The sequence below is a fragment of the Adiantum capillus-veneris genome, chromosome 18 (genome assembly GCF_014529385.1).
Source record: "Adiantum capillus-veneris isolate H3 chromosome 18, ASM1452938v2, whole genome shotgun sequence".
Lineage (NCBI taxonomy): Eukaryota > Viridiplantae > Streptophyta > Polypodiopsida > Polypodiales > Pteridaceae > Adiantum > Adiantum capillus-veneris.
In genome coordinates this window covers 82,161,719-82,233,807 of record NC_140948.1, presented here as the reverse complement: position 1 = coordinate 82,233,807, position 72,089 = coordinate 82,161,719, and the positions used below count along the sequence as shown (strand labels likewise).

The window sequence follows — 72,089 nt, the reverse complement described above, 5'->3', positions numbered from 1 at the left end:
TCTCTTGAGCTTGCTAGTTTAGGCTTGTTGTGTGCTTGGAGCCATTTGTGGCTCGCACACAGTGTATTGGCAAGTTCCTTGCTTCAACAGTGCGGCAAGGAGCGCACATTTTTGGCGCCGCTGCCGGGGAAATGCCCTACACTAAGCTCGGTTAAGCACTTTACGCTTTCTTGTGGTGCAATTTCTATCATAGGAAAGGCAGGGAATGAGTGTGTGTAGTTGTGTGGAGATTTCTGTTTTTTGCGTTTTTTGCGTTTTCTGATTTGCACTGCACATTTAGCATTTCTTGTGTTTTTTGCATTTTCTGCATTTTCTATTTTGCACTACACAGTTCTGTCAAGTTTCTATTTCTGCATTTTCTGTGTTTTCTGGTTTGTGCACAGTTAGACGCACAGTTAGTTAATTAAGCAGGCTAGTAATTAGGCGAGACAGAAAGTAGGTAGGTGAGGTCAACGCGCACCAAAAAAAAAAAGTTCAAATTTTTTGAAAAAAAAATCGAAAAAAAAATATTTTTAAAAAAATCCGAAAAATAAAAACGTGAGTGAGGGGGAGGATAAATTTTCGAAAATAAAAAACGTGAGTTTTAAAACAGACGGGTTGGTTTGTATAAAAGTTAGATCGGGATCGGGATCATTTCCCCAAGCCCAAGCCCAAGCCCAAGCCCAGGCCTCAGTCCTCAATCTTATGATATATACTAGACTCACTCTTATATATATACCCTACTCCCTCAAGAGGGAATGAGAGCATGTGGGACAAGTCCTCCACTCTCCTCCCTTCTCTTCCCACTTGCACCCTTAGACTTGCTATTTGGAGCCTAGTTCCCTAGCTAGGAAAAGACTGTTTCGGGCTTTTCTGGAGCAAAATAGAACCAAACGGTGGGCTGTAAAGCACAGCGCGTCCCTCCTAGCGATACGCTCATTTCGAGCTATCACACGGTCCATTCCACGACACTCTCTAAAAAATCTAGCAAAAAAACAAACAAAAAAACACGCAAAAAACTAGTCACAAGGCCTCCTAGAGCAGCTTTTTGACACCTTAGGGTATCAAAAGCACATGCACTTACGCTCTGGGCGGGTGCTAGAACACGAGCATATTGAGGGTGCCTCTGTTCATACGGACATCCATTACCCATCCACGATAGGCTCTAGACCCTCAGCGGGGACACAAGGTAGCACCACCCAAGACCCTAAAATAGCCGCTAGTGATTCCTCCTCCGACTCAGAAATCATGGAAGCATACCCTACCCAAAACACTGAGAGAGAAGGCCATGCACCTCTCGAAGCTCCACAGCCTAGTACTAGTATGTTTAGCCGTTTCATGGAAACATTAGGTAGAGCTACTCGCTCGGAACCTGATGCAAATGAAGCACACGAAGGGGGTGGGGAAGTGGACTCTCCTTTCACATCGCACATGGACCCCACACCCCCAAAGAGTGTCCATGTGGATATCCTGCCAACTTCTTACCAAGAAGGCCCTGTTGAGCTGCCTCCTTCAGAAGTTCCCTCTAGAGTACCGTTGGTGACAAGTAAAACCATGGGGAGCAACATTGCTTCTACCTCACAAGAAACCGTTAACACGTCGACTCTAGAAGGATTGTTCATTAACGATCATTGGACATACGACCTCCACACTGAGGTGTTGACGGATCTACACTCTGGCCACGCCTACCATGTAGGATGGATAGAGATTGTACAATCCACCTCTAGTGCCACGAGCATCGAAGATCAACAGAAAATGATCTGTAATGTTATCCATGGCATTATTCAATCAGAAAGGCAAAACCGAGGGGTAAATATACTCTCAACTGGCCCCCTTAGATTTCTGGATACGAGCAAGGCTCAACAGCCTACTCTATCACAAATGGAGACTCCTCTAATGAGCCCCATGGACCCATCTTACGTCATTTCACATGGGGTCTCTATGCAATCTGAGCCTCCGAGCGACAACTTTAGCTTCCCTAACCTGGCTCAACCCTCTATTAAGGAAAACACAGTGCTCACTCCAGGGATAAGCCTGACAGAGAATGTACCGATGACATCTACGGTTAGCACAGTGCCACTACCTAGTGTCGTAGTACCTAAGATGGGGCCTCGACCGTATGTGCCTCTAGCCCCTTATACACACATGGCCCCCACACCTCCAATTGTACCACTTGTTCATGCTCCTCGAGTGCCGCTCCCTAGCCCTTATCCGAGTGGACCTATGCCCGGTTATGTTCCATATCCTGCATCATCCACACATATGCCAAGATCGGTACCCGTCCCTCTCCCACATATGATTCCAAGAGTACCTCCACCGGCCCTGCCTCCTCACATAGGTGACTTGGCAGCGTTTGCTCAAACCATAGGTCGATCTATCGCGGAAAATATGCATCATGCATCTGATAGAGAGCCTAGAAGTAAGGCAGTACAAATTGCCAAACTCACGCAAAAATTCAATGGGGACGAAGATGCTAGAAAACACATTGAAGTGTTTGAACAAGTATGTGATTCCTTAGGGGAATGCAACGAACTACATAAGTGCAATGCCTTAAGCTTGACATTAAGTGGGAAGGCTGGAGATTGGTATAGAACCCTAAGGGTGGACGAGAAAACAATCTACCCTACCCTTTGAAGGTTTTTTCTAAAGGAGTACATACGAGAAGGTGTGCTTTGGGGTGTAGCATCTCAGCTACAGAAGGCCGAACGTAAGGAAGGAGAGTCAGTAAGGGACTTCATTAGTCGTCTAAAGCACTTAAACTCTCGCTGCCCTGTAAATGAGCGCTTCAACAATAACCAACTGCTTGATCGATTCATTCGAGGGTTGAGGAATGAAGGAATCTATAATGGACTAGTGATTAGAGGTATCACAACCTGGGAAGATGTCACTGCCAATGCAATCCAATTAGAGGACAACTTGATGATAGCAGGCATGAGGGTCTCTACTGACAGGAAATCCACTAGCTCACAAGCCATTGAGTATGAACCCATGACTGCAAAGCCCATTGCCAATGAGCCAAAGGTATTTGAGACATTCTTGGCAGACCTCACCAAGGCAATCCAAGAGTCTCTTAAGGATAATCGACCCCCTCAAAATAGTCACATGTATCCAAGAAGGGAGCAACAATGGTGTTCCATTTGCTTAGGTCCACATAGCACTAGTGAGTGCCCTACGTTTAGAGTAAAATTTAATGGAACTTGCAACGCATGTGGTAGGTACGGTCACCAAGCTAAGGATTGTTTAATGATCAAGCGTATGATGGAAAATAGACCACCTGTAGCCTGGACGGATGCGCCTCAAGCTCCTATATTGATGCCTGCTCCACCTGTTGAGCAACTACCGCAACACATGGTCCCTAGATCTCAAAATGTTGTACAAGCTACACCGCTACCACCTCCTGTGCTAGGACCGCAGCCCCCGCATCCAAGAGTCGCCCCTATGAACCAAGTGGGTTGCGAGCCATCTAATGCTTATGCAGATGGCTGTGAGGAGGAAATAGACACTAGTATTGCCTACGGACTTGATACATTGGAAGAGTGTCCTATATACTACATGGAAGATTGTTGGGGACAAGTCAAGCCGGTTTATCAAGATGCTGCTCTCGCATCCAGAGGTCAAAATATCAACACCCAGGCTAGGAGGCCACCTCTTCAATGCTACGAGTGTGGTGGACCACATCGGGCAGCGGAGTGTCCTATTAGGCTGCAAAAGAATGCTGCACAGATGCAAATGAATCAAGGGAGCACGTCTGCAATGCCAATACTCACATGTAATCGTTGTGGCATAGATCACTTGATTGCCCAATGCCCCTATAACCCAAATGCGCCTAAAATCACACCCCTAAATTTGGTCGAAATTGCTAGTGTGACATCGCCAATACCACCCGTCGCACCCGCTTATGCGATTACACGGTCCATGCTTCAAGGGCCAGGCCATATCCTCGAAGAGAGAGATACCGCGTCAGTTATCCAAGCAAAGAAAAAGAAGACACGAAGGAAGAGGTCGCAGAATATGGGAAATTCAAAGCCAAGTTCCAAAACAAACATAGGAACAGGAGATGACCCTGTGTATATGAATGACCTCGAGGATGATTCAGATTCAGTCGAGACAATGGAGACTAGAACCAATACCACAAAGGGAAAGACCGACAAAGAAAACCGTAACATGGAACCAAATGAAAACCGAATAAGAGAAAACCATAAAGAGCCTCTGAAAACACCACAAGTGTTTCCAAATCCAATCCAAGACCCCCAAGATAAACCGCAAGGGCAAAAAGGGAAGAATCGTAAAAAGAAGATTGGGACGTACCCAAACCCAGTAGACGAGATTGAGCAGGTGAAACATCTAAGAGATTTAGTGGAGGAGACTCAAAGGAAACTAGAACCAGAACCCATGCATGTCAAAATTCATGACACAGTGTTTCCCACGCAAGTTCATCCACCCCACATGAACCATAGACCGTTAGCCATATCTAGTATCATCCAAGAAGGGAGTGAGGACGGGACATCAGAAAGTGAGCATACACCTTTCTTGTTGGAAAGGATGTTTAACGAAGGAATACCTGATCCCATTGAGGAATATGAGATTCCATCCTCACCAGTTCCTAGTCAAGGACCTACACCCTGCAAAATGCCAATGAATGTTGCCAAACTAGTGGACTTCATGTCTTCTGAGGTCCGAACCACGATCATAGCAAAGCTGTATGGAGATCCTGAGTTATTCCTTGCACTTCAATCATTCCTTAACGGAGAGCTACGAACGGGATTATCGCAGTTTGCGCAACCAAATAGGCCTGACTCGATTATGATTGATGAGGAAAATCATGTGCAATCACTTGACTTAGATGGACACGAGTCTGTGATCGAGGTACCCATTAACGAATTAGGGCAGTATTTTGAAGGCGACGAGTCTAATGCGACCCTACCCATCACTACCAAGGGATTAACTATAAAGGGAATTCTTGATGGTGGTGCAGGAGTTAGCATCGTTAAAAAAGATTGTTGGGAATCCATGGGAAAACCCCGCCTCAGTGTTACTAACATTGTGGTAAAGATGGCAAATGGTACCATAGCCAAACCTATGGGGATGCTCAAGGATCTTAAGATCAAAGTTCTAGGACACAAGGTACGGCATACGTTCATTGTAATGGATTTCTCTAAACACCTTATGTCATATGAAATGATTTTAGGACGACCATTCATGAGGGAAGCACAAATGGTTCATGATTGGTCTAAAAATCATGTCTATTTGCAATTCCAAGACTCTGTCCTTAGAGTGGATTTGGTGACTGGTAAGGTACACCCCTTAGGGAGTAAAACCATTATTGATCATCGCTCTGACACCACAGTTCACTCGGCCCCACTACAATATTGTTACACTTGTAAGAAGGATACAGACATTGGCCAAGATTCTCCTTATATGGATATCCTACCTGGGATGACTGAGTCGGACGATGTGGATTGGGTCCACCTAGCAGCAACCATAGACACTTGGGGAAATAGGGGGACGACCTGGGTAACACCTGAGGGGGATGAAATGCTTGTACCCTTAAATATGCTACAAGCAATGCATATCGCTTCCGACAAGACTCATCCTACTGTAACGAAGAAAACATACAAGTGGGTCCCTAAAGCTTCTTTAGTGACCATAACTAGTGCTAAAAAACAGAAGCCTTGTAAGAAACGTACCACTCGCTCCAAGAAAAGTAAGAAAATGTTGCGATGGATCCCTAAATGACTATTGGAAGCCCAAGGCTACTATCAAGGAAATGATCAAATCTGGGTGCCAAAACGTAGATTGTGCTCCTACCTATCACCTGACCCATGTGAGCCCAATCCCGTAGCTCCAAAACGAATCAATGATCATGGGAAGAAAAAAATCACAGAATGCTACACACCCGCCCCCGAGCTAGTTTGGGTACCAAAGAAAGAACGATTTGTTCCACCTAGCTCAGGAAGGGGGGAGTCCCATGAAGCTTCTAGCTCCTCATGTAATACATCTATAGAGGTAAAAGCTTCTACACAGCTTCCATCTATAGTAGTGGACCTCCATGAAGCTACAAAAGAATCCACACCTCCCAGTGTTCAAGAATCACCTGATGAACCACTTCAAGTTCGATCCTGGGAGAGTACCTTACCACCCTTGCAACTTGACGAGACACCTAGGGTAATAGAAAACTACTGGCAAAAATCCTCACCTATTACCAACTGGAACAATTGGTTTCAAAGGGTGACAAGCTCATTTCAAACGGTATGATCTACCCAAGGAAGGGGGGAGTGTTTGTGGACATCCATTATTCACTTGCTTCCCTCTCAACCTTTCTCCCTGACCTCTTAATCTTCGATCTTAGGGAATGTACATATAAAGCTTTATACTCACAAAAAACAAAAAAATAAAGAGCAAGATCAATTAGCAAACGAGTATGCACATTAAAAGTCAAAACATTGACTCCGACCTACCCATGTCACATCTGGTACAGTGAAACAGAAACCTATGCCATAAAACACCTTTGATCCTCATCACTTGAGTGATGGAGGGTAGGTAAGATTAGTACGATAGGAGTGTTTCTGTTTTAGAGTTGAGTGATTAGCAAAGTTCTCTTTTCCCACTAATGTGCCTCCTGGAGGTATTCCTTGTGTTTCATAGTGTGTACAGGAACGTGTTGCTGTGGTTAGGATTTGGACCTTCATGGAATCTTTATCTCGACTCACTCTTCAAATCAAGCGCGACCATCAACACAAACAGGTGTTTTATGTCCATTAGCATTGCCCCTTATCTTTTTGCATCCATGTTTGTCTGCTTTGATTGTGATTGGTAGCCTAATATTCAATGCATTTGCTTAGTATCAAACATTTAATTCAATGTAATGTTTTGTCATAATCACTTGTCTAGGTTTAAAAATCAAGCAGTCCGACTAAGCTAGTTTGACCAAGTTAGGTGTTAGAGATCTCCTCTTAATACCATGGGGAATGCCTTCCTAATAATCAATGGTTACTTAGGTTCTTAATCCGATTTAGGCAGCATTGTGTGAAATGTACTAGGGCTTTCTAGTGGGCTTAACCCTAGTGACCTTTAGCTTAAGTATTATAAAGGGAGTTTACTAATGTGATGAACCTGGGGAGTGTATCAATGTTATATGACCCCCCAAAGTTACAAAATTAAAATGTTGAAAATGAACACACAAAAAATCAAAGTGCCACAATGTAAAATTTTAAGCTGGAAGAGAAATCCCTGCTTAAATTGGTACTTCACTCACATGTATCGCCTATGGTACTAGAGCCCTAGAGGTTCCCAGTGTGGGCGCTTTTCCTTGAAAAGCAAAAAACCCAAGGCATACAAAATAAGCACACACATCAAATTGAATCAATGCGAAAAGACTTTGGGGGGTCAAAGAAAAAGTAATCAGTCAGGATATGATTTCATGAGAAATTCCTTTTATCGTAGCTTAACTACAAAGTCTTCTAGGTATAGCCTCTAGTCAGCCCTCGAACATGAATACTTGGCTCTCGCGATTAAACAACTTAATTGACCACAGAAAATTAAGAAGCTTACCCATGGTATTAATATTCGATCTCTAGTGCCTTTCGACCGTCAAATTAGCGACCCCATACTTGTTTAATTTTTTACCTTTACATCTGTTTATGCATTTGATTACATTGCAATTTAATGTTCATTGCTAACAAATTGTTTGAAATTCTTTTACCAATCAATTTGTCTACCTAAAATTGCATATGCTTTTTAAGAGAATGCAATTACTGTGCCAATGTTGTTTGATTTTGCAGTGACTGAAGAAGGCGAAGGAGATTCATCTCAAATGCTCTTCCACCTCGACGAACCAGCTTCAACTCAATAGCTTCCAAGGACGGAATCTACATCAAGAAGGGGGGCATGTTAACCCTCACGGCTCACGGACACCCCATCACCTAGGAAGGAGGCGTATTATGTATTTGGTAGAGTCAGGTACCGGGTTTGTCGGACCAATAGAAAAAGGGTAAGAGTGATCGCCGATGAGAGGCGCACTCTAACTGGGACATTCAAGGGATTAGTTGGCTAAGCATGGGCGCCCAAGTGTGAATGGGGTGAGCTCATATAAAAGCCAACTAAACCTAATTTTTACTCATTCTCTCATTTGTGCAATAGAAGAGTGCTCTTGCTCCATCTCCATCTCCATCTTCTTCTTCTTCACCTCCTTGTGTGTGTGTGTGTGTGTGAGAGAGAGAGAGAGAGAGAGGGAGAGTGTGTGTGCGATCAAGCATTACGAAGCCACGACGGCGGCGAGGTGGTTGAGCGCGGCACGACTGCAGCTTCTTCTTCATCGCGGCGAGGAATCCACCACGAAGGCGAGCGTAGAGCGGTGAGTGACACACCCTTTGCTCTCTTGAGCTTGCTAGTTTAGGCTTGTTGTGTGCTTGGAGCCATTTGTGGCTCGCACACGGTGTATTGGCAAGTTCCTTGCTTCGACAGTGCGGCAAGGAGCGCACAAAGTGTCCATATCATCTTCCTCATGCATAATCTTCGACTCCAGCTCTTTACGCAGCAAAGCAATTTTAGCCTCATTACGGCTTGCATAAAGACCTGCTAGAATATCCCAAGCCTGTTTTGCAGATTTTGCAGAACGGATGTGAGGAACAATGGTGCGCTTCACAGACAACGCAATCAATGCATGAGCCTGCGCATCCTTAACATCCCAACGAGCTTGTTCTGCTGTAGGCAAAACAACTCTAACAGCTGCAATCCTTGCAGCAAGACCTGCAACATCCTCAACATCGCCTACATCCTCAGAACCAGGACGTACATCAATGCCCTGCACAATGTTCCAGACACCCTTTGACACAAGAACATGTTGCATCATATAAGCCCACATAGGGTAGTTGTCCCCATCCAACCTGTTCTCAGCAGCAAACATCTTGAACACATCTGTGTTGTTGTTGTCAGCCATGGTAAATGCTGCACCTGATGTGAAAACTGCCCAAAAATAGGAGAAACGGAGCGGGAACGTGTAGAAGACTGTAAGGCACCTGTTATGCAGAAAACGGCACTGACAAAAATTCTGCACAAAATGACGAAATAACCTGTGCAGTACTGCCTGTAGTGGAAACGGAGGCCGAAATGAGCCCAAATCAAAATTCTGAGCAGACCGAGCTCCGATTTTGATAGTCAAGACACTTGGGAATATATTTTTTGTTAATCAATATAGCAGAGATCTTAAAGAATATTTCTGAAAGATCAAAGAAGATATATCCATCTTGCAACAAAAGCAAAAGGCTGTTGTTGATAAGCATAGATGAACCTTGACCTTCGAAGAATGATTGGCCATTGCTCAAGTTTCCAAAAGCATGCCTAAGTCACACTACGAGCAAGGGAACATAAGGACGCCCAACGGGTCACCAAAAATATTATGCTAAGTTAGCAAAAAGATATTATGGCCCATTTCTAGTTCTTAAGCCTATCAATGAAAGAGCTTACAAGTCAAGGTTACCAAGTACTTGGCTTATTCATAATGCCTGTCATGTTAGCCTCTTGAAACCTCGGGGGGATCACTATATGTAAGTCCTCTATATCACGTGCGTTCAAGGATTATTTCTAAAACCCCTTAGCTATGAAGTTTTCACCAATAAAAGGGACCCTTTTCCTATTCAGTCTATGATTTCTTATTCAAGATTATTTCTTCAACACCCTTTTGTATGTGAAAATGTGAAAAAATTTAGAAAAAAGTAATCCCTACTATTGAACCCACGTGATAGACATTTTTTAATTGTAGTGACCTCCCCCCCCCCCCCCCCCGAGTTTGAAACCTTAGAAGGGCGCGCCACCCAAAGAACCAGTCATTGAAGAACCACGTAATTTTGAGGGTCAAGAGGATATCTTGCAACCAAAAAGCATCCTACAACATGAAGACGAGGTTTTAAGAAGTGGTAAGACTATCCGATAATGTCTTGTGAAATTTAAGAATTATACTTTTGAAGATGCAAAGTGGATGTAAGCCATCCAGCTAAAGGATATTGTAAACCTTGTAAATACTTACAATGACTCCTTTCAAAGTGTCAGGCCTAGGGTTGGTGGACCGGGGGTGGAGAGTTGCATGATCCAGCCCCCTCGGTCTCACATTGGTATCAAAGCTCAGGGGAGGGGAGAGCCATGGAGGAGTGAAGGAGATGGGTTGTGGTGCTTTTTCATAGTCATGCATGTCCTCTCTCTCTCTCTCTCTCTCTCTCTCTCTCTCTCTCTCTCTCTCTCTCTCTCTCTCTCTCTCTCTCTCTCTCTCTCTCTCTCTCTCTCTCTCTCTGCTTTCAGCTAGGCTACCATGGCTTCTCTCTCTCAGCTTCGAACTATGCTGCCATGGTGTGGGCAGGGTTCTTTGGAAGGAGGAAGAGGATTGGCGGGCTCAAGCTTGCATGAACAAGCACTGGGGAAGATCCATTAGGTGGAGGACGAAGGCAAGCTCCAAGCGCCGGTAAGTGACCTTGCACACAAGGGGTGGTTGAAATCGACCTCTGTGAAATTGGGAGCTCTTGGGCTCAGCCAAATCGTGGTGTCCTATTGAGCAATGTTCATCTAGGTTGGAGGCACGATGAGGAACACCGCATGGGCTTGGAGGTGGTCTTACCTACAAACTAGATGCCAAAAGCCATTGCTGACTGCTGCAGTTGCCAAAAAAATTAGGTTTGGGCCTTCATACATTCACACATGGCCAAAACCTTTAGCATTTAAAGAGGTGATTCACCCTGTTTTCAAGGAGACTCGTAGACATTCACCTTAACAAAAAATTTGGCGACTTCTTTGCCAATCAATTACAAAAAAGTTAAACTTCACACTTACACAATCGCATGAAGTGTGACTCGACACTATTACAAGGGAATCAACCAAGCAAGGGCTTTCAGTCCTATTAAGACTAGCATGGCTATGTTTAATTGAGATCGTTCTGTACTTTTTGCAATTGGCAATGCCCGCTTTCGACGAGAAGATTTTGGCAAGTTAATTTCTACTACAAACGAGCAATGGTTCAAGGTTCAAGGAAGCTCGTCACACCATAAGGCCATGTGGCCGACATGGCAAGTCGATTCATGACAATAAGGTATGCATACTTTTTGCATTTTTCTTGTCTGCTTAGTTATAATTAAGTAGTTGGCATTTGAATTTCTAGAGCAAGTTTCACTTGGCCTACAAAAATGTGTTTTACTCCTTGAGCAAGGTTCACTAACTGAACATAAATAGCTATATTCAGTACAACACTGAGCACTTGGCCCATGAGACTTTTTTAATTCATGACATGTGTACATCTCTAAGGGCAATGCCAAAAGCAAGGAATTCTACCACCCCACATTTTGGAGTATGCTATGAGCAGATCAATTTGGGGGAGCTTTACCACTGTATGGCATGATTATTTAATCGGTATTGTTATTATATCCAAGACAAGTTTTAGGCAAAGGTGCTCGGCATGGCCGACCACTTGTTATAGCTTGAGAAGCCAATAGGGGTTTCTCTATGTTGCATTCGGGATTTGTATTTTTGCTAGGACATGGTTCCTAGGAAAAGTTTTGTTGAGATTTCATCAACCGAGACGAATCTATATGGTCAAGGACAACCGTAATCAACCCAAGCAATTATGAGGTATGTACTTTGCAAATAATTTTTTGATATTCAATACGTGGTACAATCCGACAACAACGCTTATCTATGAATACTCAACAAGGTCGAGTTTCTTTTGCTATAACATTGTAAATTGGCAAGAGTATCTATTAGCTACGAGCACTAGAACTCCAAGAGTACTTATGAGAACCAAAGCTTCCTTTTCGGCATTTGGCATAGTGGTTTTCACAAGTTTGGAATATGCTACTAGCATACAAACTTGGGGGAAACTTGCCAAGATGTATGCAGGTTTTTACATCATAAAAGAACGTATACGATACACTCGAGCAGTACATATGGCTATGAGCCAAATTCAAGTGAATTTCTTACTTATGCATTCCCAAAAACCTGGCCACAAGTGGGCGACAAGGTTAGTAAATTTCAAGTTATGCTTGTTTCTTCTGTAATTTAGCCTTTTATTTGAAAAACATTTTTTAGCTGTGCAAAGCAAAGTGCTTTCTCAGACTTCATACGAAGCAAGGCTTCTCTTTATGTCAAGGCATTATCGATTGACTTCAATTAAACAATAATGGCACACATCTTTGGCACTACGTGGGTATAAGCTCACAATTCACACAACGATGCACTGCGATGTATCCATGCCAGCGTAATCGTGCAAGGCACGTATAGCAGGAGCTCGCATGGTTGAGATTGTCATTGAAGTAGGGCTCATTATTCTATTTTTTGGTATGTATGCATGGCATACTAGTATGATGGACGTATGACATCCCATCATTGTATACGCTTTTGCTATAAAACTAGCTACTCTGTCAAGGACGAGGTAAGTTTCTTCACAGTCAAAATGCCACACCTAAGTCACTCTGGTACAGTCACGACCACATACAAGGTAGGTGGTTCAAGATGTAAATTATGTTATTTTTGTCTACGAGAACGTTCTACAAGCACACTGTTGTATACTTATATGATAAGCTACGACACAATCATATTATGCATAGAGGCATACACAAGGGGCATCCCACACAGTAGAACAAGGGATTTTCCTCAGGCCATCTCTCTCTCTCTCTCTCTCTCTCTCTCTCTCTCTCTCTCTCTCTCTCTCTCTCTCTCTCTCTCTCTCTCTCTCTCTCTCTCTATCTATCTATTAATTCTCTGCGGGAAAAGTGAAATTTTACTACAACCTTTTTATCTCGATATGGTAACATGAAGGGCTCAGACCTATCTGTTTTTGAAGGGCTAAGAGTCACCTATTTTGGAATGGATAAGAGCCATCTGTTTGTAATCCATCAATGAGTGCTTTCAACATTGAACAATTCTATCTAATTAAGCACCCATCGATTCTAATGTACAAGCAAGAGTCTTGCCATTATTGATTTTTTGGGTGTTATTTTAGCACTACATACTTTAAGTGTGAAGATCAAGTTGAGTTTTGGAAGATTTTAAACTCGTAAGGGCTCATCTCTACCAAGATGTATAGATGAAGCCAACATTTCAGACAGCGCAATTGTTCACAATAACCCAAGATTATGGATTTTTGGGTCTAGAAAAGATCCAGTTGCGAATACAATCTCAACTTGAGTGGACCTTGTATACGATTGGATACTTAGGCATCTCAATTTAGTTGTCCTTTTTGCCACTTCTTAGGAAAAGAAGTTGAAAGAAAGAAGCCTTCCCCTTATCATACAGCATTAATCTTTATCACAATATTCTTAGCATAAATTGAATTTTGTATACACTACCATGTACTCTTGTGACGACTAAGATTCTACATAAGCTAAAGTCTTGAGTTTTGCATGTACGATTATAGGCTCGTTCTTGACTTGAGGATAATGCTAGATTCTAGTATTAACTCTAGGCGGTTTCTCCACTTGAGGAATACTAATAGAGTTGATAAAATGATAACTCTTTGGCGCCAAATCCAAGAGTGGGATACCCTCCTTTCTAGGAATTTCTATATCTTGAGGTGGTAGGACAGCGCTATTTCATACACAATTCCTAATGTATCTCATTAAATTCCAATCCCAGTTGCAAGATTATTTTTGCATTCAACAATAAGTTCACTTGGGCTCTTTTGTATGACACTAAAGATTTGCATATTTTTGTACTCAAAGTAGCTTGGTGGATAGCGAAAGATCAACTCAAGAGCTTGCTTACCTTCGGTAGTAGTGATAGGTTGGCCTTGTCTTTGCGATTCACTTTTCTTATTGGAAGTGAATCTCTTTGTTGAAGGAGCATTTGAGTTCATTTTTATTGGCAATGTGCTTGTGATGGCAATACTATCTACAGAGTATTGGTTGTTGGTAGTCAAACCATAGGTTAACTCCAGTGCTCGATTCACTTCCTTTGACTGGTATTCCTAATGGCTTCAAAAAAATTAAAAGGTATTCCTAATTCAAAGATTTCCTCGACTACAACAATAGTGATGTGCTAGTCTATAGCCCCTAGCCACGAGCAATGACGAAGCACGTAGATCTGCGACAATGTTAGCTAAAAAAAAAACGGATGCAACATTGCGAGAGAGAGAGAGAGAGAGAGAGAGAGAGAGAGAGGACACTTTGAAGAGAAGAAAATGCTGAAGGGAAAATAAAGGAGAAGAGAAACACCTATTTATATGGACACAAAAAGTCTTTTGACTTTTCATCTTCATGCGTCTTTTGACTTTCCACCTTTATATGTCTGTTGACTTTTCACTTTCATCTGTCTTTTCAGTTCCTAATCTCACCCTTCACTTATGCACTTAATATGTTTTGAGAGAATTTTAATTTTTCTGAGATTGGGGAGACCTAATAGGTTAAATCCTAATGCTCAATTCACTTCCTTTGACTGGGTTGCTAACTTTGCCTAGGGCTAGTAAGTCCATCGTAGGATTTAAAATAATTAATGTAGCTTTACTTTTCAGAGATTTTATGCAAGATAAGCAAAGGTATGTGGAATTGGTATGTTAAATTTTTTTATTTCCCATCTTGTGCACTATGATTTTATTTTTTTAACAGTTTTCTTCCAAATGAATAATTTGATAGATAATATTAAATTCAACAAAAAGAATTACATGGGCAGGAAATTGAGGCGTGCCATGGGCCTCCACAAATCCTACATGCAGCCATTTCTCATACATGAGCAATATGGTTAACATCTACAAGCTCCTCTCTCTCTCTCTCTCTCTCTCTCTCTCTCTCTCTCTCTCTCTGTGTGTGTGTGTGTGTGTGTGTGTGTGTGACATGCACGCACGCACACACACACACATTAACAAGCAATAACTCTCATATTAGACGAGTTTAGCATGTTGTAATTAAACCATAGGTGATCTACACATGCACACGCCTCTATTCCTATCAACAATTATGGATACTCAAAATTTGAATGGTATACACAACTTAAACCAAATGCAATCTATATAATCCTATCAACAATCATAAATACTTGAAATCATAATATACATACATGTGTGTGTAAGAAATAAGCATTCTCAAGCATTTGCTAATGCAAGCAATGCGTGCACACACACACACACACACACACCACGCAAGAAATAGAACTTGACAACTAGAGAGGATAAGGACACCCTATATTAGAGTGAAAAATCATAAGATATGGAAAGAGTAAGGAACTGTCTTCACTAGGCACTTCAAAAAATACACTAAAAGAATGAGGTTTACACTTCAGAAGCATTTCATACATAGGATTAAATGGCGTTACTGATTTACTATTGGGCATCCATTGCTCTAAAATACTCAAATAAGCATAAACTAACAGCTCACTAACCATTGTGGCATTGTGACTTCTCGCAACTTGGAAGTTCAATTATCAATCACAACACTAGAAAAATACATGGAGGGAAATGTTTTGCATCGTGGGTTTGAGCTTCAGGTCTATCCAAAGAAGAGGCAAATGCAATCATAAACAAGCAAGCCATTCAAAATATTGCTAGTGAATTGGAGGATCAATACAATGTTCCAAAAAAAATGCAGAGCATTGCAGAGGATCCATTCATAGGTAGAGCCATCTACCTAGATATCAAAGGCCTTGTGACCTTACATTTGTAGTTGATGCATCCTGCACCAGTTACTACACCTTGCAATTTGTTGATACAACAGCATTAGGCACATCGTAGCTCGCTCAAGCATTATGTAATATAGCATATTCCTTTTCACAATTGACATGCACGCACAACTTTAATGGTGTATTTGTAATGTCTTTATAAGATATGAAAGAAAGCTTGGGTGAAAGAAGTTTGCACAAGTGCATGAAAAACACACACACACAGAGCAATGTGAAGAGTTGTGTGTTGAGATAGGAGGATAGATGGACTTGGAGAAAGAACCTTAAGAGAGAAGATGAAAGGAAATAGGAAGTAGCAAAGAGGATTGAGAAGACAAAGGAGAAAATAATAAGGTTGTTTTAGTCGAAGAGTGTAAAAAGTGCAGACATCTACCACTAGTTTGGTAACCAAATAGGACATAAAAGTGTCCTTTTAGGGTTTTTAAAAAGAACTAAACACTCTTGTCATATGTATGTGTTTTTAGAAGTCCTTACTTCATCTAAGAGCTAACACCACACTTTATGTGGGAAAAATAAAAAACACTCACAACTCTTAACTATATGGCCATGAGAAGCTCTCAAAGCCAAAGAAGTGATCAATTTGACCAAAAACGACACATTTCCTAGGTGAAGACCAATTTATGCAAGGTACAAAAAAAACTCTAGACAACAAGCCTAATTTTTTTGTAAACATCAGTGAATTCTTGACCAAAGTCTATGGTTTTGTAGGCCAAAGATTTTTCTTTTGAGCATAGAATGAAGTACAAAAAAGTGTATTTTTTACATTATGCTGGCCTATCATCGATGTTTCTACGTGTACACCTATCATTAACACTATAAATCATTTTGCTTTACACACTTGGGCTCTTTCCTTTCATACTCAAGCATCAAAACATGTCTTCGTAAGACAATTTGGAACACACCTATCAAGTACAAAAACTACACTATTGAAAAAATTGGCTTCCACGATGCGGCCTTCTCTGGATGATATATAAACCTACCAAATTGGTGCCAAATTGGGATTGCACGTTTATATTCGGACCTAAGATTGAAATGTACCATGTTTGATGAGTGAAATCTAGCAATTTGAAGACAACATAACATTAACCCAAAATGATCCTGATGCCAAGTGGTAAAATGAAAAATCGCTCTTGCCTAGGTGTTGTTTGCTATTTAGGGTATTAAGTGCCTCTAAACTCAAGGAAGAAGAGTTACATAGTGAGTTCTTCATATACACACTCATAATTGCATTTTGATTGCAAAGACATCTTAATTTTACCAACAAATTAGGATAGAGACCTCTTCACAAAAGGATCATAGCTACCAATACATAGCCATTCCATTTTCTAGAAGCATAAAAATACCTTATGAACTACCTAAGCTAGCTATGTAGCACTTTTGAGATCACTAAAATGATCTAATGCCAATGAAAATTGGTCAAAAACACCGCTCTCTTTGAATCACGTTAAGCTTAAAAATACTCAAACCAAACTTTGAAGGTGGAATCAATAACCCAAAAAAGTCCAATTTCTTGCAAGTCATAAGCTAGCTTTGTGGATATAGAACACTTTAGAAACTCCCTAGCATCTCAAGCAATAATTACAAGAAATTGCTCATTTAAGATGGCGCAAAAGTGTCCAAGGACATAAAACTGTCTTGTTACCAATCTAGTGCTAGCTCGTCTCATGGAGATGGATATGGGTGAGAGAGTGAGAGAGTGAGAGAGAGAGAGAGAGAGAGCATTGGAAAATTTAGAGAAAGAATGTACGGTTCGAATGCAAATCTAAACAGAAGAGAAAGGAGGAAGATGGAGGAAAATGGAAAAGAAAAGGAAATCTAAGTTCACATCTGCTTTTCTTAAAAAGGAAGAGTCACTAACCACAACCAAATCTAGTAAGATCTAAAAATCAATTTTAAAGAACTAGAAAAAATGATGCTTTTAAAGGCACCTTTAGACTAGTAGTCCAAGGCCTCTAGCCTTGCTGAACCATTTTAAGCATTCCCTTGAATGACCAATTAGAAGGGTCGCTTCGATACCTCCTCCTTGGCCAGCCATCTTGAAGAGCTTGATGCAACATCCCAGCCTCTTTAACCATGGCTTGCATGCATAGGGTTGTGTGTGTGTGTGTGTGTGTGTGTGTGTGTGTGTGTGTGTGCGCGAGCGCGCGCAACTAGAAGGGTCGCTTCGATACCTCCTCCTCGGCCAGCCATCTTGAAGAGCTTGATGCAACATCCTAGCCTCCTTAACCATGGCTTGCATTCGTAGGGTTGTGTGTGTGTGTGTGTGTGTGTGAGAGAGAGAGAGAGAGAGAGAGAAACATCTCTAATGATGGCACCTTTTCGGAAGAGTCGAAGCTCCAACATCGGTATGTACTTCAAAGAAACAGCAGAAACATCTCTAATGATATTTACGTATACAAAATATCAAAGATTGACCAAAGTGACTAAAACAATGCTTTAATAGCCCATTTTACGTGATAAGCTTGTAAAACTCTTGAGGTCAGGTGCACTCTCAACCAAGCCTTCATTATGCGGCCTTTGTTGTACAACCTGTACTGGTAGATTCAAGAAAACAGTGCTGTGAGGTCAGACTACATTTGACTAAGCTGTAAAAATCAATCAATATACAAGGTTGGGACTAAGAGCTTATAATCCCATCACCCAGAGGCGGTCCTAAGTAACAAGGGCTTGGCAAGACACTCTCATCTGTGGGGGATTCTTTACTTCCTAAAGCCTTACATTTCAACAAATAGGTTCACATACAACGATAAATTTACGGGCCAAGGGAAAAGCACACTTCAATGCATCAAAGCACTACATGACTGTTTCAAAAACATCATGCGGATATAGGCTCGTAAGGGTAAGACAGCCATGGGTGCCGTAAAGCTTCTGATGCAGTTGGGCGCTTTGCTGGATTGTTTTGTAGAAGGTATCCAACAAACTCGACAAAACCTTGATCTCCCATTGGTAGCCGATGGCTTAGAGATGTCTTTTTTGGAATGAGATACTCCAGTTGATCAGTTTCCTGATACATGCACCATTAGAAGCAGAAATATAAGATCACAAAAGTTAAAACAAACCTCACTCACCAAGACACTAAATGCTGACCACATCAATCAAAACTTGAAACAAGAGTTTGGTGCTGTGGAATATCAAGTCAGCAATGTGTCTATTGCCCACCAAATTTCAATTTGAAAAGACTGCTGTTACCATTCAAAATGACCCCCAAATGGTGCCAATTCTGAGGGCAAGAACATCACTGTTTACAAAGGATACCCATAGGCAACAAACTGGAAACTGTAAAAACTGGATACAACTAGCCACATGCATAGTAGCCATGAAGTTTCGGAAAGTTTCATATGAAACAAGTTTTAAAAATTTCACAACGGTTTTGTTAGGCCACCTCAAAAGTTTCGTAAACAATCATAAGTGACAAGCCATAAATATGCATGTACAAAGCTTATTAATATCACGCCTTGACGCAAAGATTACTTATAAAGACTAGAAGAGAGTGCAAACCTCGCCTTGAGTTGAGAACGCAGGAAGTGTGTAAGAGGTCCATGTGCCATAGAGACAAGTAAGAAGCGTTCACCTTCGAAACTTTTGGAGACAAGTTTCAAAACAATAGAAATGTTCCGTAAGTTTCTTCATTTAAGAAATGAGTTTCTTGGCAACCATAGCTACACTAGCAAACTCTCAAAACTGAAAGCCATGGTAAAAAACCTCTCCTGAAGAGAGTAAAAAGTTCCCAAGCAAGCTAAGTGGAGAGAGGATGACAGCAGCCTCTTAAACATAGGCACTTCCACCAAAAGCAAGCTATTATCCCATATGTCACAACCCACAAACTGTTGGCGTGTCAAGCCACTGAAGAACGGACCCAACCTGCAAATCCCGGTCAAGGGGCCTAAACCCTAAGAAGAAGTAGAAGCAACACAAGAAGTTTTACCAACTTGCAAAGTCTTGCCGAGTGGCCTATTTTTGAAGAGGAGTTCCCACCAACTTATGAGACCCCACCCGATGGGGCCCAAGCGACCTTAAGAGATCAAAACAAAGCTAGACCCACTCACACACACACACACACACACACACACAAGGAAGAATTGTGTGATGACATGGCAGTTGTACGGAAGACCCGGATTTTGCGTTGGACTGCTGACATGGCAGACAGTACAGAATTCCGCGCTTTATGCTAAATGTGCTGATGTAGCACTTGTAATTTGCACTGGCAGCTTTTCACACCAGTTTTTGGGACCAGATGCTTTTGAGTTTGAAGCTTTTTACGTAACTGCTTTTCGTAGGCCAAGGACCTTTAAATATGAGCCAAGGGCTGAAGGCTCATTCTTTGGCAAGCTTCCAGGTGAAGGTGCAAAGCGTGGAGTACCGGCATTGTCCTAAGTTCAAGCAATATAAAGAAATATTGAAAGGGACATCAAGGTTTGGGGCCAATGCTCTCTCGTGGTGGAACTTTGCCACTCCTCGTCTCGTGTGTCATGCATCTCTTTCAATTCAGTTCTTACTTGAAGTGCATAAAGTTATTCAGTCTGTTCTTTTTCGTTGGCATGTGGTGCCAGTCCACGAGACACCATAGAACTCTCCAAACAAGCTCGTAAATCTATCTGACACTATAAATTCAGGCATGCCATGTAATCAGAAAATCTGCAGCTTGGCCAAGTGATTGGCTGTCACTGTCACAAGTATGTGACGTGGCATGCCCAACTGAGGAAATGGCCAAGACGACAAGGGGTTAGAGAATCCAAAAGAGCTGTAAAGATTTGATAGACAGACCTAAACAGAAGTTTTTTTAAAATAAAAACCTAACCCTACCAACTAATGGACACCGGTGAAGGGGTCTAGACCCTAAAAATACCAAAAGCATTGAAGCTGGCTAGAACTTACACAATTTGTGCTGACCATGCTGACATGGTATGACTGTACAGATTTTCTAGATATTGCGCTAGCTGGTTTGGCGCAGATGCTTTTGGGGATTAATGCTTTTGGATGTGAAGCTTTTGGGGCTCTGCTCTTGGGCGTCCCTTTTACGTTTTTAAGTGCCCAGAGGGCCACTCCCAAGAGGGTGGAGCATCCGGTTGGGTAGCGATTGAACTCCACCACTGCATAGCATTATCTTTGAGAAATCCTGCAGGTCCAGAAATCTTTGATTCTTCAGTGTTGTCAAATTGTTGGAGGAGCTGCAAGACATTCTTCCTATTCTTCGCTCCAAAAAAAGTGGAAAATTTTACCGTCCTCCCACCATCCTTGAAATCTTTTGGTTGGTTCGAAGCAAACCCCGGATGTGGATGGTAGGGATCCCATAAGGGCTCCAATTGTTGTACCAAGGTGGCAGCGGTGGTGGTGGGGGAGGTGGTGGCAATGGCGATGGCATAGGCGGTTGTATTGGATCAAGGTCAAACAGCTATACCACGTTCCTAAAAACACCCCCAATTGGGAGAAGGTTGTCGGTTAGAGGCTCTTGCACTTTCCCGTGCTGAAGGAGGTGATACCACCTTGGGGCATCAGAGGGCGCAACATGTAATTCAAGAACTGTTGGAAACTTTGAAGCATCGAGAGATTTTGTTGAGGATGCCACGAAAGTATGTCGCGAAGCTCGTCGAGAAGAAACAACAGATACTCTGTAAAATCCAGAAACGCCATTGTGCTCTGTCTGTTCTTGGTAGGACCACTATGCTTTCAAAAAAGCAAATGATTGGAGCTCTTATACCACCGTAACGGAAAGGCACCACATGCCCACCGAAAAGAACAAATTGAACAGACTTTAGACTTCAAAACAACTAAACTAATAGAGAAACACTACACACGAGACACAAAGTGGCGGAGTTCCACCCCAAGAGAGCACTAGCCCCAAACGATGGTGCCTCTTTCGGTAATTTTTTAACATTGCTTCAACACGAAACAACACATGTGGCTCTGCTCTGCATCTGCAGTTTGTGACAGCAAGAGGGCTATGTCATAGCTTATGAGAGTCGTATATTCTCTATATGTGAGAGGGTTGCACAGATTCAAGAGAAGGAGCTATTAGCAATGATACACACTATGAGCAGATTTCGTAGTGTTTACAAATCATCAGAGTTTGAAGTATTTCTTATCCCAAAAACAGCTTTCAGATAAGCAGATGAGATGGGCAAATATTTAGTCGCAGTTCCATTTCCAGATTGTTTACGTCACGAGAAAGAAGAATGCGACGGCAGATGCATTGTCTCACAAGCCGCAGATATCCGTCATCACGGCAGTACATCATCAGAACATTGAGAAAATGCTCGAGCAACATGCTATAGATGTAGAATTTGCTAACACCTTTGACAAGGTACAAAGCAGGGAGACAATTGCAGGATCTTCTCTCAAGCAAGGTTACTTCATGTGAAAATCCATATTGTGTGTGACATAGATTGAAGCAAGAGAGTGCCACATTCCTCCTTTTGCTGGACATAGACATTGAGGGTACCTTAAAAGAGATGGAAAAGTATTTCTACCGGCCTAAGCTCAAGAAGGACGTGGATGAGTCTGTGCGCACTTGTTTGGTGTGTCAGAAGGTAAAGTTTGATAGGCACAAATCGGTAGGACTCCTATAGCCTTTACCTATTTCAAATCGACCTTGTGACAGTATAGCAATAAACTTCACTTTTTACCTTCCAAAGACTCATAGTGGGCATCATGGTATTTGGACAATAATCGACAGATTCAACAAACATGCTCAATTTGGACCAGTAAAGAAGAGAGTGAAAGGTGACCATTTGGTAAAAGTGTTTGTCTCACAAAGTTTCAAATTACAAAGCATACCTACTTCTATAATGTTAGATAGAGACCCCAGATTCATGAATTTGTCTTGGAGAGCAATGTGATGATGCGGCATGTAGCCTGGACAAGTTAAAAGGCCGGACATTAATTTGATGAAAGCCGAAACTCAAGGGACAGTGAAACCCCTAGGCCGTGTGCACGTGACATTCTCTATGCTCCAAAGCTGGGTTTTCATCAAATGTTTGTGCACGAAGTGTGCAAGTTAGGCATGGAAGTGATTTTCACAAAGGATGCAGTGTCTATTCGACACTAGAGACTTTGACCCCAGGAAAGCCTAGGAACAAGGGTCCTACCTCATGCTAGCCTACCAGGTGGGCACAACACATGGACGACACCATTGAGAGGATACATCTACCATGTCTTTGAATGAAGATCGATATTAGATACACGAGAACCCATATCTTGAGTACCAAGATCTACTTGCCTCCTATGCGGATATGGGAGGAGTTGGAAACTGGATCCCTAACCCTCTTCTACATTCGCATTCGCATGTAGCGTGCATCCACTTCCGTCGACAAGCAACCATTGGAAATACCTCCAAGCACCATTGCCTTTCAACTTCACCTGCAATGTTTTCATGATAGGACTATTCGAGTGGTAGTACTTGCTCGCAAGGCAGAGTCAGGGTCCTACCTCATGCTAGACTAGCAGGTGGGCACAACACATGGATGACACCATTGAGAAAATATGTCTACCATGTCTTTGAATGAAGATCGACATTAGATACACGAAAACCCATATCTTGAGTACCAAGATCTACTTGCCTCCTACGCGGATATGGGAGGAGTTGGAGACTGGAACCCTAACCCTCTTCTGCATTCGCATTCGCATGTAGCGTGCATGTTAGGTGCAGCGGAATGAATGTTTGCGCTTTGCTCAAGATGAGTGCTTCAAACTGTGCTCAAGGTTCCTTTTGTTCTTATGGAAGGGAGAGCCTTCCGTTCTTAATGAGAGAATGCTATGATCACAAACAAAGTGAGTGGACACTGTGCGTGCAAGTGTATGAGACTGAGTGATAGAAAGAGAAGAGAGATACGACACCAGAGACGTAAAACCCTCCTCCGAAGGTCCCACTCTCATCGGCGAGAGTGGTCTACTTATGATTGCACAATCTGGTACAATGGAATGCATGAGACTGATGCAAGTCTAGGCTATGTCGGCGATGACGACGGTGATGACGACAGTGATGACGACCTAAGGGCTGAAATCTACAATCTTTCTACTGCTGTCCAGAAACGCTATGGGCTGAAATCTGCTAATCTTCTATCTGTTGAATTCTGACTCTATGTCGATGACGATGTCGATGACGACGACGCGCTGAAAACGCAGATGCTGAAATCTGCGTTTTCCGGGCTGAAACTGTAAAGCTTGCGAAATTGACCGTGCGGCGAGGAACTGCTGCGTGAAGGTGAGATCTGCGAGGTTCGGGACTTGATCTACGGGTGCTAATTGCTGAAAACTGAAAACGTTGATGGTTCTTGAGTTTCCGTCCCGGAGAATCTGTAAAACGCTAGGGTTGATCTACAAATCAAAAACGCCAGGGCTGAAAATTTGTGCTTCTGCAAAAACGCTAGGCTTCTACGGTGTCTTGCTATCGCCGGGTTGGTCTGCAATGCAAAACGATGAGGCTGATCTGCAATGGAGGAAAACACTGGCTGTCCTTGGTTGAAAACGCTAAGTCTCCTGCCCGGGGGGGGTTCTCGCTGAGAAGTTGCCAGTTGAGCAAGGTGCTCCTGCTGCCTCTTCTGCCATATATTGCTAGCTTTGGTTTGCTTATATATTTTCTTAGCAAAATTGCCCTACCTACTTTTGTTGGAAAGTCACTTAAATTAATAAGTGAAAAATGTCAAAAATAGGGAAAATAGGCTAAATGCACTGGAAAAAATCCCCTAACTGATTCTAATGGATTCTGATGATCATGCTGTGTGCAACCAGAGAATATGCATCTATGCTAAGTGACTAGGCATGCACGGTCTACGAATAGACTCACAAAAAGTGCCAGATCACTTCTAGACTGACTTGACTGAACTGAACCCTGATCATGTTGTAGCTTGTTCACGGACACATAGGGTTGGATGTGTCACGTGACATCCCTTGTCACGTGACACATCCCAACCCTATGTGTCCGTGGACAAGCTACAGCATAACAGAGTTCAATCAGTCCAGTCAAGTCTAGATTAGCAGTGATCTGGCACTTTTGTGAGTCTATTCGTAGACCGTGCATGCCCAGTCACTTAGCATAGATGCATATCCTCTGCTTGCACACAACATGATCATCAAGATTCCCTTCAGAATCCATCAGATTCAGTCAAGGGAATTTTCCATTGCATTTAGCCTATTTTCCCTATTTTTGGTTATTTTCACTTATTATTTTTAAGTGACTTTCCAACAAAAGTAGGTAGGGCAATTTTGCTAAGTTAATATATAAGCAAACCCAAGTTAGCACTTTCTGACAGAAGAGGCAGCAAGAGCTTCACGCTCAACAAGCAACTTCTCAGCAGTAACCCCTCAACACCGTAACGTTTTTGGATCCCCATCCTCGCCGCACTTCAGCCCTGGCGTTTCCACCTCTTGCATGGTCGCCTTCATCTCCCAGACCCCGAGCGGTAGCAGATCTACCAAATCGCCAGCAGATGCATCAGTGTTTGCTAGCGTTTTCCATTCCCAGCCATTAGCGTTTCAGCATCGCTAGCAACCTCTGCAAGGCCTCACCGTTTTCAGCCAAAAACGCCGGCAAGCCCTGCAACTCTCAGTGTTTTCAGCCAGCGACATCAGCCCTAAAAACGCAGATATTCAGCAGTCAAAAACGAAGATTTTCAGCAGATGAAACAGTACCAGATCAGCCCTAATTGGTAGCAAAAGAACCCCCAATTTCAGCCCATGAAAACGCAGCCAAAACAGTCATTTTCAGCCACCGAAACAGTCCCGAAATTCAGCAGTTAGAAGATCTCAGATTTCAGCCATCAAGTCGTCGTCGTCATCACCGTCGTCGTCATCGGCATAGTCCAAGTTGCATCAGTCCATTGCATACACATTGTACCACTTTGTGCAATCAAAAAGTAGACCACTCTCGCCGACGAGTGGGGCCTTCGGAGGAGGGTTTTGCGACGTCTCTGGTGTCGTATTCTCTTCTCTCTCTATCTCTCAGTCTCATACACTTGCACGCAGTGTCCATTCACTTTGTTCGTGATCATAGCACTTTCCATTAAGAACAGAAGGCTCTCCCTTCCATAAGAACTAAAAGGAACCTTGAGCACAGTTCGGAGCACTCATCTTGAGCAAAGCGCAAACAATCATTCCGCTGCACCTAACATTGGTATCAGAGCTTTGGCAGTGTTCTGTATCACTCAAGGAAAGAACCACAAGAATTTTTTTTGCTTGTTGAGGTCGCACGAACCCAAGTTCGCTTGGGCGTGTCGATTCCTAATCGTGTTTTGTTGAAGAGTGACACGAATCCCAAGAAAGAAGGGCTTGTCCAGCCTCCCCTTGTGTCTCTTTTTACTCATTGAGAGAGGACCATGCACTTAGCGGCCGGCCAATCGACGTGAGGTGGAAAAAAGCAACCTTGGTGTGAGTGCAAGGCCGCCAAGGCGTGCGCCCGCAGAAAGGAGTAGAACTCGGGTGAAGAGAAGATCCTTCTCCAACGCAATTTGGAAGCGAAAGAAAACCTCAAGAACCCAAGACCCTCAAGAATCAAGAACCTCAAGAGCCTCAAGAACCCAAGACCCTCAAGAATGAAGAACCTCAAGAACCTCAAGACCCTCAAGAACCCAAGTTCCTCGCGAACTTAAGAACCCAAGATCATAGTGCATGGTCGTCACCGGAAGCGGAATGGATACTTCGCATATAGGTGATGAGCAAGAGAGGCGACGAAGACTCTTCCCCACGAGGAGATGATTTCTTCAACCCTCCCCCTTCACCATCTACGACACCAAGTGCACCAAACCCTATGGAGGCAATGGTCAAGCAGATGATGGCCATGATGAATAGACAAGAAGCAAATCGCCTTGCTCAGGACCGTGAGCGCGACGAAAGAAACGCAAAACTTGCCGCACAACAAGAAGACAATCGCCTTGCTTTAGAACGTGAGCGCAACGAACGCAAAGAACGGAAACAACAAAGAAAGGCAGACGAGACAGCAAGAAACGCGGCCTTGGAGGCCGATCGTACAGCTCAAAAATTGGCTTCAGAGGCCGAGCGTGAAGCTCGAAGGGAGCTATGCACTCAAGAATTGCTTGCCCAAGTCCTAGCTTCGAAGACCGAACCACCCAAAGATCGTGGGAGTTAATCAAGTGGCGCAAGCCACAACGCAGATTCCAACCATCCAATCACAGAGAAGTTGACTTTCAGTAAGTATGACGGTAAGATGGATGCTACGGTGATTCATTCTTGGTTGCATCAATTTAATGCTTATTTTGCGACAACTAAGAAGACAGGAAATAGCAAAGTTTTGACGGCAGCTATGTACCTTGCCGATGATGCCATCAATTGGTACCACGCATGGCAAGAGGCACAGCTAGCTGCGCACCTAGAGGAAGCCGACAAATTCATGCCCCTTTCCTTCGATTGGGCTGATTTCCAAGACAAGCTCAAGGCGCGGTTTATGCCACCTCAGTACCTCGCACGATTGAAGGACGATTGGCGCTCTCTCAAGCAAAATGATATGCCAGTCATATCTTTTTCTAATCGTGTTTTGCAGCTAGGCACTCAATTACGAAAATCGGATGATGAGCGCAAAGAGGCTTTTCTCTTTGGATTGGACGAGTATATCAAGTAAGATGTCGAGCTCCTCGATCCAATTGATCTCAACAAGGCGGTAGCGATTGCTCTCGCACAGGAGATGAAGCACAACAAGGGAAAGCCTAAGGAGAACAAGACTTTCACAAGTACCTCACAGACTTCTCAGAACCCTCAGAACGATAAGAACGGTAAGAATGGTAAGAATGATAACTAATCTAACCAATCTTCCAACAATCTCTCATCAAAGAATTCTTCCAATGAATTCAAGGGTAAGGCTAGCACAATTGCTAAACCTAAGCTTACTTCAGATGAAAAGGTAGCACAAGGAATTGTAGGAGGATACATCACGTCGGAAGAACAAAGCATTTATTCTAAGGAAGGTTGTTGTTTTCATTGTCACATTAAGGGTCACATAAAAAGAACATGTCCTAAGCTTGAATCAAATGAATCTAAACTTGCATAGTTACCGGGGAACGCCCCCTAGCCCCCGTTCCGGCGTTCCGGGGGGCAGTTCCCTTTCCGAACGTTCCAGAACGTCTCGGAATGTCTGACGTTCCGGGTGGCCAATGCAAACCGGAACGGCCGTTCCGGAACGTTCCGAAACGCCCCCGGACCGTTCCGGAATGCCCCTGGAACGGCCAACGGCTACAAACAAATTTGGCAAAAATTGAAAAAAATTGAAGTAAATGTTTGGGCTTCTTTTGAAAGTGTGCAAGGCCTCAAGGACTCATAAAATGCACCCCCCTCCCCCTTTCTCTTCACAAGCTAATCCTCAAGGCTCAAGCTCTCTCCCTCTCACTCTCAAGATCTCTCCCTCTCAAGACTCACTCTCTCAAGGCTCAAGGCTTCAAGCCTTCAAGCTCTCTTCCTCTCCCTCCCACTCTCTCAAATCTCTCCCTCTCTCTCTCTCTCTCTCTCTCTCTCTCTCTCTCTCTCTCATCATCTAGTCATAGCAAGGTTGAATGGTCTTCAAAACGAGTTTTTTGTGAGTATTAGAGTCAAAGCACTCTAATACTCCTTGTATTTAAACACAAGGAGCTAAAAATTGCACTATTTGGGTGTTTTTTATACATCCCGTTCCGCGACGTTCCCGTTCCGGACCCCTAGCCGTTCCCCCATTCCGCGGGGATCCCGTTGCTGTTCCCATTCCGCGTTCCGGGTAACTATGATCTAAAGAACCCACAACACCCACTTCCTCTGTCAATGCAATGAATGATAACACGAGTGTGCCCCAAGTGTCTCAGGACCCTCCCATTGATGAATCTCTCATTAAATGTTATGGTCGTACGTCGGGGCACCGTTTTGTCATATTGTTTGACCCAGGTAGTATGCATGATGTGATCAGTTCCTCTCTTGTTGAGAGAGCCCGCCTCGAAGTTAGTTCGAGATCTCCTATCGAGGTCTCTGGCTTTCGTCCCGGTATGGACGCTCTCATCACGGAGGAGTGCCTTGATGTGTTGTTTGCAATTCAACAGACTGCCTTCACTAGAAGATTTGTTGTTTCTCCTCTCTCAGGATGTGATATGATTTTGGGCATTCGATGGTTTCGTGAGACTAACGCTCTCAATGATTTTGAGGCTAACACTTTAACTCTCAATGCCAAAAGTGATTCTCCTACTGTCATTCATGGAGAGGACATTGCTCCTTCTCCGTCTCTCATTGCTAATATGCAGGACAAGGTTGAAAGGATTCGGGATAAGGAGATTCTCTCAATCTCTTTTTCTCCACAGCATGACACACAGGATTTGCATGATTATGAGAAGCATGATGATTTGCATGATGATTTGGATGACAATGACAAGCATGATGATTTGCATGATCGAGATGTGATTTCTCAGAAGCATGATGAGCTGCATGAAGATTATGTGATTGTTTACAAGGATGATGTGCTAGTGGATGCTTTTACTAGCGACGCTAACCTCGTTGCAGATTCGATCAATCACGAAGGATCGATCTTGGCTCTCGAGCCTAGGTCCACAGAACCCTCACAGGAAGTATTATGTGTTCGCATGATTGATACGCACGTATTGTTCGAGTGTTTCATTCGTGACGGTTTCCTGTATTTTAGTCAACATCGTTATGTGATCCCTTTTCCTAGGCAGGACATACTGTATGAGCACGTTTCTCTGATGGATGAGCACGAATGTATGCGGATTTTTCGTGAAAACCTGAAAAGTATGTATGTCAGGAAGTCACATTCCATATCTCTTCCTTGGCATGACACAGTTTCCGAACAAGCACATGATAGTATGAGCACCACGCATGGGCATTTCCATTGTGATTTGCCGTAGTTGATTGATTTCGATCAAACAGAAAAAATTCGATCTCATTGTTTGCATGTGTTTGATGAACGGTTAGTCATTCCGTCTCTATGCTCATCTACATTGCATACACAGTCTTTAGAGAAGATAAGATTTTTTTCCTTCACTTTACATGGAATGGGTATATTCATGGTTTTGTGTTGGAGATGGTTTCAGGAATTTTCAGCCATGGAGATTCTTGAAGACGGAAGAAGCAGGACTCTAGACGAAGTTGACGCAAGGCAGGAGATTCAAAAGATTTTGTGTCGCTTTCGGCGCCGCCCAAAGAAGCAAGTGTTGCAGACCTTTATGAAGTTCAAGTACCGCACGACCCACACATCAGAGTGGGCCGGCGAAGAGTCCCTTCCAGGATTCCGGATGCTAGTGGCGATCTCCCTTGACACCATACAGTTCGGTACCAGTACCTCACTTTGCAAAGGAGGGGATGTCACGTGACACATCCCAACCCTATGTGTCCGTGGACAAGCTACAGCATAACAGGGTTGAGTCAGACCAGTCAAGTCTAGATTAGCAATGAGCTCGCACTTTTGTGAGTATATTCGTAGACCGTGCATGCCCAATCACTTAGCATAGATGCATATCCTCTGCTTGCACACAACATGATCATCAATATTCCCTTCAAAATCCATCAGATTCAGTCAGGGGAATTTTCCATTGCATTTAGCCTATTTTCCCTATTTTTGGTTATTTTCACTTATTATTTTTAAGTGACTTTCCAACAAAAGTAGGTAGGGCAATTTTGCTAAGTTAATATATAAGCAAACCCAAGTTAGCACTTTCTGACAAAAGAGGCAGCAGGAGCTTCCCGCTCAACAAGCAACTTCTCAACAGTAACCCCTCAGCACCGTAACGTTTTTGAATCCCCATCCTCGCCACACTTCAGCCCTGGCGTTTCCACCTCTTGCATAGTCGCCTTCATCTCCCACACCCCTAGCGGTAGCAGATCTACCAAATCGCCAGCAGATGCATCAGTGTTTGCTAGCGTTTTCCATTCCCAGCCATTAGCGTTTCAGCATCGCTAGCAACCTCTGCAAGGCCTCACCGTTTTCAGCCAAAAACGCCAGCAAGCCCTGCAACTCTCAGCGTTTTCAGCCAGCGACATCAGCCCTAAACACGCAGATATTCAGCAGTCAAAAACGAAGATTTTCAGCAGATGAAACAATACCACATCAGCCCTAATTGGTAGCAAAAGAACCCCCAATTTCAGCCCATGAAAACGCAGCCAAAACAGTCATTTTCAGCCACCGAAACAGTCCCGAAATTCAGCAGTTAGAAGATCTCAGATTTCAGCCATCAAGTCGTCGTCGTCATCGGCATAGTCCAAGTTGCATCAGTCCATTGCATACACATTGTACCACTTTGTGCAATCAAAAAGTAGACCACTCTCGCCGACGAGTGGGGCCTTCGGAGGAGGGTTTTGCGACGTCTCTGGTGTCGTATTCTCTTCTCTCTCTATCTCTCAGTCTCATACACTTGCACGCAGTGTCCATTCACTTTGTTCGTGATCATAGCACTTTCCATTAAGAACGGAAGGCTGTCCCTTCCATAAGAACTAAAAGGAACCTTGAGCACAGTTCGGAGCACTCATCTTGAGCAAAGCGCAAACAATCATTCCGCTGCACCTAACATCCCTCCTTTTCAAAGTGAGGTACTGGTACCGAACTGTATGGCGTCGAGGGAGATCGCCAATAGCATCCGGAATCCTGGAAGGGACTCTTCGCCGGCCCACTCTGATGTGTGGGTCGTGCGGTACTTGAACTTCATAAAGGTCTGCAACGCTTGCTTCTTTGGGCCGCGCCGAAAGCGACACAAAGTCTTTTGTGGCTCCTTCGATGCTTCATCTTTGTTGAGAGTCATGCTTCCTTCTTCTTCAAGAATCTCCATGGCTGAAAATTCCTGAAACCACTTCCAACACAAAACCATGAAGATACCTATTCCATGTAAAGTGAGTGGAAAAAATCTTGTCTTCACTAAAGACTGTGTATGCAATGTAGATGAACATAGAGACGGAGTGACAACCCGTTCATCAAACACAATGTAAACAATGAGAGCGAATCTTTCTCTTTTGATCTAGAGCAATCAACTGTGGCAATTCACAAGGGAAATGCCCATGCTTGGTGCTCATACTTTCATGTGCTCGTTCGGAAACTGTGTCATGCCAAGGAAGAGACATGGACTGTGACTTCCTGACATACATACTCTTCTGCTTTTCATGACAATCCACATACATCCGTGCTCATTCATGAATGAAACGTGTTCAACGTACAATATGTCATGCCTAGGAAAAGGGATCACATAACGATGCTGACTAAAATACAGGAAACGATCACGAATGAAACATTCGAACAATGCATGCGTATCAATCATGCGAACACATAATGCTTCCTGTGAGGGTTCTTTGGACCTAGGCTCGAGAGCCAAGATCGGTTCTTCCTGAATGATCGAATCGTCCTATGGGGGTTCTTTGGACCTTGACTCGAAAGCCAAGATCGGTTCTTCGTGATTGATCAAATCTACAACGAGGTTAGTGTCGCTAGAAAAAGCATCCACTAACACATCATTCTTGTGAATAATCACATCATCTTCATGCAAATCATCATGCATGTGAGAAATCACATCTTGACCATGCAAATCATCATGCTTATCATTATCATTCAAATCATCATGCAAATCATTGTCAATCAAATCATCATCATGCTTATCATCATGCAAATCCTGTGTATCATGCTGTGGAGAAGAAGAGACTGAGAGAATCTCCTTTTCCCGAATCTCTTGCATCAGTGCCTGCACTTGAGAAAAAAGTCGCAAGAACTCTTTCATGCGTTGGTCGCTCTGTTCTTGTCTTGCTTTGCTCGCGCGAAGTATGGCTGCCACTCTTTCTGTGTATTGACGCTCTATGGCTGCCATCCTTTCTTCGTGTTCATGCTCTATTTCTGCTTTTTGGTCTAACTTCTTGTCCATAAACAACTGCAGCAACTCCTTCATAGGAGTTAGTGCAATCTTTGTCGTAGATGGGAAAGGGAGAGGGTCGAAAAAACCTCCTGGTGGGGAAAATTCTTCTTCGCCTCTCTCATGCTCATCACCTCCAAGCGAAGTATCCATTCCGCTTCGAGTGATGACCATCCACAGAAGTCGTGGGTTCTTGTGGTTCTTGGGGTGTTGGGTTCTTGGGGGTCTTGGGTTCTTAAGTTCACGAGGAACTTGGGTTCTTGGGGGTCTTGGGTTCTTAAGTTCACGAGGAACTTGGGTTCTTGCGGGTCTTGGGTTCTTGAGGTTCTTGAGGTTTTCTTTCGCTTGCAAACCGTGTTTGAGAAGGATATTCTCTTCACTTGAGTTCTACTCCTTTCCGCGGGCGCACCTCTTGGCAGCCTTGCGCTCACACCAAGGTTGCTTTTTCCCACCTCACGTTGATTGGCCGGCCGCTAAGTGCACGGTCCGCTCTCAATGAGTGAAAAGAGACACAAGGGGAGGCTAGACAAGCCCTTCTTTCCAGGGATTCCTGTCACTCTTCAAAAACACGATTAGGAATCGACACGCCCAAGCGAACTTGGGTTCATGCGACCGCAACAAGTAAAAAAAATTATGTGGTTCTTGTGGTTCTTTCCTTGAGTGATACAGAACACTGCCAAAGCTCTGATACCAATGTTAGGTGCAGCGGAATGAATGTTTGCGCTTTGCTCAAGATGAGTGCTCGGAACTGTGCTCAAGGTTCCTTTTGTTCTTATGGAAGGGAAAGCCTTCCGTTCTTAATGAGAGAATGCTATGATAAAGTGAGTGGACACTGTGCGTGCAAGTGTATGAGACTAAGAGATAGAGAGAGAAGAGAGATACGACACCAGAGATGTAAAACCCTCCTCCGAAGGCTCCACTCTCGTCGGCGAGAGTGGTCTACTTATGATCGCACAATTTGGTACAATGGAATGCATGAGACTGATGCAAGTCTAGGCTATGTCGGCGATGACGACGGTGATGACGACCCAAGGGCTGAAATCTGCAATCTTTCTACTGCTGTCCAAAAACGCTATGGGCTGAAATCTGCTAATCTTCTATCTGCTGAATTATGTCGATGACAATGATGCGACGACGATGCGCTGAAAACGCAGATGCTGAAATCTGTGTTTTCCTGGCTGAAACTGTAAACCTTGCGAAAACTGACCGTGCGGCGAGGAACTGCTGCGGGAAGGTGAGATCTGCGAGGTTCGGAACTTGATCTGCAGGTGCTAACTGCTGAAAACTAAAAACGCTGATGGTTCTTGAGTTTCCGTCACAGAGAATCTGCAAAACGCTACGGTTGATCTGCAAATCAAAAACGCTAGGGCTGAAAATCTATGCTTCTGCAAAAACCCTAGGCTTCTGCGGTGTCTTGCTGTCGCCGGGTTGGTCTGCAATGCAAAATGCTGGGGCTGATCTGCAATGGAGAAAAAACGCTGGCTGTCCTTGGCTGAAAACGCTAAGTCTCCTGCCCAGGGAGGAGTCTTGCTGAGAAGTTGCTTGGTGAGCAAGGTGCTCCTGCTGCCTCTTGTGCCATATAGTGCTAGCTATGGTTTGCTTATATATTTTCTTAGCAAAATTGCCCTACCTACTTTTGTTGGAAAGTCACTTAAATTAATAAGTGAAAAATGTCAAAAATATGGCAAATAGGCTAAATGCACTGGAAAGAAGCCCCTAACTGATTCTAATGGATTCTGATGGGAATATTGATTATCATGCTGTGTGCAACCAGAGGATATGCATCTATGCTAAGTGACTCGGCATGCACGGTCTACGAATAGACTCACAAAAGTGTCAGATCACTTCTAATCTAGACTGACTTGACTGAACCGAACCCTGACCATGTTGTAGCTTGTCCACGGACACATAGGGTTGGATGTGTCACGTGACATTGCATCTACTTCCGTCAACCAGCGACCATTGGGAATACCTCCAAGCACCCTTGCCTTTCAACTTCACCTGCAATGTTTTCATGACAGGACTATTCGAGTGGTAGTACTTGCTCGCAAGGCAGAGTCAGCACCAAGGCTGGTATTCTGTGACAGTAATAAGGCTACCTAGTAACTCGTGTGGTCGGTGTTTACATCACAGCCGATCTACATCCGTAGTATCGACCCGTTTGGAGGAATATTCATCGGTTATGCATCCACAAGTATCAGAAGCAATCAACATCAGAAGTCCAAAAAGCATCCATAGATAGAAGTTCAGCAGTTATGCCTCACCTTTAACCGGAGAGATGTCACGTGCGCACTTTACTTGCGCTACATGGGCATGCTTCTGCTACAGTCTAGCATGAGTCTTAGCTTAGGACCTAGCCTGGCACCTTTGTCAGCCTCTAGCAGGACGTGCATGTCCAGGCCAGTCATAGTTGCATACCCTCTCTTGCACAGTACAGCATTTCAACATGTAGACAAGTACTGCATGTGAACCACCTCTTAGTTGGCACTTATGAATAAGTGATTTTCAGCAATTTATAAGCAAGGTCGTGGGGGCTGAATTGTAGCTTGCTCGACCCAGATTTCAGCACCTATAAAGGCAAGCCTTTTGGCACTAGGATTGGCCAGAAGAGGCAGCAGCAGCACAAGAACCTGCAAATTCGGATCGTAGGCCAGCACCCCGCATTTTCAGCCTTTTCTCACCCGTGTTTTCAGCCCAGAAAGACCAGAGTTTCAGCCAGAACAGCTAGCGTTTTCAGGCCATGATCGCCACCAGATTTTAGCCCTAGCCTCGTCATGGTTGCAGACCCTAGCCATTGACATCGCTAGCAGTTTTCGGCATTCAGCCATAGCTTCGTCATCGTCGCCGACACAGTATTGCAGCACCTAGTACCTTTTGTGTTGTGGCTTGGCTCCTACCTAGCTCAGCATAAGGACTCTCAGTACCCCTCAGTACCTCATTGTCGTCGTCGTCAGCACCGTCGTCGTCGTCGTCATAGAACCCCTCAGTACCTCGTCGTCGTCCTCGACATAGAACCCCTCAATACCTCCTCCTCGTAGTCGTCATCATCGTCGTCGCCGACATAGAACCCATCAGTACCTTGTCATCGTCGACATAGAACCCATCGGTACCTCAGAACCCCTTAGTACCCATCAATACCTTCAGTACCCCGTAGTACCCCTCAGTACCCCAGTACCTTCAGTACCCTTCAGTATTTCAGCAGTACTCAACATCAGTAGCATCAATACCCATTAGCATCAGCATCTTAGCACTTAGTCATTGTACCAGCGTTGTGCAAGAATAAAGAAAGTACTTGCTCTGGCAACAAAGCAAGGGGGCCCTTGAGGGTTTGGGACCCGACATTTGGTGTTGTCTCTTTTCTCTCTCTTGTGTCTCTCTTTTCTCTCTCTTTTCATTCAATTCAGTTCAGTTCTTTCAAGTGAAGTAAAGTGTCCCTTGTGTTTGTGTCAAGGTGGAACCAAACGTAAAATTCTGTACGTATTTGGTACGTAAGGTACACAATCCTGTATGGATTGAGGTTTAAGGTACGTAAAAATACGCACTATTGGTAAAAATCCCTTAGAAATTAGGAAGAAAATAGGAAATTCAGAGAGAAGCCTACAAATATATCACTCTATATGTCTATATGGCATCCAACATCAATCAAGTGACCTACTATGGTCCATAATACGAACTTGGGACACAATACAACATGTCAATAATAGCAACGGAACTTAAGAGGAGGGAGAAACCACCACCACCACCCAAAAAAAAACAAACAAACAAACAAAAAAAAGCACGGATTGAATCCGTACAGTACGGATCTGTACTGCACGGATCCAATCCGTACGTATGTACGGTACAACCTTGGTTTGTGTGGAGTACTAAATCCGAGCTAAACTTAAACACTTACGCTGCACCTAACAATCATATAGTAGACATTTCAATTTTTAAAAATATATGGGACATAATCCTAGGCTCATTACCAGCAGCAGAGCCGATGGTATCGGATCAAGAGAAGCACTTCAGAACCCAAGGTAGAGCAAGAACTCCTGATACAACCAAGACTTTGGCTGGAAATTCCAAGGAAAACAGATGGTTAGACATAGTGCGCCAGGTTCTTCAAAGACCAATGTAGAGTGGGAAGATTTGAAAGCCCACTGACATTGCAATCATTGTGATGAGAAGCGTCATTACTGGAGGAAATGTCTTTTGCTGAAATCGGAGTCTTCAGCAGAAACTATGTTACAGGCTTGGACACTCCAAGCGAGAAATCAATAGCAACACACAAACAAAATCTGCAAATAGCTGAACTTACATAGAAAAAGAGAGAGAAGAGGAGAGTCGACACGGAACAGTGAAGTTCCCTTTCCAGATGCACTAGCCCAAAGACTAGCACCCCTTCCGGTATTTCTTTATTATTGCTTCGCAAAGTTACGACTCCGGAGGGTGCAACTCTCTCCAAGACTTTGCATCCAAATGCTCTGTAAAGTGAGGCCCCAAGGGTCCTTATAAACGATACAAGGGATGCCAAAAACAAAGCCCCAAAAGGATCAATTCTAAAAGCACTTGACACCAAAAGCTTGCATTAAAAGCAGCCTAAAACAGCCAGCACATCGCAAAAATCTGTACAACATGCCACGTCACCAATCAGTGAAATTTGCGTAAATCCAGCCAAACTTCAAGCTTCTGTCATTTTAGGGTTTTAGATCCCTCGACTAGTGTCCTTCAAGCCGATAGGGGTTAGGTTTATAAACTTTAACCCCTTAGGCCCCATGGCCGTATCTTCATAGTTCTTATGGGTTCAATTTGGGTAAGAGTTTTTAAACTCTAACCTCTTGTCCTTTCGATCAGTCCTTCCATTTGAGCACACCACGTCACCAACTTCCACAAATCCAACACTTTCACAAAGACATCAATGATTGATCGATCACATTTCCATCGAGGTTCTCAAATACAAATCATGATCATTGTCAAACATTTAGCAATCACATCCAAACCACACTGACCTTTTCATGAGTGTCTTGATCTACTAAATCTCGCTACTATCAGAGTAAAAGAGCATGTTTAATTCTAAAAAAATTCCAATTCAATGTACATATTTTCATAAAGTCATTCTGCAAAATATTGTCAACCCGTCAATACCCCTAAAATCTCAAGGAGAAATTAATGACTTTATTCGATCTAGACAATCTGTGACAAAGGAGTGTGGCGGCTCCCCTCTTGTGCAATCCGCACCGCACCAGGTTCAACCTGCTGACTCATCAGTAACTTTTGGCATAGACACTGCTAATAATTCAAAAGCTTCAAGGTACAACTCAAAATTAAAGAGAATCTGCAAGCTTCTCTTCCCCCATCCACTTTGCATCGAGAGCTAGAAAATACCCTTGACCAAATTATCCGGTGGACCTACCTTACCTTTCTATTCTTTTCTTGTGCCCTATAACCTGTTGGTAGCCCTACTGGCCTCCTGTCCACCGGCACCTCAATCTAAATAGTCGGAATTCTTTGATAAACCATCATCTGATTCCCTTGCTTCTTCAGAACACTCTGATGAATTATCAGCTAATTCCCTTACTTCTTCAAAATTCTATAATGAAGTATCATCCGGCTCTCTTCGTTGTTTCTTTTCCTTGGAAGAGATGGACCAGTGAGATAGGTCCATGAGCCGACATGCATACCAAAACCTTTATTGGCATGTCCCATAAGTCTATGAGTGGAGTCGAACTTCTTTTTGCACACAATACCGTCAAATCTCTTTTGGCAATCCACAACAGTACCGCTCAATCTGGTCCTTCAAAGTGATTCTCCGCAGCGAGGACACAAGCAAATAGGTATCCCAAAACCTCTGGCAATAGTCATCCAAAACGTCTTGCTTATTCATTCTCACATGATGTCAAGCCGTGATGACATATTCTTATATTCTTTCGTTATTCAAGCAACAACCACTTTCTTGAGTTTTACCCACTTTTTAGGTGCTTCTTTGTGCAGCAACAGAGTAGACCACCATGTCTATGCGTTTCCTTTCAAATAAGAGACAGCCCTTCCTACCTTGGAGCGTTGCAAGAAACGACCTCTTGAGAAGGCAATGTCAAACTGTTGTATGAATTCAAGGGCTCGATGGGTGTCCTGGTACCTTGAAAATGTATCAAACTTGATTGCTTCATCCACATCCTTGAACTCTTTGGTCTTTTTGTTCTTTTTCTCATTGTCTGAACTGTCAACAAAGGATGAGGTCTCCTCCTCTGAACTGCTAGATGGCTTCCAGTGCATGCTAGACTTTTTCAAGAATATGCTTTTCTTACTTTTTCTCCGCTTCTTCCGCTGTTTCTCATCTTCTTTGGAATTAGAAGAAGACGAACTGACAAAACTCTTCAAAGACGAAGAAAAATCTACGTTATCCTTGAAACGAACACACCTTTTGGATCTGCTTATCGCCTCAAAAGTCGATTTCCGACCCAGATAACCGGAGAGACCCGCAGATTACCTCTTCTTCCAAGAGTGCTTTGAGATTTTCATCTACTTGTTTGTGTTCTTTTGAAGAGCTTTGTCAAACTCTTTCTACAATTACAGTTTCTCCTTTTCCGCACTCGACATTTCTTTCTGCTTCGTTATCGACTTGTGAGGAGAATAAACAGCCTCTCGCCATCTAGAGTGAATCTCGTAAAGCGGGTAATTCTTCAAGTAATTCACTTGTTTCGGGTCCTTGGAGTACTCAATCAATCTTTCATGCACATATCAATGTGCAATTAGCGTTTTGGCTCTGCTCTGTCAAGATACCCCGCCGAAAATTTGTCAAAACTCTATTGGTTTCCTTTGTTTCCCCGTTGGGAGTTAGCTTTTCTTCATCTCTTCGCATACTAACCATCGGAGGGATTCTCCACGAGATCCCATATATGCTGCAGAAAGAATCGGATCCTCTGTAGGAGACGAATCATTTTTGAGCTCTAATACCACAGTTACAGGCTTGGACACTCCAAACGAGATATCAATAGCAACACACAAACAAAATCTGCAAATAAACGAACTTGAATAGACAGAGAAAAAGAAGAGGAGAGTTGACATGGAACGGTGCAATCCCGTCCCCAGATGCACTGGCCCTAAAGATTGGCGTCCCTTTTGGTATTTCTTTATTATTGCTTTGGAAAGGTACAACTCCGGAGGGTCCAACTCTATCGGAGACTCTACACCCAAATACTCTCAAGAGTGAGGCCCCACAGGTCCTTATAAACAATAGAAGGGATGGCCAAACGATGAGCCCCAAAAGCATCAGTTATAAAAGCACTTGACACCAAAAGCCTCTGCTCTTAAAAGCTTACGCTAAAAACTACCCAAAATAGCCAACACAAATCGTGAAAATCTGTACAATCTGCCGCATCATCAATAAGTGCTATTTATGAAAATCCACCAGCAAGAGTTCAAGCTTTTGTATTTTTAGGGTTTTAGGCCCCTCGGTCAGTGTCCTTGAAGTTGGGAGGCCCCATCACCAAATATTCTTAGCTCTTCTAGGTTCAGTTATTTTGAGTTTGTCGCAGGCTTGGGTATCCCAAGCTGGGAATCCAACACAACACACGAGAGAATCCTTTAAATTCCTCAAAACTTTAAAAAAACCACAATTCAATTGAGTCAACATGGCCTGGCGTAATTCCGTGCCCAGAGAGATTGGCCCCAAAGACTGGCGCCCCCTTCAGTATCTCTTTTATATTAATGCTTAAACAAAATACAACTCTCGCGGGTCCTCGGCTCTTAGACTCTCCGTCCAGATGCTCTGAAGAGTGAGGCCCTTGGGCTCCTTTTATTCTTACAAGGGATGCCAAAAGTAGAGCCCCAAAAGCAATTAAACCCAAAAGCAAGCAGTTCCAAAAGCAATTGGGTCAAAAACACTCAAAACACATCAGCACAAATTGCGAAAATCCATACAGCCTTGCCACGTTAGCAGCCAACATGAAATGCGGAAATCCGTACAATCTGCCACGTTAGCTTGCCATCATGTTTTGCGGGATTGCGTACTGCTGCAAGCCTGTCCGAATAGCTCTCTGCCATGTCATCAAGTCTAGATTGTCCTCTGCCATGTCAACATTTCTATTCGGTGGTCATGCCACGTCATCATATTGCATACCCCCCTCTCGAAAGAATTGTAATCGCCAAAGAATTGTAATTACCCTTGATTACGCCTGCAAAATCAGACATAAGTCATAAACCAATTCAGTAGACACCGACTCTAAGTACCGACGCACTAGATGACACAAATCAAGCACTTGTACAAAGACGACAGTCACACATATCACATCACATCATGTCACATGTCAAATCAAATCAATCACAAAAAAACTCATTTCAAATCTCAGACCATGACTGTTAGCAACGTGTTTAGTAATCGTATCTAGATCTATCCCGGATCTCACTGATGTCGAATTAACTAATCCTTATTGATATCATGTCTATAGAGATTTTCAAGACCGAATTTGCTGCAGTAATTTCGTCAATCATTCCACTCAAGCACTGTCATGTGCAAGTAATCATTTCCATGAATCCCAGTTCGAAGTACTTCTTTTATGAAGTCATCCAACAGAATACTGTCAACACATCAGTATCCTTGAAGTCCAAAGGGAAATCAGTGTCTTTACTCCATCCAAATAATCTGTGACAAAGAAGCGGAGTAATTGTCACGAGGACGTGGCAACTGTTAACTATGTCACGAGGACGTGGCAACTACTTACCTTAGTTGTTGGTTTCTTTCCAATAATTTTTGTTTTATTTTTGAGACCCTCTTTATGAAGTTGCAAATGGTCCGACATTGTATGGCCAATGTGAACGGTAGTTTCACCCGCAGACGGGAAGTTGGTCAGCACTAGAATTCGTATAGTAAGAGGATGTCTAGGCTCACTCCAAGGTCATGTAGGTCCCCTCGTCGCACTTAGCAAGTTGGTGAATACTAGGAAGTGAACTCAATAAAGGCATAAAGTCAAGGGGGGATCACCAACAGAAAGTATCCGACAGTTGGGCCACATTGCACTTTTGGATGCGGTCCCAATGAGGATAGATGGTCAAAAGAACAGTGGGGGTCCAACAGAAGCATCCCCTAAAATTTAGGGAACTGCTATTTTGGGCCGTGAAATGTGTTCGCGTCATTACTTTCCTCGTGCATGAAGAAGTGGCGCTGAATTTAGAGAGAGAAGGCTCATTTTTGCAAGAACTGTCACAGATTAAGAGTTATGGAGTGCTTCCTTTCCACTCTATGTACAGTGTGGTGCTAGGAGTGATGACCTGCACACAACACATTGCTCTCTCTCCCCCCTACGTGCAGTTATGTGATGCCCCGCAAGACGACTCTTCATTGATGTACAGTTGTGTGGATTCATGCGCGATTGCCGAGGCAAGAGCCTCTTGCACAAGTACTGGATTAGCTAGTTGCTAATCCTCCACAGGTACGAGTGAATTCCGAGAGGTTTCACGTGAGAAATCTCGTCCGCTTCAAAGGACAAGTAGCCCTACAGGTGCGGGAGCTCAAGGACTTGCTACGGATGCGACCAGCTCGCGAAACGGAGCCCAAAAAACAGGGAATTACAGCTTGCTGTGTATTTTTTCAGGTTTAGGGTTTCGGTCCTTAACGATCCCTAATACCCCCAGGAGGTCCGGGGACGCGAGGAGACCGTTGTAGAGGTAATTTGGCGCATTTTCAAAGCAGAAAACAGAGAATTCAGCATGCTGCAGATTCTCGCCAGGTTTTGCAAAGTGTTTGTATGCATCGTTAAAGTCATCTATTGTGTGGGGATACTATCTGTGAAGCGTCCTAGTACAGTTAGGCTGCCGAAATTGGGCCAGAACAGGTAAATTTCAGCCCGGATTATGCGGGACAGCTCGTAGGAAATCCCGGGTTTCATTCCCTCTGTTAATATATAAAAAAATACCGAAAGGAGCGCCAATTTTAAGGCCTACAGGTTGTCGACGTCTGCTCGGGGCATTCTAGCTTCCAAGCCATGTGTCTGCATAAGTGTTAATTCCCATCGCAGGTTCCTTTTGCAAAGTTCTCTCTCTCTCTCTCTCTCTCTCTCTCTCTCTCTCTCTCTCTCTCTGTGTGTCTAAAGTAAAGAATTTCGGGTGAAAGCCAAAGCCTACCGCCCTACGGGCCGGTTACAAGGTTCCGTTGCCGGGACATCAATCACTTTTTCCTTAAGAAGTGAGCCTCGGTTGTTTTGGGTAAAGACACAGAGTACAGGAACGCGGGATTACACTATCGCCGACAAAGGGAAGGGCATTATGGAAGAGGGTTCCTCTTCAAATGACAGACAGGAAATTCCTATGGTGTTTGAGATTGACTAGAGCTCACGGCCACATCAATCTGTACCTCCAGTTGATGTGAATGTCCCTCCAGTAGTACAGGGCTTTATGACTGAGCAACTGTTGGGTTAAAGGCCTAAATAACCCCTTTTTGTAGATTTTTATACTTTGTCCAGGTTCTGAACCTGGACACATTTTTTAAAGGTCACTTATAATAAAAGTGACCCAAAATTCACTTATTGAGTTTTTCCCAAAAACGTGAGCTCTCTCTCTCTCCCTCTTCGTTCTGCTAGCGCTTCCCATCTGCAGCACAGTGCCTCCACTTCAAGCCTCAAGGCCTGCACATCTTCGCGTGCTCTATCACTTGCACACACCGCCGCGCGCTCAACAACTGGTATCAGAGCCAGATTAGGGTTTCAGAAGCTTTGCGCAGGTGGCTCGACAGCAGGCGAAAGGCTTCTCTCGCGTCAAATTTCCGCTTTCATCGCGAAGCCCCTTGCTTCCGGTGTCACATAGGGTGATTAGGGTTTCCAAAACAGCCTAAAACAAGCTGAAATTAGGTCAAAACAGGTAAAAACCAAAAAATTACAGGTCAAAACAGCAAAACGCAGGTGTTCTAAATCGATTCCCGTGAATGCCCCTTGCTTTTTCCACTCAAAACAGGTCCATTTGATGCAAAATGATGCGCCAAAACAGTAAATTTGCAGAAAATTCAGAATTGGACTGTTTTTATGTACACAAATTGAGGTTTATGTACGCCTTTTGTGGGTTTATGCAAGTACGCATTGGGGATACTTGTTAATTGCTGAAATTTTCAGCACATTGTATGCAACGTGCTGTACATTGTGATCACTGGAAATTTTCAGATTTTGTGTAGACACTTTCTGCTGCATTTTTATCCGTGCAAATGGCCTCTACTTCCTCGTCGTCTGATGCCAAGAGCTTGATGGAAATCAAGCGATTTGACGGTACAGGTTTCGACCTATTGGCAGGACAGGATGCAGGGGATTTTGTTCCTCAAGGATTGTGAGGACGCCCTTTTGGCTGTAAAGTTTGAGGATATGCCAGATGAGGAAAGGGCCAAGCTCAACAAGAGGGCAAAGGTCTATATCAAAATGGCTGTGACCGATGACATTCTGGTGGACATAAAGGGTTTGGACACTGCACATGCAATTTGGCATAAGTTGGAGGCTACTTATGAGAATGCCACCCCTGTGAATCAGGTGCATTTGATGCGCAAACTGGTGAACATGATGCTTGACGAAGCCAAGTCGGCTTCTGAGCACTTAAGTGCTTTCACCAGTGTTATGAGTCAGCTACAGGATACTGGGCTTCAACCTTTTGATGACAAGTTGGAGTGCGAGGCTCTATCTTAAATGAGGAAATTAGACGCAAGTCTAGTGGTGGGGAAGGTGGCAGTTCTGCTTACAATGCAAGAGGCAGAAGTCAGAAGCAAAATACAGGTACCAAGACTCAAAACAGGAGCAAAAGCAAGTCTAGGGATAAGGATGTGACTTGTTACCAGTGTGGCAGAAAAGGCCATAAGAAGCCAGATTGCGGGTATTTCAAGAAAGAGCAGGAAAGAACGAAGGAATCACAGGAGAAGAAGAAGACAGAGGATAAGAAAGGGGAAAAATCAGCAGGTACCTCCTCCAAGGATTCGGAGACTGTCAATGTATCCTCTAGTGTGGTTATCACAGAGTTATCCGACAGTGAGGAGATCTTGGTTGCAGCTTCATGCCCCTCAGATTTTGTTATAGCAAATGCAAAAGGCATGCTTATCTCACGTAGAGATGTCATTGATGCATTGCTAAGTGCAAATGATGGCCTTACACGATCTTGGATAGTAGACTCGGGTGCCTCATTTCATGTGACTCCATCTGTGGAGTGTTTTGCTTCTTATCATGCAGGCAAGTATGGCAAGGTTTACCTTGGGGATAACCATGCTTGTGACATTGAAGGAATGGGCACTGTGCGCTTGGCATTAAACAATGGCCAAGAGTTTATGCTTAAAGATGTAAGGTATGTACCAGGCATCAAGAAGAGTCTATTGTCTGTTGGCCAGATGGATGCACAGGGTTATACAACCATTTTTGTTGGGGATTCATGGAAGTTGCTTAAGAGATCAATGCTCATTGTCAAGGGATGCAAGAGTGGTACATTGTACTATTTACATGGCAAAGCTTTGCCTGGCAAGTTTCTTGCAATGGCCGAAGTTGCTTCTCATTTGGAGTTGTGGCACAAAAGACTTGGCCATATGAGCCAAAAGGGACTTGATGTGCTCTCCTCTTTGAAGAAGGTTGATGTAAAGGGCACCAAGTTAGGATTTTGTAATGACTGTTTGTATGGTAAACAAAAGAAGTCTTCTTATTATTCTGGTGTCTCGCGCAAAGCTAATGCTCTTGATTTAATTCACTCCGATGTATGTTCAATGCCTGTTAAGTCTTTTAGTGGTGCATTATACTTTGTTACATTCATTGATGATTGCACTAGGAAAGGCTGGGCATATTTGTTAAAGAATAAGAGTGAGACATTTAATGCATTTAAGAGGTTTCAGGCTTTTGTGACCACGCAAAAGGGTACACGTCTACTGAATTTCAGCGTTATTGCGAAGAATATGGGATTAAAAGGGAGTTGATAGCCCCTTATAATCCATCTTCTAATGGTGTGGCTGAAAGGTATAACCGTACTTTATGTGAGAGAGTGCGTTGCATGTTGTCCACGGTTAATCTCCCTCATGGGTTTTGGGGAGAGGCTTTGAAAACTGCAGTTCATGTATGCAATCGCTCTCCTAACAGTACGCTAAAAAATGACATTCCACAGGAGGTTTGGTCTGGCAAACCTGCCTCTTATGATCATTTGAGAGTGTTTGGTTGCGAGGCTTTTGTCCATGTTCGTAATGACTTGAGGACAAAGCTAGATGCCAAGTCCATCCAAGGACTCTTCCTAGGTTATGGGGAAGAGGGTGAAATGGGCTACAGGATATGGTTGCCTCAGTTTAAGAAGGTTGTACGCAGCCAAGATGTAGTGTTCAATGAGGCTAAATTGCTGAAAAATGCTACATCTTATGAAATTGACAAGAAATCGGTCAAATTTCAGCTTCTCTTGCCACCTATTGATGTTGAAAAAGAGCCTCAGGATGCATTACCGCAAGCTGAAATTGATAATCAGCCGGTAACCTTGAGCCAGAAGAGGTAGGACATGATTTAGATGCTCCAAATGAGGATGGACAGCCACCTGTCATGGCTGAAAATGATTTTCAACAGCATGAGCATGCTGAAAATGAGTTGCCTCCTGATGTAAAACCTGTGCCTGAGAATGTAGATCATTCGGTACGCAGGTCTACTCGTGTCATGTTATGTTGACAGATGAGGGTGAGCCTCTTACATATAAAGAGGCAAAATCATGTGAGTTAAGCAGTAAGTGGGAGCTTGTGATGCAAGAGGAAATCAAATCTTTGCATGCAAACAATACTTGGGATCTTGTGCCATTGCCTAAAGGAAGAAAGGCTCTTCCTAACAAATGGGTTTACAAGGTCAAATGTGTTGATGGAAAGCCCAAGTATAAAGCAAGGTTAGTTGCCAAAGGGTATGCACAGAGAGAGGGGATTGACTTTCAAGAGATCTTTTCTCCTGTTGTAAAGCTTACGACATTGCGTGTCCTTTTTGCTCTCGCTGCAGTGCTTGACTTAGAATTGAATCAAATGGATGTAAAAACAGCTTTTCTTCATGGTGACATTGAAGAAGATATCTACATGAAGCAACCTGAGGGTTTTGTAGTTCCTGATAGAAAGGAACTTGTATGCAAACTAAGAAGAGCACTCTATGGTTTGAGGCAGTCATCACATCAGTGGTACAAAAAGTTTGATACTTTTATGCTATCTCAAGGCTTTAAACGCAACCATTCAGACCATTGTTTGTATACAAAGAAGGATAATGATGGAAGTCCTATAATCCTTGTGCTATATGTAGATGATATGTTGATTGCTGGGAAGCATAAGTCTACCATTGATGCTCTTAAACGTCAGCTGAATTCAGCTTTTGCAATGAAGGATTTAGGTGATGCTGAGCACATCTTGGGCATGAGAATCAAGAGGGATAGAAAGCTGAAATTGCTCTTCTTATCTCAAGAAAAGTACATTGCTAAAGTACTTGACAGGTTTAACATGGTTGAAGCTAAGTCACTTGGAGTACCTTTACCTCCACACACAAAACTTAGCAAAGCCGATTTCCCAAAGGATAACGTGGCAGTGAATGCTATGAAGGGAATCCCTTATGCATCAGCTTGTGGTTCTCTTATGTATGCTATGGTTGCCACTCGTCCTGACATTGCCCATGCGGTGGGAGTTGTTAGTAGATACATGTCCAATCCCGGCAAAGCACATTGGGAAGCTGTGAAATGCATTCTGAGATACTTGTCAGGTACACAATCTCGGTGTATATGCTATGGCAAAAGTGACCTGAAGTTGTAGGGCTATTGTGATGCAGATATGGCAGGTGACTTGGATACCAGGAAGTCCACTAGTGGCTATGTGTTTGCTATTGCTGGTGGTGCTGTCTCTTGGTGTTCACGACTGCAAAAAATTGTGGCATTGAGTACTACTGAGGCTGAATATATTTCAGCCACTGAGGCTTCTAAAGAGGCCATATGGTTGGGCAGACTTGTAAAAGAGCTTGGTATGCCTGCTAGTACTCCTGTCTTGGGATGTGATAGCCAGAGTGTTGTCTATTTGGCCAAGAATGCCATGTTTCATGCACGGACAAAGCACATTGATGTGCGATACCACTTCATACGACAGGTATTGGAGGATGGTCTAGTCACCTTGACTAAGATTCACTCACTTCATACGACAGGTATTGGAGGATGGTCTAGTCACCTTGACTAAGATTCACTCACAGGATAACCCTGCAGATGTTCTCACCAAGAGTCTTGCTAAGACTCAACAAGAGCATTGCATACAACTGGTGGGAGTTGGTTAAGTTAAAGGCGTCATTTATGCCTTTAAGTGGGAGGTTGTTGGGTTAAAGGCCTAAATAACCCCTTTTTGTACATTTTTTAAAGGTCACTTATAATAAAAGTGGGAAAACCCAAAACTCACTTATTGAGTTTTCCCCAAAAACGTGAGCTCTCTCTCTCTCCCTCTTCGTTCTGCTAGCGCTTCCCTTCTGCAGCACAGTGCCTCCGCTTCAAGCCTCAAGGCCTGCACATCTTCGCGTGCTCTATCACTTGCACACACCGCCGCGCGCTCAACAGCAACTTGAGGATGATGCGTTCAAAACTCAATTAGTTGCCGCGGTGAATGTGTTTTCGCAACTAGTGCATAACCCAAGGTTTATGGAGTTTGCAAGCGCCACCAATGCAACAGCAAAATAGGCAACCTACACCACGAACAAAGCTTGTTGAGGCTCAAGCCCAAGTACTTCATGCGACTCAGCAAGATAGGGAACACTCGCATGTTGCGGAGTCAAGGGCTCCAAAACAGGTTCCTCCCGTCCTTGAACAGGTGGCTAGAACGGCTATTTCACAGGTTATGCTAGTTCAGCCCGCCATTTTTCAGAGCCCGCATGCTGTCTTGAATGGACACGAAACTGGATAACAAGCTATGCACCCAGTTTTTCCACCCACATTCAGGGGTGGATCTGTCTTCCAGGGTATGGCTAGTTATGCGCCTAGAAGTCAGCCGTACATGCCGGGAACAATGTTTGGGGGTATGCAAGGCATGATGCCAAACCCCATGTATGGTAGCATCGGCATGTAGCAAGGTTTTCAGTGCAACCACGGCCAGTTTGGGTGCCACAGGCTCCCTTTGGCATGGTTGGTTTTTTTGGACAACACCCAGATATGGCACCTCTGATGCAAAATTTTAATGGCCAAGATGTGTCGATGATGCCTACTAGAGTGCCCATGTTGCAGACTATTCCCTATGACAACTTGGGGGGACTGGAAAAGCCGAAAGCTTACAAAAAAGGTGGTGCAACTGTAAAGTTCAGCACTTTTAGTGGCTTCGAGGATAAAGCAAAGGCTCTCACTTTCCTCCAGCAGTTTGATACACCTTATGCAGGAGGGAATTTTACAGAGGCCTCTAAAGGCAGGAAAGCTGCCACTTTCTTAAAGGACAATGTGCTTACATGGTGGACGACATTGTTAATGCAAGGACAGGCACCCGCCATTTGGGTCTACTTCAACTTTCAAGCAAACATTTGCATTTGCTTGGTTGTCGAATGAATTTGAAGTCGACGTCATGACAGATTGGCACCAGCTTACTTCGGCTACATGCAAGAGCTTGTTGGAGTACAATCGAAGGTTTTATAAAGCATTACTCTCAGTGACCTCCTACAGATTTGTGCCATTGATAGAGTAGATAGAAAAGAAGTATTGTTGTGGGCTGCCTAAAGGGCTTCGCGATTATTGTACTAAGAACAGAGTGGCTACCCTCACCCAACTTATGGAAGTCACTAACACTTGTCTTGCCTTGTTGAAAGGAAAGGACAGTGGGTTTCCGAGCAACGAGAAAGGAGGGCAGCAAAAGAAAAATTCAGCGAAGAAGCCCTTTGTGAAAACCGCCCCTGAAGCGTCGCAGGGGTCAGAAAAGGCCACCAAAGACAAGGATTCAGCCGGAACTTCTGAAGCGCAGGCGAAGAAACAGAAAAGGAAGCCTTTTGTGCGCAAGTCGCTCGAGGAAAAGAAGGTCCTAATGGCTGAAAACAAATGCTTTATATGTGAGCAGCCTCGTCACTTTGCTACAAATTGTCCACAAAGGAAAAGACCAACTGACTCAAATTATAAAGAGGACCAGACATGCAAAAAGCCTAAACCCACGGCAGGTTTGGTGCCAGATATGGTGGGTGATAGGCCCAGTACAGAAGCCAGCGAGTTATGCAGGGCATGGGGTAAAGTTAGAGATCAGACAGCACTCATCTTCTTTGATCCAGGTGCCAAAGCAAACTTTATCTCACCAGAGTTAGCTATGAAGCTGGGCATCAGAGCTGAAGAGATGGGGTACACGGCACAGGCAGGGTTGGCATGTCCTGGCCACTCAGAGTGTGTTACTCCCATTATTGGAAAGATGCGTCTGCATATTCAGTCATATGTAGACACAGAAGAGTTCTATATAATGCCACTGGAAGGGAGCGATGCGCTACTTGGAATTCCGTTGATGTTCAGAGTGCATGGCGTGCTAGATGCATTGGGCAAGACGATCACCCTTCAGAGCATGGGGGCAAAACTCATGTTTTGGATGTAAAGCTCAAAGGGGAGTCTGTCCCTATTGTATCTGCTTCTGCTATCACTTCTGTAGTAAAGAATCATCTTTCTATGTACTTGATTTTTGCACGTGATGTCTCAGATAATTGTCAGTCAAATTTATCTGTGTTAGATAAAGAAAGGTCAGCATTCTTGCGAGAGTTTAGTGACTGTTTTTCAGATTTAGTACCGTCGTAATTGCCGCAAGAGAGAACTGAGGACCATCGGATAGATTTGGTGCCAGGGTGTAGCCCACCAAACACACCTCCCTACACGGTTAGCACGGCGCAGCAGAAAGAGATTATGGGCAAGGTTGAGGAATTATTAAAGAAGGGGCTGATTCAGCCTAGTTCTTCACCCTTTTGCTCCCAGTGCTCCTAGTGCAAAAAAAGGATGGCTCATGACGCATGTGTATTGATAACCGTGCGTTGAAGAAGAATACCATCAAGAATAGGTTTCCTATTCCTAGAATTGATGATATTCTCGATCGTTTAGAGGGTGCTGCAATTTTCAATAGGATAGACCTTAAGAGTGGGTACCATCAAATTCGTATAAGGCCAGAGGATGTGCACAAGGTTGCGTTTAGAACAACATTTGGTCTTTATGAGTTTCTAGTGATGCCGTTTGGGCTACAAACGCTCCTGCCACGTTCAATAGAATGATGGACCGGATTTTCTGCTCGCATCGACAGTTTGATGGGACGTTCTTTGATGACATGAGTCTATTCGAAGAATGAAGAGGAGCATAGACGTCTCTTCACCATTGTGTTCGAAGAGTTGCACAATCACACGTTACTTGTCAATCCTAAGAAAAGTGAATTCTTATTGGAAGAGACCCACTTTCTTGGCTACATATTCTCAAAGGATGGTGTCAGAATGGATCCCGCAAAGGTCAAAGCTATTAAGACATGGCCAGACTTGAAGACTGTGCACAATGTCAGAAGCTTCTTGGGATTGTGTTCCTACCATAGAAGGTTTATCAGGAATTTTGCAAAGATAGCATCACCTCTTCACGCTTTGCAAAAGAAAGAGGACACTTTCAGATGGACCTAAAAAGAGATTTCAGCTTTTAGTCTCTTAAAGGAAAAGTTGACTTCAGATCCAGTAATTGTTTTGCCAAATCTCAGGAAGTCATTTGTGGTCCAGTGTGACACGTGTGGCAGTAGCGTCAGAGCAATGCTAATGCAAGATGGACGGGTAGTAGCTTATGAAAGCCAAATTTTGCAAGGGCCAGAGAAGACCATGCAAGTTTATGAGAGAGCTCTTGGCCATGATTCATACGCTTTCTAGCTGGAAGCACTACCTCTTAGGTGCTGATTTGGTTGTCCAAACAGGTCATCAGACCTTGTGATACTTCTTGACACACTCAAAGTTATCCGAAAAGCATATGCGATGGGCAAACATTCTTTTTATGTTCCACTTCCAGATTATGCCTGTGGCAGGCAAGAAGAATGTTGTGGCTGATGCGTTATCAAGGAAGCCACAAATTTCAGCTGTGTCAATTCCTTATCATCATAAGTTAGATGACATGAAGGAACAGTATGCTACTGATGAAGATTTTGCAAGGATCTTTGAACAATTGCAAGAGGGGCAACATCACGAGCACTATCTCCTTAGAGATGGTTTTATGATGATGCATGGCAGACTTTGTGTCACTAGACCATTGCGACATAAGGTCATGGAAGAGAGTCATGTCCCACCGTATGCAGAGCATCGTGGTATTGATGCGACAGTTAAAGCGGTAGACATTCTTCTATTGGCCTACCTTGAGGAGAGATGTGGATGCCTTTGTGCAAGCATGAATGATTTGCCAAAAGGTCAAGTTTGACAAGAAAAAGGCACCAGGGTTGTTACAACCACTACCAATTTCGGATAAGCCATGGGAAAGCATTTTTATGGACTTTATCTTTGATCTTCCAAGAACGCCAACAAGGAATGATGGTATATGGACCATTATATACAGGTTCAGCAAGCAGGCCCATTTTATCCCTGTCTGGAAGAAGATAAAATCTGATCAGATGGCACGCGTGTTCATGTACAATGTGTTTAAGTACCATGGTATGCCACAATTGATTATCAGTGATCGTGATCCTCGCATAACCAGTTTGTTCTGGAGAGGATTGTTTGAGAGCATGGGCACTACGCTCAAGTTCTCGTCTTCATTTCATCCACAAACAGAGGCTAATTCTCCTGTTTTAGGTCTGCTAAAATGCTATGTGTCAGATAATAAGGGCAAGTGGGAACAATATTTGCCTATGCTTGAGTATGCATACAACAATACGTTGCATTCGTCCACAGGCAAGGCACCTTTTGAGATTGTTGAAGGCAGCAAAAAAGTTCCTTCCATTTTGCATACAAAGGACAAGATCTTTAAGGCAGATCGATATGTTGAGAACATGGATGAAATGTGTAAGAAAATTAAGGTTGCCTTGGAGAAGACTCGGGCAAAGCAGAAAAAGGTTACCGATCATCACTTGTTGTTATCACTTGGTGATTGGGTACTCTTAAGGTTCGAAAAGGCAAGGTTAAAGAAGATGAAGGGCAAGGAACAGTTGTTTCCTAAGCTCAACATGCGTTACTCTGGGCCTTTTTCAAGTGCTTGACAATATCAACGATGTCACTTACAGGTTGAAATTGCCTGATGCGTGGAAGATTCATAATGCGTTTCACGTGAGTCTTCTATGACCCTTCGTGGGTGATGTGCCAGAAGATATGCCAGATGAGGATCAGCCAGAAGTTGAGGAACTTGATGAGATCCTAGTACCTGAGTTTTGGCACAGAAGGACAGAAAAGTTGAAGGACATGTTGCAAGACACTACATGGTGAAGTTCAAGAACTATCCGCCTATGGATGCAAAGTGGATGGAAGAGCATGACCTGTAAGAGTCACCAATTGTATTGCAACTTTACCTTGAATCCTTTGGGTTATAGCTTTACCTTGAAGCCTTTGGGTTACAACCTACCTATGCCCCAACCCAACGTGTACAAAGGAGGGGTAATGATAGGGCTAGCACACCAAATGTACATATGAATTCAGTGTAATAGATGGAAATGACAAAAGTATGAAGGTCTCATTAAGTCATTTGTATCTATGTGGTGTGACCTTTCTTGCGGATACATGTGATGATAAAAGAGTGCTAACAACACAAGATCATCAGTGGCATGTATTTATGGTATGCAATCGAGGACGTTTGCAATTTCAAGAGGGGGGTATGTCACGAGTGAAAGCGCGAAGCAGAGGGTATCCGTAGGTGTGCGTCGCGATGTAGTGCAACATTGGGGCAAGAGCAGGAGGCACGGTGTAGCAGAGAAGAAGCGCTAGCAATCGAAAGCAGAGAGAGAGGGAGAGCTCATACGTTTTTGGGGAAAACTCAATAAGTGAGTTTTGGGTTTTCCCACTTTTTATTATAAGTTACTTTAAAAAAATGTGACGAGGTTCAATGTGAACTTGGACAAAGTATAAAAATGTACAAAAAGGGGTTATTTAGGCCTTTTAACTTAGCAAGACTCTTTGTGAGAAGATCTGCAAGGTTATCCTGTGTATGGATCTTAGTCAAGGTGACTAGAAGATCCTCCAATACCTGTAGTATAAAGTGGTACCGCACATCTGTGTTGGGTACGTGCATGAAACATGGCATTTTTGGTTTGATAGACAAACTCTGGCTATCACAACCCAGCACGGGTGTATGAGCAAGCATGCCAGGTTCTTTTGCAACTCTGCCCGACCAAATGGCCTTCTTTCAAGCCTCTGTGGCTGAAATATATTCAGCCTCAGAAACAACAATTTCAGCTTTCTATCTCTATTAATACGCATGCTCAAAATATGCTCTGCATCACCCAAATCCTTCGTAGCAAATGCTGAATTTAGCTTACGTTTCAGAGCATCCAGACTAGTCTTATGTTTCCCGGCAAGAAGCATGTCAGCAACATAGAGAACAAGTATGATGGGACTACCATCTTCATCCCTTTTTGTATACAAACAATGATCTGCATGGCTGCGTTTAAATCCTTGAGACAGCATAAAAGTGCCAAACTTCTATACCACTTTCGTGATGATTGTCTCAAACCATACAGAGCTTTTTTCAGATTGCATACAAGTTCCTCGCGTGTAGGAACTACAAAACCTTCAAGTTGTTTCATGTATATGTCCTCTTCAATGTCACCTGTAAAAACGTTGTCTTTACATCCATTTGATTCAATTCCAAATCAAGCACCGCAACCAGAGCAAAAAGGGAGCGTAAAGTTGTAAGCTTTACAACAAGAGAAAAGATTTCTTGAAAATCGATTCTTGAAAGTTGTAAGCTTTACAACAGAAGAAAAGATTTCTTGAAAGCGCAAAGCCGAGGGTATCGATAGGTGCGCGTCGCGATGTAGTGCAGGATTGGGGCAAGAAGCAGGAGGCACAGTGTAGCAGAGAAGAAGCACTAGCAATCGAAAGCAGAGAGAGAGAGAGAGAGAGAGAGAGAGAGAGAGAGTTGAAAGCGCGAAGCAAAGGGTATCGGTAGGTGCACGTCGCGATGTAGTGCAAGATTGGGGCAAGAAGCAAGAGGCACACTGTAGCAGAGAAGAAGCGCTAGCAATCAAAAGCAGAGAGAGAGAGAGAGAGAGAGAGTACGTTTTTGGGGAAAACTCAATAAGTGAGTTTTTGGTTTTCCCACTTTTATTATAAGTGACTTTTAAAAAAAAGTGTCGAGGTTCAATGTGAACCTGGACAAAGTATAAAAATGTACAAAAAGGGGTTATTTAGGCCTTTAACCCAACAACGAGGACGTGGCAACTGTTAACTATGTCACGAGGACGTGGCAACTACTAACCTTAGTTGTTGGTTCTTTCCAATGATTTTTGTTTCTATTTTTGAGACCCTCTTTTTGAAGTTGCAAATGGTCCGACATTGTATGGCCAATGAGAACGGTAGTTTCACCCGCACACGGGAAGTTGGTCGGCACTGGAATTCGTATAGTAAGAGGATGTCTAGGCTCAGTCCAAGGTCATGTAGGTTCCCCCATTGTACTTAGCAAGTTGGTGGATACTAGGAAGTGAACTCAATAAAGGCATAAAGTCAAGGTGGGATCACCAACAGAAAGTATCTAACAGTTGGGCCACATTGAATTTTAGATGCGGTCCCAATGAGGATAGATGGTCAGAAGACTAGTGGGAGTCCAATGGAAGCATCCCCTAAGATTTAGGGAACTGCTATTTTGGGCCGCGAAATGTGTTCGCGTCATTACCTTCGGAATGACAAGGGGAACATTTTACAACTCTGCCACGAAGTCAACTGGGCAACCAGTCAGACACTTTTAGGCGGCAACCTCAAAACGGGAAATGGCTTGTAAACACGCCAAGTGGCACATTTCTATGCAGTTTCCTCATGCATGAAGAAGTGGCGCTGAATTTAGTGAGAGAGGGCTCGTTTTTGCAAGAACTGTCACAGATTAAGAGCTCTGGAGTGCTTCCTTTCCACTCTATGTACAGTTTGGTGCTAGGAGTGATGGCCTGCACGCTATACACTGCTCTCTCTCTCTCTCCCCTACGTGCAGTTATGTGATGCCCCGCAAGAGGCCTCTCTCTCTCTCCTCGAAGAGGGAGAACTTCAACCCTCTGTCATTGAAGAGCTTAACACGATCAAGGAACAAGTACGGGCCATCAAAGAAGGTGGGGAGCAACAAAAAGAAATGACGACCTCGTGGGTAGATGTCATCACAAAGACCCAACAGAAAGCAACAAAGGCCGAAAAATGGATCGAGATTGTCAAGAAAGGGAAAGGCAAGGGAAAGGCAAGGAAATAACTCCCACCCCCACACCAACCATCATCAACCTGACACTCGAAGAGGAGCAAAGGAGACGTGTGCGGGCCTTACACGTAAGGGTATGTGGCCTCATAGACCAAGATAATGTAGACAAAGAGGTGAAAGAACTCATGACCTTGGTGGGGGTCAACGAGCAGACGCATACAAGGGCTTGGAGAGTGGGCACTAAGAAAAGTGGGAGCAACGGAGAAACCTCGAAGGAAAGGGCACTCATTCTCCGCTTCCCCTCCATGGAAGCGAAGAAAGATTTCTTGAAGAAGAGAGCGACTCTAAAGAAGACGGGCATCTTTCTTGGAGATGACCTCACCCTCTCGCAGATTGCTCATATGCAAGAAGTAATGCCGGAAATAAGAGCCGCAAGGGAAAAGGGGAAGATTGCCTTCTATAGGGATGGAAAGGTGGTGATATTGGAGCGACGCCCTGCATGACGGTGCGAGACCTATGGGACCACACTAAAGATGGCAACCTGGAATTGTAACGAGTCACTCCGTCTTGATGTAGGGGCCTTTGAGGATAGCTTTATGGGGAGAGACATCATTTTCTACTCTGAGACGCATCAAGCACCGAGACAATCCATGCCGCAGGTGAGCAGATATAGATGGGAGACAGCCTGCAGACAAGAGACCAGATCGGAGCATCGAGGACGAGGCTCAGGGGGAGTGGCAGTTCTATTCAGGGAGGAACTGCAACCAATGATATATATAGCACGCAAGGATGAACAGGCTAGGTACATGTGGGTGAGGCTCAAGGCAAAGACGGGCAGATACCTCTACATTGCTATTTGTTACTTCCCTCCTAGTACGTCGGTATATGCATCACCTAGAGGACAATCCCCCTTTGCTATTTTGGATAATGACATATGGGAGTTTCCAAGGATGGGGACATTATTATACTAGGGGATTTCAATGCTAGGACTACCCACTACCAGACAATATTCTATGATACTTCCGAAGAGATGCTCAGGGAGCTGGACGTCACAGAGATGGGTCTATCCAGACTATCACAAGATGAGGAATACACTGAGTATGGTAGATACTTGATAGATATGGGAACCGCACACAGATTGGCCATTGTGAATGGCCTAGAAAGATTTTCGACAGCTGGAGGTTTTACTTGCTTTCCACACCGACATGGTGCGAGCACAGTGGATTATGTTATGGCCTAGCCAGGTCTCATCCCATTCTTTCAGGATTTCATGGTAGTTGATCATGCTATCGTGTCTTTCACCCTGACCTTTCAGTTCAGCACAGCTCCATTAGGTGGGGTCCCCATACACACTCGGTATACCTTCATGAGGGAGACGGATTCTGTGTATATGGATGAGATATACAGGCAGCTATGCACCCAGGAGCCGGGACGGCCACTAGATGAACTCACTCAGATTTTGACAGAGACACTCCATGACGCAGCATCAGAGGCATACCCCCACAGCAAGCCCATACGGAGACGATCTGGGAACATGCCCCAGAACAGTTGGTATGATGAGGAGTGCAAAGAGACGAGGATCAAACTACAGAGGGAAGTGTTCACGGGTATTACCAAACATCGACAGTCACGGATTATCTTTCGCCGCCTAGTGCCACAAAAGAAAAGGGCCTATCTATCTCAGCTGGAGCGGGATCTATATCAGCTATTTATAAGTCAGGACTCACGCGAAGCATGGAGGCTATTCCACGAGCATTCACCACCACCCGCGGTCACCTCCATTGAGACATGGGGGGAATATGCCACATCTCTCTACACAGTATCAAGGCAACCACCTCTGTCGGACCCACTAGAGACATGTCTAGAGACAATTTCTTTCTTTACTGCGGAGAGGGTAAGGAAAGCCATTGACAGGATGAAGACAAGGAGAGCGCATGATCATGATCGTCTAGTAGCAGAGCATTTCATCCATGCCAGGGATATGCTTGCAGAGCTCCTGGCTATGATGTTTAATCGAGCCATGTATGAAGGCTTCCCGGAGACCTGGAGTATGTCTACGATTGTGCCTATTTTCAAGTCAGGAGATCCCATGATTCCCGCGAATTATCGCACCATCATGGTTGGCCACACATTAGCTAGGTTGTATGCATCCGTCCTTGAGCAGGAGCTGAGTAGATGGGCAGAGCGAGAGGGAATAAGAGCACCAGGGCAAGCAGGTTTCAGGAGAGGTTTCTCCACTCTGGACCAGATTCTGACACTCAGAGCTATTATTGAGGAGGGTAGACACCACGGCAAGAGAATCTATTGTAGCTTTGTGGATTTCCGCAAAGCTTTCGACACAGTGCCGAGAGCCAGACTTATACACAGACTACACGACATGGGTGTGCCTACAGAGCTGATATGGGGTATTCTGGCTCTATACAGGACAGTGATGGGACGGGTACGCACCACTGAGGGAATGTCTGACATGGTCCACTCCACTATCGGAGTAAAGCAAGGATGCCGACTATCCCCGACTCTTTTTGGGATGTATGTGGATGAGTTTTCAACTATGTAGAGCAGCAGGGAGACAGGGGGGCTCAGCTAGCAGGGACATGGATTCCACTGTTACTATATGCTGATGATATTGTGCTGATTTCAGACTCCCCAGAGGGGATGCAGCGTCATTTGGATGCTCTGCATACATTGGCTCGTGACAATGGATTGTCGGTCAATCTGGGAAAAACCAAGGTTATGGTGTTCAACACCACACCACAGTGGGTCAGGAGGTCGGCACCCACATTTATGTATGGCCAGGAGACTGTGGAGTACACAGATGCATATACCTATCTTGGGGTAGTATTCAGTGGACCGGTATTTTCACTAAGGAGAGCATCAGAGACTAGACTGACGAGAGCATATGCAGCTTTGGGAGGACTGGAGAGGATGTGTTCGCAGGTTCAGTTTCAGGAACCGCGCACAAAGCTATGGCTCTTTGACACTCTAGTGACTCCAGCTATGCTCTATGGAGTTCAGGTATGGGGACCCTCAGTAGACCACCATGGGAGATCTGGTAATACAGATGGATGGCGATGTATGGAGAGGCCTCTGGTCTCTATGATCGCCCGGATGATTCGGGCTAAGGCCTCAGTACCACATGAGATTATCCGAGCCGAGCTAGCCGCCCCCCCCCCCCCTCGTGGTGGAGGCACTGACGAGATCGGTGTCCTTTATGCACGGTTTATGGGATCTCCCCAGAGACAGATACGCTCGGCTTGCCCTGGAGTCATCTCAACAACTAGCTCTACAAGGCGATACAGCATGTTGGTATGGACAGATGGCATCATGGTTCCAGTCGCAGGGTCTCAATATGGATAGATTACCTCCGTTTCAATACTCCTTGGATGCACCCTCCTTGTCTCTCACACGGACAGAGATCACCAGGCTCATACGTCAGGATCTGATTCAACTAAATACCAAGAGCACATGGATACAACCGACACGGGAGTTGGGCACGAAGATGGCCTTCTACAGAGAGCATCTTCTCCAACTCACGGAGGACGGATTTGTGACTAGGCCACCATACATGGATACACACTTATCTCTTGGAATAAGATGCGCTATTGGACAGATACGCACATCCTCACATCAACTCCAGATCGAGACTGGCCGATTCCGAGGGGTACTGGCAGGAGCCACGATATGTCACCTATGTAACTTAGAGCCAGAAACAGAACTGCACTACACATGCCACTGCCCGGCATACTATGAGATACGCGGACGCTTCCACTGCTTGTTTAGAGAAGGGTTCGGACATTTTTCTAGAGTCATGAGATACAAGGATCAGAAGTGTCTCGGATTATTCCTGCTAGAGCTGCACAGACTTAGGGAGAGCTTGCTGAGGACATCAGGGGAAAGACAGTCTCAGAGACGAATCACAGAGTTCTTTACACCAGACAGAGGAGAGCAAATGGAGCAGTCATTACAGCCTACTCATACTAGAGGTACACTGCTTGACAAAGCCACTGAACTTGGCAGATCCAGACGTCCACGACCTCGGGGGGTCTCCCACTACCGACGAAGGTTGCAACAAAAGATACAGATCACTCTAGCTCGAAATGCAAGACGCCAAACCAGAGTTCTGACCATGGAGGAAGTCGATGAGATCCGACAACGACCGATGAGAGATTTCATCTAAACCCACAAACCCCCCCTCCCCCCCCCCCCCCCCCCCCCCCCCTTTTTTTATTCCCTTTCTCCTTAGTGCCTTAGTGTTTTAGTGTTAGTTCTTTGTAACTTGGTAACTTTGTAACCTGGTAATTTCCGTACCCAGACATGGTATCAGATTCACCAATTGTAACTTTTTGGTCTCATAGGTCATTTTGGCCTTTTGAAGAAGTTAATATAACATTTCATTTCATTTCTCTCTCTCTCTCTCTCTCTCTCTCTCTCTCTCTCTCTCTCTCTCTCTCTCTCTCTCTCTCTCTCTCTGTGTGTGTGTGTGTGTCTGTGTGTGTGTGTGTGTGTGTCTAAAGTAAAGAATTTCAGGTGAAAGCCAAAGCCTACCACCCTACGGGCCGGTTACAGTAACTCCCCGCACCAGATTCAACCGCTGATCTCCGGGAACTCTTGGAATAGCCAATGCTAGACCAAAACCGTGAAGTGTTTGAAAACAGCAGCAACCAGCCAAATGCTCCTATTTATCGCCAAAATTAACTGGTAGCCGAAAAGGTGAATCGGATGATAAAAGGGGTGCATCAACCAGAGCAATGAAACCCTCTCCATGTGTGGACAGCCACCTGCAATCAACCGTCTCGCCCTAGCCACAAACCCCACCAGGATTCCTGTGACATTTCATGCTGGCTGCAGTCAGAGTTGGGTCCTCTTTTCCGTTCCAGCTCGAGCTCCGCTCTTGCTCCTCTCTTCCGGTCCGGTCAGGTAGTGCCTCGTCATCACCTTGTGACAAGAATCAACAGACAGTCTTGGCATTTGATAGTATACTTCATGGATTTGGGGATCACACCTCTGTAGTGATCAGAAGATTTGGAAGAATTCTCAAGGACCGCACCTTTGAGATGTTCAGTTAATAGAAGATTTTTTTCTTGTTATCAAATGTTTATTGAGAAAGACAAATACAGAGAGATCAACAACCTATATAGGGCGTAAGGAACTTATAGGCCAAAATAGAGACATCCATTCTTACAGATTCCTCTTCAAATGTCCCCCCCCCCTCCCGCCCCCACACACACATACACGTAGGAAGCTTTTGATTCTTCAACGTCCCTCAAAATCAGCACAATTCAATCAAGGGGGCATATGAGGGACACCACAAATTAATAGCTCTAAACCAGACGCCCCGCAAACCTGACCATCGCTGCCTAGAACAGACGCCCAACAGGCACTCCCAGCAGTAGAAACCGTGAAAGACATGGCATACATGAACAATATGTGAAGAACTCATAGTTACCCGGAACGCGGAACGGGAACGGCGACGGGATCCCCGCGGAACGGGGGAACGGCTAGGGGTCCGGAACGGGAACGGCGCGGAACGGGAGGTTAAAAAACACCCAAATAGTGCATTTTTTAGCTCCTTGTGTTTAAATACAAGGAGTATTAGAGTGCTTTGACTCTAATACTCACAAAAAACTCGTTTTGAAGACCATTCAACCTTGCTATGACTAGATGAAGATGAGAGAGAGAGAGAGCTTGAGAGAGTGAGAGGAGAGACTCGAGAGAGTGAGAGGGAGAGGGAGATATTTGAGAGAGTGGGAGGGAGAGGAAGAGAGCTTGAAGGCTTGAAGCCTTGAGCCTTGAGAGAGTGAGTCTTGAGAGGGAGAGATCTTGAGAGTGTGAGAGGGAGAGAGCTTGACCCTTGAGGATTAGCTTGTGGAGAGAAAGGGGGAGGGGGGTGCATTTTATGAGTCCTTGAGGCCTTGCACACTTCAAAAAGAAGCCCAAACATTTACTTCAATTTTTCCAATTTTTGCCAAATTTGTTTGTAGCCATTGGCCGTTCCAGGGGCATTCCGGAACATTCCGGGGGCGTTCCGGAACGTTCCGGAATGGCCATTCCGGTTTGCACTGGCCACCTGGAACGTCAGACATTCCGGGACGTTTCGGAACGTTCGGGAAGGGAACTGCCCCCCGGAACGCCGGAACGGGGGCTAGGGGGCGTTCCCCGGTAGTTCTTCAAGAACTACCTCAGCAACGCCCGGCACAGCCACATAACAGCGCCCACTCCCGATTATCTGCCCCTAAGAGACATAAGCACTCAACTACAAACTCCCCCCTCTCAACTCCCACATGGAGGACACAATTGTAGAGCTGCTACATGACTATGAAGAAGCAGCTAATTTATCACACTTCCAAGAAGACTCGGCATAGTACGCCTCCAATTCCTAGCAATCAATCCTCAGACATTATAACCAGCGCCAACAAGGTCTTGTCCATCTGGACTAAATCTAGCACGCCTATATTCTGAGAGTAACCCATAACGACTTCAGTATCTTCACCAGGCGCACTGAATCATCTGAAGCCAGCTCTACTTTCTGTAAATGCAAAAGGGAATACTTGATTTTTTATGCAGAGTGTAGACATGTTTGATGTAGCTTACTCAAAAAAAGCAAAAAGCACTTAATCCTTACAGACTATTCGAGAATAACACAAAAACAATGAACTTCAACCAGATGATCTGCTTACTCTGAACTTGCAACTCACAAGGAAGGTGCACTTTAGATGCAAACAATACCTGATTGCGTTCATAAAGCATATAATTTTTTGTAAAATATTTATGAGTATCACGTCCCTTAGCCAGCACCTCCGGATCAACAGGTCCAAGTATGCCCACAACTCTTGCAAGGAGTGTCCCTAAAGAATCATTTTGAAACAGCACCTGGTGGACCATAACCAATTACAGTTCAACAAAACTATCTTTAATAACAAACAGTAGAGCAAAAATGTAAATATACAATAGCTAGCACATTGTTTTGCAGAGGAAAGAGAATTATATTGGCATAAGCAAATTTAGATATAGCTTGCAACCTCATTAATTAAAACAAAAGCTGACAATCACCCACTTCAACCACAATCCCAAAGCCTCAAGAGCAACCTATTACCAAGGAAAGGTCTAATATGTTCTTCAGTCACAAGCTTCAGGGATCAAGCATTGGAACAAGAAGTTCTACCAGAAACTGTGGAATGCAAGCACTATCAAATCCTACGCTGCTGCTGTAGTCAGATTAACGATCATTCTACCTTGTCAATCAGCTTACTAAACTAATCAGAGTCAATTTAGCTTATTCCTGGTCCAATCCTATATCAGATTAACATAAAATAGCTGCTTTTGATGTCTCAAGACAATGGGATCCTTCGCATGCTACATAAGCCATACTAGACATGAACACAATATGTTGAGTCTGACTCTTTCCTAACCGGACAAATTGTTTTTCCCCAAAATCACAGGTACAGTAATTTAGATGAAAAAGTGTGGTAAATGGGCTAACATCTGAAGCACTGTTCTTCCCCAAGGTCACAGGTAGAAATTTACATGAAAAGGTGTAGTAACCAGGCTAACGTCTGAAGCATCACACATGTTGCGTGGTCTCTACAAAGGACACGTACTAGTCGCAAACAAAAGTTCTTGAACTGAAAAAGACTATCTTAAAATTTCAATATGCATAACAAACATTCCAAAACATGTTAATCCAGAATGAAAAATACTAACACTATATTGCACTCACATTTCCCGTGCACAGCTCAGCCAATATGCACCCCAAGGACCATATGTCTATTTTTTGATCATATGGAAGCCCAAGGATGACCTCAGGTGCACGATAGGATCTTGACTGTACATATGAACATAAGTGATCTGTTTGGAAGCAGCTACTACCAAGGTCGATAATTTTTATCTCGCAACGACTGTAGCTCTTTACCAAGATATTTTCAGGCTTCAGATCACAATGAATAATACCCAATCTATGTAAATACTCCAATGCTTCAAGGCACTGGAGGGTGATAGACTGCATTAAAAGAAGATATTAGAACTTTTGAAGTATTAGAAGGGAAATTGTGAACATCGTGAAAAAGAATCGGAACACACCTGCAAGCGAGGCATAGTAAAATATACCTCCCCCCCGGACTCTCTATTGAATTTATGAAACTCGTACAAATTGGCACGTAGCAGCTCGCATACAATAAAAAGGTGTTCCTGTATAGCAAGAAAAGCTACTAAGCTGCTCCATATATCACATGATCCAAAGCTTTTGCATGAAAGGACAACGTTTACATTACTTTAATACATACATAATACTTGTATAGCTCAACATACCCGATGATAAAAATAATCGTAGAGCCGCAAAATGTGATACTTGTCTGCTGGATCATGCTTATTGACAAATTTGAGCAGCTTTATCTCATCAAGGCTTTGATCAAAGAAATCCTTGTTGTTTTTAATAATCTTCAGGCAGACATCCATTCCAGTGTGTAAATCATGCGCTTGTAAGGCCTTGCTGAAGGCAGCGGAACCTAAATACTCGGTTACATGGTATCTTCCAGCAATCACAGAGTTTATCATTACAGGAAAATCTTTGTCCTCCTCAAATCCAGTCCTACGTAAAGCATTTTAGGAAGTCAGCAAAATTCTGCAGCAATCTAACAAAGTAGATATTTGTTGTGTGTATGCATGGATGCATGTCTACACGTACACACATTTGTAAGAATGTTAACTCGTGCATACGTGTGGGTGTATGTTACGACATTTTCAGAAACAAAGATAGCATTTTAGCATGCTTCCTTGTGGTCTTTCACAATAATGTGTTCTCTTTGTCTGCAATAGATACCAGTTTCTTCGCATCATGTGGCAATTGTGACTGATGTTTCATTGATGTCCATGGACTCATTCGCAGTTTTTAACCTTCTCTACAAGGCAGTCCCTACAGCTTTCTGCTAAATTGGTGCAACTAACAATTCCATTCTAGGGATGTAATTTGACTGTTTCTAGTCGTCCACGCTCCTCTCCATCTCATTGAGGAGAAGAGAGTAACTTTTGGTAATTCTTTTTCTCTGTGGGTTTCCCTCACATGTGATTTACAAATGTATGTAGGTGCTCGGTAGGTACAGAAGTATGTACGAGCATATACAAACACAGTCACACATGTATGTATGAATTTAAGAACATATGTATTAATGAATCTGTGTGTATATGTGCACCCATGTATCTACCTTTTACTCCACAAGGTCAAAACATCTAAATTTCTGCACCTAAGAAAGGCTAGAACGCTTGCAAAACAAACAATCAAGAGACCCATATAAGAAAAGATATACAAATTTAAATTGAATGTACAACTAACTATACAGAATATACTGAAAAAAGTGAATGCCTTCTAGGTTTTATAATTATCATCAAGACGAAACCAGAGCCGCATATAGGATTACAAATGACTTGCGAGACCAAGATAAAAACTGCCTACACAAACAAAAAGCATTAATCTGACAAGTCAGCCCTTCTACTTTGCAGATAGACTCTCTTTTAAAAGGTCAAGCATGACGATACTTTGTCATTGATGAAATAAAGGACATAGCTTCATGAGCTATAACAGCATTTTATGCTCTAATATTGCAGTCTTCATCTGATATAGGTTTGAGCATGCATTTTTTAATAATATACATCTTCCAGATGTTTGGCAAGTATCATTTCTTGTCATGTGACAGGAATCTTTTCTCATCTTTTTTTTCACATCTTTATTTATTTTCAACAAAACTGTGAGCTAAAACAAAATATACCACTGACATCAGAACCAAATCAAGATAACAGGGTGCTTACACGTCCTATGGTGTATTATAAACGATCCCTTGGTTTAACTCCCAGTACCAACCAATTACAACGCAGGATCTTAAGACTTACGAAGGACTATCACAATAGCAGGACAAGGCACGGAACACAAGCAAGGCCTACCTATTCTTTCTGTGTACAATTCTGAGATCGAATACTTCATACTGGTCTCCATCAGCCCCCAATGTTCTCAACTCCTCTTGAGCAATTGCAGCTTCATCATCCTCTTGAGCTAAAGGCTCACTGGCTTTGGGCAAGGAACCTCCCATATTGCAGCCCACGTCAGAATCCTCTCGAGCCTCTAGACTCACATACTCATCAGTTGAATGAAGAGACCCACTTGAGTGGTTTGATGGCGTGACATTGGGAAGATTGTCCTCGCTCGAACCAATGCCTGGTGATGAGTTGTTGCTCTTCCTCTTCCATGCAGCCAAAGTACCATCGGGCCCCACCAATCCACTACCATATCCTTCAGTCTCTTCTCCTTGTATTGTACTTTCTCTGTTTGACCAGAGTGATTTACCGGAACCTGCTCTTGATCCTGCAACATCACATGTGCTTGAAGGAGATGGGAATGAAAAACCCTCAAATACAAAGCCACCATTGTCCTGACCAGCCTTGTTGTTACAACTGCTTGATTGCCTGCTCTTTAATTGTTCCTTGGTTTGGAGACCTGCATCCAGATGACTCCTTCGAGTAGCCTCCCTCTGACCAGACTCTTTAGCATGACCCCACTCTTCACTGTAGTACTGTAAAATCACATCTCGTTCATCCTCATCTTCATCCAGGTGACGGACAGGAGCACTTTTCACTTCTACATGCCTTCCCTCCTTGTTGCTTGAAAGGTCTTGAGATTTAAAAGGCCCATGAGCTGGCCCATATGCAACCAACTCTTGATATCTGACAGACTCTCCATCACCCTCACTACTCCCTCCTAAAAGGCTATCTCTCACCTCACTGCCGATATCTGCAGCATCACTACTTACTAGGAGTCCTGACCTCACAGACCCATGATTGTCATCATCAGCCACATCTGCTCGGCGATCATCAGGTCGGTAGGCACTCGACCTTAAATCAATTTGTTCTAACTGATCTGCTTGATACATAAAGCCTTTCCAAACTGGCTGAGAAGCCATTAAATTAATTTCCTCAGAATCGTATAGTTGGCCATCATAATCATTGCCTGCATTGTTACCTCTTGACGAGTTTAAAACATCGTCAACATTGCTTGTCAAATATATAGTTGAATAAGCAGCTTTAGATCGATCCATCTGCTCTTTTGACTCAGACATCTGCAATCTGTGAGCTTCTTTCTTGGCTGCTTGCTGCCTGTAGTATTCTTCACCTGAGAAGTAAGATTCTTCTTCCACAAATGACCGGTCATCTTCATCTAGCTTATTTGACTGTTTGGCATCAGCAAGAAGACTCTTGTCTGTGTGTTGCCTTGCCCTTTCATCATCACTTGGATAATCAATTTCATGCGCAAGAAACCACTCTTCATCTTCAATTGGCTGTCGGTGATAACCAGGATCATCGTCATCTTCCCACATGTCAGAATCACAGTAATCATCTGGATACCATTTTTCACTCTGACCATCCACAGCAGTTGCAAAACCAGAGAGCTGTTCGGATAAATCCTCGACTATACCTTGGCTCACTGACAGTCTTGACACTTGGCGCTTTAAACCTGCAGGTCCCAAACACAAAAGGGTTCAAGCTCACTTAAGCAAATGACAGTTTCCATTCTCTGAAATCCTTATGCCTGTTAAGATTTCAGCACCCTTCCCGCGACATCAAATGGATGCATCTTCCTTGCACGCACTTGTTCATGTTCAAATATGAGAACTTGCAAGCTTACCGACAACTCACTTAAATCAAGTACAAGGAACAAATGAAAAAATATACAAACCTAAAGTTGACATATCTTGACCCATCAAACCATCTGTTAGCACTCCCCACCCTAGAGGCCCCTCCGGAGTGCTTGCCATGCTTTTGAAGGCAGCTGACTCAAAGCTCCTCGTTGAATTCTCATTCTCTGCAGTGGATCCACCTTCCTTCAGAGTATCCATATTTTTGTCCACTGAGTGAATTCTGACCGGAGGCAATCTTGGAAGCGTTTCTGGGAGACTCAATCCATTTGCAGTTAGGTCCTGACTGTTTAAAAACGGTGTACTGTCAGCTAATCTGCAACCTGGAACTGAACCATTGATCTCGAACTTTTGCAACTCGTCACCATGCCAACTATACGCACCAGCATCTCTCTCATCACCCAAGTCTGCATACTCAAGTACGCTTCTTTGATGATCCTCTTTGAGGAGAGGCTTCAAGAAGGAAAGAGGTAATGGAGTCTTTAGTGCTGGTTCTTTAAAAGGCCCTTCCCTGGTTGAATTTGGCAAAAAACCATTTTGTAGCTGCAATGTTGCATCTCCTACTTCGTGAACCTTTGCTCTTTCTCTATCTAATGTTGCCTTCGTAGCAAAACGGGTTGAACTTGGCACTTCCAGTTCCGCTTGGACAGAATGGTACTCTTGTTTCTCGACACCCTTTGTATTACACTGGACGACATCCAGGTCAAATGTGCCACAAGCCACCCTCAGTTCATTGCTCACTGACTCTTTTCTCTGTGCTTCAGTCTTGCATGAAAGTTTATCAGGACCTTGCAGTGTTGGAGAGCTGGAAAAGTTAGTGCTTGATTGCTGTTGCCAAAGCAGCTCCAAATTTCCTTGGGTTGAGGATGGCTCAATAACCTTCTGGACCCCTGGCAGTGAATGCCAATCTACAGCCAAAGGCTGTGACAGGGCTGCTGTTGAACTTCCTGATGAGGGTCTGTCTACATCCTTACACACAGACCCTTGCATTGTGCTGTCAAAGCCATGCATAGGAGAAGTAACATGACCTGCCGTGGAGCAAACTGTCACCGACTCTGGTTGACTCCTGCTGTTCATGAACGCGAAGTCTTCAGCCACTGCACATAATGGTTCTTGGGACTTGGATTGACCAGATTCATACTCTATGTACAGTTGCTTCTCTGGAGGAGACTTTGCCCTCCCTCTTGAAGAGCCTCGTCTCAATTCGTCAGATGCATGCAAAAAACTTCTGTCTAATGCAGGCAACCTTCCAGACATAGCTGTCTGTTCGTTTGTGCTAGCCTCCAACCTGTCAATGTCCTGTATTACCGCATCTAGATTGTTAGGTGCAGACGAGCGCAACTGCAAGTCCCAATCGAGAACATTTTCAGATGATAAAACGGGATTCTCTCCTGTACTTCTTGACAACAGTTCTGCTTTGAAAGCTGCCTCCGCCTTGGCAAATTGATTTCTTTGCAAAAATTCCAGAATAATTTCAACTGGATCGGCCATTGCGTCAGAGGACGTTAATGTGCACAAGTTCAACCAAGAAAAACTTGCATCCCCAACACTGCATAAAAAAACGGTCAATGATGTACGCCATGACAAGTGCTATGGCTACAAAGGCCATCTCAACATAGCAGGGTGGCTCAAAAACATGCCATTCAACAATTACAAAATGTAAAGATAAGGCAACCCTTACCATCCTGCAAGAAGCCACCAGCGGCTGCAAATTTGAATTGAAAATCTGAAACTGGTATACTACTACAATCATCACTCCTTCCCCTCGTTGCAAAACATGCCGGAGAGCGGTAGGAAGGGCACTCGCCTCTATTCATCACAGTCTGTGGGATGAAAGATAACTGAAGATATAAAGTCCTACCCAAGATGTTGCCTTCAGGTGCCTTCATTCAGGTATTCTTTAGCCATAGCCTGCAGATCTGCTCCTTCTGCATGACCTCTTTGCGAGTGAAAGGATCTGCAATTTAGCCGGGCAGGAAAGTGCACGCCAGTTTTCTCAGGAGAAGCCTAATGCTGTCTCTTTATCATTAATGCAGAGATGAAGGACAGCAATTCTGCACAGAAAAATGGGTTCACCGAGCGGTAAGAAAGACTGGGGGACAATTTTGGCGAAGGAATGGAGAACGACGAGCATGAAGCATGGAAAATAAGAACAGAAAAATGGGGAAATTTGGTGGGCAGGTAAAGAAAAAGAAAAAGAGAGAGAGAGAGAGAGAGGCGAGGGCCCTCAACTACAGAGTCAGAAGAAGGGAAAGCCTGCAAACTCACGGTCCAAAAAACAGTGAATTGAAAAATTTACGGGGGGGAAGATGATGACAAAACTACAAGAACATCGCGTCACAGGCATTTTGAACCCAATTTTTAAAGGTTATCAAAGTTTATTCATGGCTTCTACGAATATCCTTCTCGTGGTTTTGTTGTGTTCCTTCTTCCTCATATGCAATGCAACTCCCTAATGCAAAGAGAGTTTTTATTAAAGTGAACTAGTATAGCCTTGCCGCAGCCTCTCTTTCTCTCTCTCTCTCTCTCTCTCTCTCTCTCTCTCTCTCTCTGCGTCATTGTGTTTCCCGGACGCTGCAGGCGACACTGTCGGATTAATCTGTTGTTGACGCGTGTCAGGGGGTAATCTGTTGTTGACGCGTGTCAGGGGGAGGAACCGGAATTCCCTCCCCCTCTATCTATTAGTATAGATGATACACCTTGGATCATTAGTGAAAGCCATAGTAGCTAGTGCCAAACATACGGCTTGGTGCAGCTAAGATGCTCACAAGATCCCTAGCCAACTCCTTCCGTCATCAATGAGAGTTTGAAACACGGCATTGCAAAAGCCAACAAATATGAGGACTCATGGGCCCAAAACTAAAAGAACAAGACATTGTGCACACTAAAAAATAGTTTGCAAGGCAGGAGTCAATGTTGTAAGAGTATACTTACACATAACTCTTACCTCTTTGAAAAAGCATGGACTACAATGCGAAGGTAACATGAGGCAGTGTTGTACGAGGATACCCACACACAACACTAATCTCCTTGAGCCACACCTCAACTAGATGTGTCTTGTGGTGGGCTACAACCTCTTTGGTGCAATGGAGGTGCACAAGACAACTTTGAGAGCATGCAATGAATATAGTTTAGTTCAAATTACCATTATCATTGTGTACAAGCAGCGGCAACTCAAACTACAACTTTCATGAGTGATCTTTCATTTTGTCAATTTGGATAAAAAAGCAAGAGAGGCCTCAGTCTAGTGCTCACATATCTTGATCTGTAGTGTTAAATTCTAGGTTGAAACTCCAAAATTTCAATGTAATTCCATTGGACCTTAAGTTTTTTTGTATTTTATTTATAAATCGAGGTTAATACCATAGATTCTAGCATAAATCTATGGAATTTCGTGATAGCGTATCAATTAAAATAAAACAATACACGAGCTTACAATCCATGTTACCCATCCATTATAGAAAGTTCATTGCTTCCATGATTGTTTAGTTTTGTTAACATAGAGATGTTTGAATGTTGCTCTCTATGTAAAAGTTGCTAAGTTGCAGCTTATATTTAACCGGGTCAAACTGATCAACTCCTTTGTGATCCCTTACTTTGCCTTTACTCGCCCGCTCCTCAAAATAGCCAAATGTAGCTAGAAAGAGTTCTTGCAACCGATTAAAAGGTTTTTATGGAAAAATAACACCAAAGCCTCAACACAGTGGCAATGGGCAAAATGGGATGTAGTCGCTAGACTAGTGGAGCAAGGTGGTGTAAGGATCCTTAACCTCGCCGTTCATGCGGAGGCCCTTTGTGCCAAGTTTGTGGTTTTGATTGCGAAACAAGACCACACATGGACTATTATGTATGGCCTATGATATGATGGACCTAGCGAAGCTCTACTCTTAAGGGGGGTTGTGGAAAGGATCGAGGTTCATGACAAATCCTTGCCCCTCAATGAACCAACTTGAGAATGAGCGGCACAATAGGTGAGTCGATGCACAAGTGCAGTAGAGCAATGGAGGCTTTGGAGTGGGGGGAGTTAATTAGATACTACCAGAACTTTATAACATTTTGGTCCCCTTGGCTCTTTAGAGCTACTAGTATGCTTTTGAACCCCTTCTGGAGAGAGATGCTAGAAAGGTGAATAACAAAGGACTCGAACGTCATCAACCTAAATTGAAAAGAGGCAGACTTTGTGGCTGCCTACTTTCACCTTAATGGCACAAAGAGGCTACTGATTAACAGAGCTTTGGAAATGCTTGGCAATCTCTTAATGCCCCTAAGCGTACCCAACTTTGTGTGTAAAGCATGGCAATGGCCACAGAGTAGCCACTTCCTCAAACCACACACCAAGAGCATCTACCTAGCGCTTATGCACAAGGAGGATCGGGTCGCCCCCCTGTACAAAAAGTGGGGTAAGCAATGGTCAGAGGCTGGGTGGCTAGTGTCTACAAAGAACATATGGAACCCTTGCCAATGAAGATATTTCTATGGAATGTCTTATGGGAGGCCTTGCCAACATGTAACAAGATCTTGGCTCGAGGTATCGGCTCCGATAGGTGTTGAAGCTGCAAATCTGCTAAGGAGGACCTGCCCCACTTATTCTTGGAGTGCTCAGGGGTTGGAGACCTGGAAAGTAAGGAGTGCAAATGGATCCAAAGGACTTGGGAGATTGGATTTTCCAAGAATGGTCTGCTCCTTGAAGGGAAAGGGTTGAAAAGCCAACCGATTATGCTATGTACTCAAGTCGTCAGATTTTGCTTCTTCCACC

The 72,089-nt window shown here is 43.8% G+C and overlaps 1 protein-coding gene across 3 annotated transcripts; it reads right to left on the bottom strand.

Moving 5' to 3' along the window:
• Positions 1 to 18,044: 18,044 nt before the first annotated feature.
• LOC147435949 (uncharacterized) lies at positions 18,045 to 69,618 on the bottom strand. 3 transcript variants are annotated; one of them, XR_015185145.1, is made up of 9 exons: positions 69,015 to 69,618; positions 67,375 to 68,882; positions 65,589 to 67,152; positions 63,963 to 64,242; positions 63,735 to 63,842; positions 63,376 to 63,654; positions 62,385 to 62,528; positions 40,371 to 40,579; positions 18,489 to 18,628 (listed from the first exon to the last, which is right to left on the bottom strand). XR_015185145.1 is itself a non-coding variant. In XM_086488851.1 (8 exons), the coding sequence occupies exons 2-8, from the start codon at positions 68,822 to 68,824 to the stop codon at positions 18,440 to 18,442; spliced, it is 4,014 nt and encodes a 1,337-aa protein (XP_086344977.1). In that variant the 5' UTR covers positions 68,825 to 68,882; positions 69,015 to 69,614; the 3' UTR covers positions 18,045 to 18,439. The 3 variants fall into 3 exon arrangements, 1 of the variants encoding a protein (XP_086344977.1); XR_015185144.1 differs by lacking the exon at positions 40,371 to 40,579 and adding an exon at positions 19,123 to 19,203 and having other exon boundaries at positions 18,511 to 18,628; XM_086488851.1 differs by lacking the exon at positions 40,371 to 40,579 and having other exon boundaries at positions 18,045 to 18,628; positions 69,015 to 69,614.
• Between the last annotated feature and the right edge of the window lie 2,471 nt (positions 69,619 to 72,089).

Excerpts from the sequence above, each read along its gene's own strand:
- LOC147435949 (XM_086488851.1), bottom strand. The coding sequence starts at position 68,824 with ATGGCCGATCCAGTTGAAATTATTCTGGAATTTTTGCAAAGAAATCAA. Across the intron at positions 67,153-67,374 it reads TCAAGATATGTCAACTTTAG|GTTTAAAGCGCCAAGTGTCA; the intron begins GTTTGTATATTT and ends TGGGACCTGCAG. Across the intron at positions 63,655-63,734 it reads TTACTATGCCTCGCTTGCAG|TCTATCACCCTCCAGTGCCT; the intron begins GTGTGTTCCGAT and ends CTTTTAATGCAG.